Source organism: Nylanderia fulva, unplaced genomic scaffold (genome assembly GCF_048542155.1).
Source record: "Nylanderia fulva isolate GAGA-0341 unplaced genomic scaffold, ASM4854215v1 Scaffold201, whole genome shotgun sequence".
NCBI lineage: Eukaryota > Metazoa > Arthropoda > Insecta > Hymenoptera > Formicidae > Nylanderia > Nylanderia fulva.
The window spans coordinates 121,462-193,550 of record NW_028190266.1 but is presented as its reverse complement, the minus strand read 5'-3'; the positions used below and the strand labels follow the sequence as shown (position 1 = coordinate 193,550).

The 72,089-nt window shown below is 35.0% G+C and overlaps 5 protein-coding genes across 5 annotated transcripts; 1 reads left to right on the top strand and 4 right to left on the bottom strand.

Moving 5' to 3' along the window:
- Nucleotides 1–32,093: 32,093 nt before the first annotated feature.
- Nucleotides 32,094–37,337, bottom strand: LOC114945927 (uncharacterized). The gene has a single exon (XM_029322284.2). It carries the CDS (start codon nucleotides 37,335–37,337, stop codon nucleotides 32,094–32,096), a length of 5,244 nt encoding a protein of 1,747 aa, XP_029178117.2.
- Nucleotides 37,338–42,327: 4,990 nt separating this feature from the next.
- LOC146723374 (uncharacterized) lies at nucleotides 42,328–47,586 on the bottom strand. The gene has a single exon (XM_085482433.1). The coding sequence runs from the start codon at nucleotides 47,584–47,586 to the stop codon at nucleotides 42,328–42,330; it is 5,259 nt and encodes a 1,752-aa protein (XP_085338559.1).
- A 6,033-nt stretch (nucleotides 47,587–53,619) lies between these two features.
- Nucleotides 53,620–59,208, bottom strand: LOC146723372 (uncharacterized). Its single transcript, XM_085482432.1, has 5 exons — nucleotides 59,024–59,208; nucleotides 57,910–58,078; nucleotides 54,215–54,416; nucleotides 53,863–54,045; nucleotides 53,620–53,783 (listed from the first exon to the last, which is right to left on the bottom strand). The coding sequence occupies exons 1-5, from the start codon at nucleotides 59,206–59,208 to the stop codon at nucleotides 53,620–53,622; spliced, it is 903 nt and encodes a 300-aa protein (XP_085338558.1).
- Nucleotides 54,795–56,246, bottom strand: LOC146723373 (uncharacterized). The gene is made up of 2 exons (XM_085482428.1): nucleotides 55,699–56,246; nucleotides 54,795–55,595 (listed from the first exon to the last, which is right to left on the bottom strand). The coding sequence occupies exons 1-2, from the start codon at nucleotides 56,228–56,230 to the stop codon at nucleotides 55,045–55,047; spliced, it is 1,083 nt and encodes a 360-aa protein (XP_085338554.1). The 5' UTR covers nucleotides 56,231–56,246; the 3' UTR covers nucleotides 54,795–55,044.
- Nucleotides 59,209–66,430: 7,222 nt separating the features above from the next.
- LOC146723371 (uncharacterized) lies at nucleotides 66,431–68,112 on the top strand. Its single transcript, XM_085482431.1, has 5 exons — nucleotides 66,431–66,615; nucleotides 66,958–67,126; nucleotides 67,316–67,517; nucleotides 67,687–67,869; nucleotides 67,949–68,112. Exons 1-5 carry the CDS (start codon nucleotides 66,431–66,433, stop codon nucleotides 68,110–68,112), a joined length of 903 nt encoding a protein of 300 aa, XP_085338557.1.
- The last annotated feature ends 3,977 nt before the right edge of the window (nucleotides 68,113–72,089 follow it).

Below are 72,089 nucleotides of genomic sequence, written 5' to 3'. Positions count from 1 at the left end.
ATGCAATATATTTAAAAAGTAAAGTATTTGAAACTATGTTTAATTATTATATTATTATATTATTATATTATATAATTAAACAAATCCTTTATAAATAAATTTTTTTCAAGAGATGCAATATAGAATAATAGATTATTTGATTAATTATTATATATAGAATATTAGATATTTGATTAATTAAAAATTAAAAATAAAACATTAATTAGATTTTATAAAACTGTCTATAAAATATTCTTCATGCATTTGGATGCACGCATTAAATATTTTATTATGTATTTTTAATATCTTTTTTAAGGATGGCCGGAGAGGTGGAAAGAGGAAATAATAGTACCACTATTAAAAAAGGGAACGGGGAATAAGGTGGAAAATTATAGAGGGGTGACGTTGATGCCAACGTTATATAAGGTATATGTGGGGATTCTAACAGAAAGGCTAAAGGAGGAAATAGAGAAGGAGAATGTTACCGGAGAGTCAAACAGGTTTTAGGAAGGGAATGGGGGTGATAGATAGTATATATGTGCTAAACTACCTGGTTAATAAAAAAGTGATCAAGAAGGGAGGTAAGGTAGTGGCCGCCTTCATAGATCTGAAGGCGGCGTTTGACTCAGTGGATAGAGACGTGTTAATGGAGGCAATGAGAAATAGAGGGATAAGAGAAGGATTGAGAAGTAGGATAGAAGAGGTATACAGAGAGACGAGGAGCAAGGTAAGAGTGGGGAAGGAGGAGGGAGAAAATTTTTGGACGGCAAGGGGTGTGAGGCAAGGTTGCCCAATGAGCCCACACTTGTTTAATTTATTGATAGCAGATATAGAGAAAGTGCTGAAAAAAGGAGGATGGGAAGGGGTGAAGCTGGGAGGGGAAAAAGTACACTGCTTGGAATATGCAGATGATATGGTGCTGTTGGCGGAGGATGAGGAAGGGATGATACATATGTTGGGAAAAATGGAAAATTACATGGATAAGAAAAGGTTAGAGGTGAATGTGGATAAGACAAAAGTAATGAGGTTTAGAAAGGGAGGAGGAAGAATGAAGAAAGTGGAGTGGAGGTGGAAAGGGAAAAAATTAGAGGAAGTGAAAGAATTCAAGTATTTAGGATATAAGTTACAAAGGAATAGGGGACAGGAGGCACAGGTAAAGGACAGAGTGAGGAAAGCAGGAGCGATGATAAGACAGGTGTGGGGAATGGGGAAAAGAAGATTTGCAGGAGATTGGATGAAAAAAATATGGCTAATGGAAAGGATGGTGGGGACGGTGTTGGAATATGGGGCGGAAATATGGGGATGGAAAGAGAGGAGAAAAGTAGAGGCAATGCAGGAAAGATGGATTAGATGGACGTTAGGAGTGGATTGGTGTACGCCGGGGTATATGGTAAGAGAAGAGATAGGAAAGAATAAATTTAAAATAAGGGCAAGAAAAAGAGCGGTAGGGTATGAGAAAAAATTAGAGGAAGGAATGGGAGGAAGCTTAGCGAGGAAATGCTATGAGAATATGAAGGAGAGGGTAAGAGAAAGAAAGGAGATAACGGATTGGGAGGAAGAGAGGGCAAAATTTTTTGAAGAAAGGGGAATAGAGGGGAAGGAGATGGAGGAAAAAAGAGAAAGAGGAGAGGAAGTATATGAGGTATGGGAGCAGAAAGACAGAGAAATGCAAAAGGAGGAAAGATGGGAGAAGATAAAAGAGTCGAGATATAATAGATGGTATGGAAAATGGAAGAAGGAGGGTTTACCGGAATATTTGAGAAAGGGATGGGGGGAAAGTAGATAGAGAAGGATAGTGAGGTTTAGAATGAATAATGAGATGAGAGGGGCGAGATACTGGGAAGAGGAGGAGAAAAGAAGATGTAGGCTATGTAGGATGGAAGATGAAACATGGGAGCATGTAGTAGGAGAATGTGGAGAAGAGGGGAATAAGGGAAATTGGTGGGAAAGAATGAGAAAAATACTGCAAGAAGGAGGGGAAGAAGAAGGATGGATGAGGGAATTAGAAGGAAAAAGAGGGAGGAGGGGGGAAGAGAAAGGAAGGGAAAAGGGGGAAGAAGGTATGAGGAGGAGGATGAGTGAAAGTATGAATGAGGTGTTGGAGAATGTATGGGGAACTGGAAGCCGAGGCGAAGCGAGGTAATAGATTAGGGACGACTCTTTCTCTCTCTTAATTAGTAGATAGGTAGATTAAGTTAGAATTCAGGTAAATATAAATTAGATGTAAGAGTAGATGTAAGAGTAGTCTGTAAGTTAATATTGTAAGAGATTGTAAGGTTTGGGTACGCTCCTTAAAAGCGCCTTTAATCTCTGAGGGGGCAAATAAAGTAATGAATGAATGAATGAATATCTTTTTTAAAAACATAACATTTTATTTTACTGGTAATCAAAATTATTATTATCTTATCTTAAATTTTAATAAAACATAAATTTATTTTGTTAAAATTCTTAAGTAATGCAAATTTAAATAATCCAAGTATTTTTACATTATATGCACAAATTTTTTCGATTGTTATATAGTAAAAGATTTTTTACGTGACATATTTTAGTTTTTTTAATGTATATAAAAAATGTAGTTAAACTCTTACAAAAATAACAGTTTTTATTTGCATCTGAATTTCTGAGTAAAAACAATTTTGTAAAATTTTATATGATTTTAACGGAAGTCAAGATATATGCGAATTGGATCTTGTATGAAATTTCACCAAAATTCTTTACTGATTAATATTGAATTTTAGTCAGTGGAAATAAAACATCTTTTATTTTCAAAAATTTTCAAATCTATTATAAATTGAAATTTTAATATAGATAATAATCTCAGGACTTCCTCATCTCATTCTTGAAAAGAATTTACCGCCTGCAAGATAGTTAATTAACAGATGATCCGAAAATAAAAAACTTGATAGAATAAATTAGATAAAAAAATCACCATCAGAGTAATCTTAAAATCATCGCAGTTTCGTCATTATTATTTTAAAGATGTTAACAGATGAACAGTCAGGTATATAATGGGCGAAGTCAAGGGAAAGTAAACAACATTTAAGATTTTTCAAGATCAATGATAAAAAACATATAATCAGAACGGTAAAAACAAATTAAGTAAAAATTAAAATTTCTTTAGAGATTCAACAATAGGTAAATAAGATGGATAAAGGGAATTAGTGTCACTTTGTAAATTCAGTCCCATTGTCTGTCTTTTCATCGTTGCATCGTCAAATTTAAATATTTTGAAATGTACATCAGAACTCTCACTCGTACGTTATTATTAATCTTATTGGTATATAAAATCTATTATTTTATATTTGTTATATGTTATAATAATATTTGTTATATTTTACAAATTAATATTACTATAATTATTTTAAAACATAAATTATTTTTATCATATATATACTAAAAAACAATAAAGCTAGACATATATTTCTTTATATACATAATTTTTAACGTATCTATTATCTCGTTGATTCCCAATATAAACTTTTAATGCTTGCCAAGAACGAACTCGTGAAAAGGCAACATAAAGTTGTCCATGATTAAATACATCTTTACGAAGATCTAATCCGATTTTTGCAAATGTCTGTCCTTGTGATTTATTAATTGTCATAGCAAAAGCTAATTTTATCGGAAATTGTCTTCTAGAAAAAGTAAAAGGATATACATTTTCACAATATAATGTTATACGATTTAAAAAAATAATATCTCCTGCTTTGTCACCTGTTAAAATCTTACATTTTAATAAATGGTCTGCAAGCTCTATAACCATTAATCTAGTGCCATTACAGAGACCTTCATTGATACTAAGATTTCTAATCAACATAATGATACAATTTGATTTCAAACGTAATTCATGAGGAGGAAGAGATGGTGGAGATAAACTATTTAAATATTCTGGTAACAAAGTTTCACCAATGTCACCATTGTCACCATTTACAGTACAGTCTATACTTGTATAAATTCGTTCACCAGTTACACCTAATAGTTCTACAACTCTTTTATTAATTTCGTCTACATCAACATTTCTTGCAGAAAGTATCGCACATTTAGCTATTTTAACAAATTCTTGTTTTCGTATTAAATCACCATATATATCTTCTACAATATCAACATTTGTAGATATTATACAACATTTAGGAATTTCTATATTATCATTTAAATTATTTAATAATCCATCTCCCATATCTAATAAAAATTTGGCAAAATCAATTTCCTCTGGAAGAACTCGCATATTTTGTATTATATAAAGAGAATTTTTCAAAATATTTCCAAGTATAACTAAATTTAATAGAAAGATTTACAATTTCACTTCGAGTAGCATGTTGTTTAACAGGCAAAAGTTGTCTGTAATCACCACCTAATAAAACAATTTTTCCGCCAAAAGGAAAGTTATTATTCATAATATCACGCAATGTTCGATCCATAATTTCTAAAGCATATCGTGGTGCCATTGGTGCTTCATTCCAAATAAAAATATCAGTTTCTTTTAAATATTGAGCTGCTTTTGATTGGATTTTAATAGAAGATGATGAATCAACAAATAATGGAACGGGCAATCCAAATATCTTATGAACTGTCCTTCCATTAGGAAGTAAAGTCGCTGCAATACCAGTAAAAGCCATTGTACATACGCGTTTATTTTTAATTCTAGCTAAATAATAAATAATAGTATATATAAATGTTTTACCTGATCCTCCAGGACCATCAATATAAAAACAGTTGTTATTATTATTATTATTATTATTATTATTATTATTATTATTATTGTTAAATCTATTTAATATAATATCGATTATCTCTTTTTGTTTATTATTTAATTGTTTGTATTGGTTATCACCTACTTCCATAATTTTTTCAAATGTCATATAATCCTCTTCTTTTTCGGATTCATTTAATTGTTCCATTTGTGGAAAATCAGCAAGACTTTTACCTTCTGTCTGAAGCATACTATTGATTTGGATATATGCTTTATTTTGTCCTTGTAATATACCAAAATGTCGAACGTAATCTTCAGACATTGCTACTTTAAAATTTTCCCATAATTCTTCAGGATGTAATGGCTGACAATGTAATAATATACGTACAAATAATCTACGAAGTTGTCGTGGCATCATCCATTCAACAGCTTCATTCATAGCTCGTATCCATTCATCATCATCTTCGATCAGACCTACAAACATGCTGCTGAAAATGATTGACACAATTCTCCATTTACAGTTTTTAAGTCATTAAAACTTGTAACTCCCTTTACTGTGAGTAATAATAATCGTAAATGAAATAATTCTGTTTGTGTTGGACTAACGGAATACATTCGTCCTACACAATTATAATGACTTTTACGTTTAGCCCAACGCGATACATTTATGCCATTAATTTTCTCCTTTTTAAATGTATAATGTTGTGGAATTTCTATGTATAGATATTGTCTTGCTTCCTCATCGCGTATGTTCAATGAGAAATAATCTATCAACATAGTAACCTGATTTAAAGCAGAAATCATAACGTCATCAATATTTTCATTTTCAATTATAATATTTTGTTCCTTAGGAAGATGGACTGGCAATCGCATTATAGCGTGACTTTTATCTTGTAACTTCTTACCAAGAATACGCCAACTGGCTTCCACAGGTCCAACATAACGAGCTTCGATATAATTATGTATTTCATCATGATCAATAATTACATTTTCTGTTATTGGTTCAATGATTACGGCAGCAACATCGTGTCCTTTATATATATATTTATACAAATATTTAACTGATTTTATACTTGAAACTACTTCAACGTTAATATGACTATTAAATATAATCGATAAAGTAGGACAATATGGAACAACATAACGATTATCGACTACATATCCGCCAGGACGTTCGAAATTTTTACCATTATCTCGACGACGATAATAAGGATAAGCATTTTCATCCATTCTAGTTTTTTCGAGAAAAGGTTTTGGATAATGTTTCGAACAACATCCATCTACCAAACACCAATCACCACAAGGTCCATGAATCATATGTCTCATAACTATATCATATAAAATACGATTCTCAAATGGATTCGGAATTTCAGCAGAAATATATTTATCAACAATTTGTGGAGTTGTTATTTTAGAATTGTATTTTAAAGTAATTAACATATGAACATGTGATAAACCACGTTTTTGAAATTCAATAACATACACAAACGCTGCTACTTCACCAAAAAATTTTTGTTTAACAATTAAATCAATTAAATAGTCCTTTTTTATATTGAATACACGAGCACAAATATCAGGTCTATCAGAAGCTTGTTGACCAGGTAAGAGATTTTCCTCGATTTCCCGCCATTTTGGATTACAAGTCATGGTAATGAAAAGGTCTGGTTTACCAAATTTACTAACTATTGCCATTGCATCTTGATAATTTTGTAACATATTACGCGGCGATCCAATAAATGTTGAAGGAAGAATAATCATTTTTCCAATACGTCCATTCAAGTTATTCGCCGTAGTTTGTAAGTAGTCTTTTAAACCTTGATATGTTTCACTGCGTAATTCTTTTTGATGATTTTTACAATAATCAATTCTATCTTTTTCCATTTTAACATAACTATCTACAAGCCACTGCTGAAATAAGCGACGTCCTAGTAAAAAACGTTAAATTCATCACGAATAGCCATACGATATTTAATATATTGTCCTCTAGTTATTCGTCTATCACTATTTAATTTTTTTAAATCACGATGCCATCCTTGAGTATCATATGGATAAAACAATGGATATACCCAAGGTTCAACATTTGGATCCATAATACTTACTTTTTGTAAAGTTTTAGTATTTCTATTACGTATTGTAACGTACGATTCTGGAATTTTCCCATCAGCAGTTATACAAAAAATAGCAGCAACTTCATTAGTTCTTTGAGCATTATATCGACGTCGATCCATACCTGGTCTTAAAGTAAATGATAATTGTAATTCCGGTAACAATTTACCAGATTCCATTTCTAAACGTCGTTGATTTTCTAATTCCTCACCCATCATTTGATAAGACTGAGAAAATACATTAATTTCTCGCATTATATATTCAAGGTTTTGTACAATTTTTAAATTTAAATGTGAATTTTTATTAAGACGATGCTTTATTGCTTCATTTGCATCCACAATAAAAAGTTGACCATAAGTAGGACTTTCATTTTGTGCAGCGTATAATGCTGTATTAACTTGATAATATATCTGTCCCTGTATCTTGAAACAATATGGACCAGGTCGTCTATTTTGAAAATTCTTTAAATTAGCGTTAAATGATGCAAACGAAAATGAACTATTATAACTACAAATATGTTGAAAAAAATCATTAGATTTTACATGAGTCTCATCAAATAAATCACGAATTAATTGTGGAAATTCAGGTAATGGTTGCAAATATACTGCACCATGATTACAACAGTCATGAAAGGAGCCTCTATTAGATATTTTTTCAGACGCAAAATGTTTTGCATTGCAATGAATACAAGATACATCCAATATAATATTCAACGATATTATTAATTAATATTATATCATTATTTAAACGAGGTTGATATTTTTGCCGTGATCGATAATAAGATTGACGTTCTGCAAAAGATTGTTGACACACTGATTTAATATTTTTAAAACTTTGTTCTTCATCTAAATCTATTATTATATGATTATCACGTGATGTACCAGCAACACAAATATTACGATTAACTGATTTTGTTACATTATTTACTGCTTTTATAATTTGATTACGACGATATTGATTTTCTGCTTTTCTTTTAGAACGTTGTAACTCTTCTTCTTCTTCTAAACTATGCTGTATTTTGCGTTTCGGCATTTTATAAAAGTAATAATATATAAATATATATGTATATATATATTAGCATATAATATATTAATTTGTGTGTTTGGTATATATATATTTATATTTTTAAAATTTATAAAGTAATTAAATTTTAATAAGTTTACGATCAATTTATAAATTAATAATTTTGTATAAATTTCAATAATATATATACTTTTCACGGAAAACATACGTGTATATATATATACTAGCTTTTCGGACCGCGCTTTGCGCGGTCCTCATATAGTCTATATTAAATCCGTTTTAACACAAAAAATTAATTCTTTTTTTGTATTACCGCGAACTACTTCCACATTTGTTGTTCGACTTTCACGAAATTTATACCAAAATAAATGTTTAAATTTTTTTGTGGATGACTACTATGTTATCTATTTCTTTCTCCCAGATATTTTATTTTCTTTTTTTAAGACACGCTTTCTCTCTCTCTCACTCTAAAACACACGCGCTCCCTCTCTCTCTCTTTAAGACACATGCTCTCTCTCTCCTTATCTCTCTCCCTCCCTCTTTCTTTAAGACACACGCTCTCTCTCTCTCTCTCTCTCTCTCTCTCTCTCTCTCTGTGTGTATGTGTGTGGGGTTTTTTAAGTTTACGCTTTCACCTACGCATCCACCCACACAATCGCATATTTATGAACGGATTTTTTAAAAAATTGGTACCAAAATGTTGCAAATTTTTGGCGACGATGTGGTTTTTTCAAGTGTTACACCTCCACCCACACGCATGCGCATTTATGGACCAATTTTCACGAAATTAGTACCAAAATGTTGCAAATTTTTCTGAGAAAGCTGCTGTGTGGTTTTTTTAAGTTTTATCCCACCCACGCATGCATCCACGCATTCACACATTTATTCACATACTTTTTTGAAAAGTTTGTAGTTAAATTTTGTTGGAGATGGCTACTATGATTTTAACAAATTTTTATCATCCTATTCATCCACCCACGCACCCATGCACCCATTTGCATACGCATTTATTGACTCGGTCACACCAAGAAGTAATTTTTAAAAAATTTGTGTACGTATTTGTGATTATGTGTGCAATTCGTGCAAATAAACCTTTAATTTGTATGCAATTTTCACGAAATTAGTACCAAAATGTTGCAAATTTTTGCAATCACAAACATGTACACAAATTTATTTAAAATTACTTATTGGTGTGACCAAGTCAATAAATGCGTATGCACATGGGTGCATGGGTGCGTGGGTGGATGAATAGGATGATAAAAATTTGTTAAAATCATAGTAGCCATCCCCAACAAAATTTGAGTACAAATTTCGAAAAAGTCTGTGAATAAATGTGTGAATGCGTGGGTGAATGCGTGGGTGGGATAAAACTTTAAAAAACCACACAGCAGCTTTCTCAAAAAAATTTGCAACATTTTTGTACCAATTTCGTAAAAATATTGGTCCATAAATGCGCACGCGCGTGGATGAATGCGTGGGTGGAGGTGTAACAATTGAAAAAAACCACATCGTCGCCATCTTCAAAAAATTTGCAACATTTTGGTACCAATTTTAAAAAAATCGGTTTATAAATATACGATTGCGTGGGTGGGTGCGTGGGTGGAGGCGTAAACTTAAAAAAATAAAACACCAGCTTTGTCAGAAAAAATTTGCAACATTTTGGTACTAATTTCGTGAAACTTGGTCATAAATGCGCATGCGCGTGGGTGGGTGCGTGGGTGGAGGTGTAACACTTGAAAAAACCGCATCGTCGCCATCTCCAAAAAATTTGCAACATTTTTGTACCAATTTCGTAAAAATATTGGTCCATCAATGCGCACGCGCGTGGATGATTGCGTGGGTGGAGGCGTAAACTTAAAAAAATAAAACACCAGTTTCCTCAGAAAAATTTGCAACATTTTGGTACTAATTTCGTGAAAATTGGTCCATAAATGCGCATGCGTGTGGGTGGATGCGTGGGTGGATGCGTGGGTGGAGGTGTTACACTTAAAAAAAACCGCAATCGTCGCTATCTCCAAAAATTTTGCAACATTTTGATACCATGTGTTCAGAAATATTGCAAAAAAAAAATTTTTTCGCAAAAACATACCCTCCTCTGAAGAAAAAAAATAAAAATAAAAAATTAAAAAAAAAAACCCACAGCAGCCACCCCCGAAAAATTTGCAACATTTTGGTACCAATTTCGAGACAATCGGTCCACAAATGCGGAAGTAGTTCGGGCACAGACAGACAGACAGACAGACGGACGGTGCTTATATATATAGATTAAATTAATCCCTCTCTCTCTTTCTCTCTCTCTCTCTCTCTCTCTCCTCTCTCCCTCTCCCTCCTCAATATTATATATAATAATATAATATTATAAATAAATATTATAGTAATATAATCATTTTTTGCAGTAAAACAGAAAGCTCGATGGGCAAGAGCCGGAAGAGGTACCAATTTAAAAAAAATCGGGTCATAAATATACGATTGCGTGGGTGGGTGCGTGGGTGGAGGGGTAAACTTAAAAAAATAAACCAGTAGTTTTCTCAAAAAAAAGGTTTGCAACTTTTGTATAATTCGTCGAAAATTGGATCCCATACGGTGGCGGGCAGTATCGGGGGCGAGTGGGGTGATATGATCGGCGTGTGTATGGTTGCGTGGGTTACACGCCACTGGGGGCAATAGTAACAGCCCTTAAAGGAAATACCCGCAACATCGTCGGTATCCTCCAAAAAAATTTGCAAATAGGATCGACTACAATTTTTGATAGGCCGCTCTCAGGGGGGAGAGTTTGAAAGACTCAGGTAAATAGTGGGGCAATAAAACGAGATTAACCTGACCCTACGCTCTTCGGGTGAAGGATGCACAGGGGAAAGGAAAAAAACATGGACTAATTTGGGGTGGAAAAGAGTCCTCATTAAAAAAAACCCGCACAGATTCCATATTCCTACAGGTTGGAACCCACACAAGAAGATATTTAAGAACATGTTTTTGTACACATTTGTCGATAAGCTCCTCTGTCCACTAAAACATCCTGGAATGTAGTTCGCGTGGACATACATGACAACACAGGAGCGGTGCTATTATCACGGTATCAGGGACTGGTAATAGGGGTAAGGTTATGATACCGGCGGTACGGAAAAGTTCAAATGTTGTGCCTTGATCAAAGTGATATGCTCGTATAGTATATATGCTTATATCTATAAAACTAAACTACGTAGATCTATTGACGGGATTCGTAAGGGGATAGATCTAATATACTATGGAGTCGGGCTCCTGGAACGGCTTAGGGTGTTTTTGTTAGTACACTTAACTACCGAACAAGCATGGAGGGTCAGGGACTCATTGTTCGGCCCATGTTCTTTGCATGCCTCCTGTCTTCTCGGCACACCGTCACCTCGATGGGCCGGTCCTCGATTTCATGAACGATCCGGGTGGGGGGTGGGGGAGGGTAACAAGGGGGAACGTGGTGACCCCTCTGGAACGGGCTTTGGTACAGATCGGCTTTCCCTAATACCCTGGTTCTCACCTTCCTTACACCTCTAAGCACCGACATACTCTGACCTACAACAGAAACGACCCCCCCACTTTCCACGGGGAGGTCATCACAAAGGTTGGTTATGGGGGGGAGAGAAGGAAAATGGCCTAAGGTAACTTAACTCACCGCATATTGAACGCTTACAGAGAAGAAGAGGAACGAATTCAACCACCTAGGAATTTCCCTACTCGCTTCCAGGGGCCGCCCTTCGGCCTCCGGGGTCCAGCCATATATACTCAGCTGTATCGGTCAATTTCCCCCCCCGTCGTTCACTTCTTTGAGGACTTGTCAACGTGGCCCATTCTCCTGCCCCCGAATCCACCCACCACTGTTACGAGTATGGCCGCTCTCTATCCAGCGGCGTCGAGGAACAATAAATTGGGCAGAACGTGCCCTCTTCGCGTACGGCTGTCGCAGGGGCCCCGGCTTCAGCTTCCCAGTGTGTTGGAACCACCTCCCGCGATCAATCTCGTCGGTACCTCTCCAAAACCGCTTTGGCCTGCGTCCAAGACACGGTCCGCTGCGGTTTATCCTATACTCATTTCGACTTCATGACCACTCTGCCCAAACTGGTATTTGCCGGGAGCTCGTAAATCGCGTGGGGTGCCTTAATGATAAAACTGAACGGACAAGGGGGTGGGGAGCAGGGTCCACAAACAAAAACTCACATCAAAAGCCCCGACGTACAGCCTTAAACGTCAGAAGGAGATATTCAAGTTTGAGGTGGGGGTGCTAACAGATGGGTCGATAGAGTTGAACGGGGAGGGAATGGGGCGGCTTCGAGAGGAACTGGGGTGTGGGGGCGCGAGAAAGAAGTAGCGCACAGATGGGTATGGGGGTACAATCATGCGGTGAGGGGCACAAAGGAAATGTGGGAGCGTGGGGAGGGGAGGGCGAGGAGGACGTTTCCTAGGGGGGGGGAGTAGAGAGAAGAGGGGTGAGGGGGGGTGGGTCACGGTGCCAAGAGGGGGGAAACCGGGGGCCTGGGAGGAAGCCGGGGTGAGTGGGGGGCCGGGATGACGGGGCCCGGTGTGGGGCTACTGTCGAGTGAGCGGGGAAGGATTCGGAGCACTTGAGCGTGGGTGTCTCGTTGGACGGGTGCAATCCAGTTGTATATGCCATCATCATCACATAGCATCATTGGTCATCATTGTAATCATTAATTATATTCTATAATAATTATAAAGTACACAATTAATAAATTTAATGACATTATAATCTAAAAAAAGAACATATCTTGCTAATCCCTAATTCCTATTCTCTATTACTCTGGCGGTACTGTCACTTACTAACTTTTAATGTAGTTTATATGTCTTACATACATAATATGGACATTTAATAACTTAATCGACCTCAAACATACCCCTTCCTTAATTCACTTCCAACTTTCCATCAGGATTCATTAAATTATTAAACCTAGAATTAATTCCTCTTACGTTCAGTTCACAGAATCTTCCATAAACATGTTACGCCTCATTCCTTAAATGCTTATCACAAAAATACTTACAACTTCGTCACCTCTTAAATAACAGATAAATCATGAACTTAATTTATACTAAAACAAATATAGTATAGGTGTATAACTATTAATTACTCAAATCTTTATTATTGTAATTACTTTTTTTTTCCTAATTTATTATTTTAATATTTTTTTATTTTTCTTTCAGTTCCTTTTTATTTTATTTTTCTTCTTTTCCTTTCTTTCTCTCTTTTTTTCTTGGCCCTTTTCTTATATCTTTCTTAAAACTTTTGTTCTTTTTCTACCGGGAATAAAAACGTTTCCTTTACCATATATTTTTTATTCACAGGTATTATTTTTTAAACTATTATTTTAAAAATACAATTTCTTATCTTAAAAGTACCCCTTTTTAAGAAAAATTTTTTTGTATAATTTTTTAATTTTGGGGAAAAACCGTTAAAACCAAGTGGGGGGAATTAATTTTATTTAAAATTTTTTAAATTTTAAAAAAAAATTCCCCCCCCCATTTTTTAAATCCCCCATTTTTTTTATTAATTATTTTTTTTCCTTTTAACCCCCGGTTTTTCCAAAACACTAATAAATATTTTTCTTTAAAATTTAGGTTCAAATTATAAAATTGAAAGTTTCCAGATTTGACAAATATTTTTAAAAGTTTTAGCCCGAAAGGCTATAATTACAAGTTAACGGATATAAAATCCGCGTGGAGACCGCTGATGCAGCAGCGGGCCGGAAACCGCGAAGACGCAAGCTAAGAGCTTCATCTTTCGAACAGCTCTTAGCTCAAAATCTAGCCGCGTATGCAAAAGCTATGCACCAATCGGGTGCTGTCGTCAGGCACCCCTTCCAAATGAAATAACGAAAAACCGAGTTCACGTAAGAACTCGGGAGTGAAACAGAGAGCGAGTTGAATTAGACCAACCTACCGAGACACATCAAGGATAACTTCCGACTCGAAATCAGATGAGTCGTTATTAGCTAAAGTCAGAATAAATCTAGAGGTCGCGTCAAACGAACGAAAAAAGAGAAACGAAGTTACCAGAGGTTTTTTAAATACCATACGCCGAGGTCTTGTTAAGATTATATATACCAGTATACATATATATTATATATATATTGAATAAAGAAGTAATTCTACATTAAACAAGACTAAAATCTATGGAGAAACCCCGACGATTCAGAAGTCCACTTCCTAATCCGGTAACATCCCTTCTGTGTCTCACGCGAGGCACACATTTTGGTGGCATCGGTGAGATAGCCGGAGATTCGCCGAGTTCCCTCACAAGACGAAGACCTGTAAAAAACACAAAATTTAATAAATGTGTTAGACGGGCACGTCAGTAATACTGACGGGAACAAACAGACACCACGACAAGAACGAGAGAAAGAGAGAGCGGACAACATAAGCAGTGCAAACGAGTGATAAGAAGCAGAGAATCGAAAAAGGATCGGCCCTGACGTCAAGGACAACGTCGACCTACGACAACCTCAAGGGCAGCGCTTCATCACGAGCGACGACCGCCGTATCTATCACCAACACGAGCAGCCGTTATCTCAGCCCACGAGAGATCGAGTTGCAACAGCAGCAGCCGACCCGTATAGAGCGTAACGATGCGAGCCGTAGTACTGTAAGTCCGAATTTATTAATTGCGTGGGATGTCGGAGGGGACTCGAAACCCTCAGCAAGCACCGATAGCAAATAAATCGTGGCTGTTTAGCGACTCAGCCAAGCAGGCAATAAAGGCATTGCCACTGACTTTAGAAAATCTCAAAAACGGTGCGAATAAAATTAGAAGCGCGTACTCGAAGCGAAAGCGACTCAGAATTAACCTACTCACGCGATACAACCAAACTCGAATTTCCGTTTGATACTTTTGACGAAAGTCTATTTGCGAAAGAAGAATCGACGCCGATATAAAAATAAGAAAAGAAATTAAAGTACGCCTAAGTCCTAGTCGAACTCCTAGTAACGTGTCGCAACGCGGAGAATTCTCGCTTACGTCCGACGACCAGCAGCATTTTTGATCCTAAAGAATATCAGGACGACATTCGCGAACACCGCCAAACGGTGCCTGACGTATCCGAGGGTGCTTTTTCCGTGAAATCAACCGCCTACGTGATGCTGTAGCACGCGCTATACGCGTATAGATCACCTGATAATCGCAGGGTAGACGCCGATAGTCCTTGTTCGCGAGTTAATTACAGGGTAGCTCGAAATACCAAACAGATGTGCGTGCGGAAATAATCCCTGCGCGAGGAAATGCGTAGGAAATACGTGCGTCATTGTCTCGCGGGGAGGGAAACGGCGACAGCCGTCGAGAAATTCCCACAGGCGTCCAACAACCGAACACTGATACCGGATCGCGATAACCCAAGAAATTCCCCCGATACATTAACGACCGGGACGATATATTAGGTACGACATCGACAGAACATACGCGACGATGTACGCTATCAAGACGCGACATAAATTTGATATGGTAAGACCGAACGATAGGTACACAATCACGCGACTCGCGAGACTGCTCACGCGACCGAGTCCTGGACAGACGTGAGAAGAGATGATTCGACATCGCATACGGACGCACGAGTACGACGTAAGAAACCGTAGAAAATACGCGCGAAAGACACAGGACACTAAAGGAAGCAAGGGAACTTATACCCCTTTCCACGGCGAGTCACAGCGCGACTCAAATGAATTCCTAGATGCATTGGCACGTATGCTATCATTCATATGATAGACGCGACGAGGACAGTCTCGTTTGGGGGCATTCTAAGCACAAAAGTCAAGGGAAGAGGCTTGGCTTGATTGCAAAACGCTGAGATATACGTACTTACGAGGAGTTAAAAAGACAATTAGAATCAACGTATCAAAAGCAAGCTACGACTACCCATTTACAAATCGAGTTTAATTCCCTTAAACAAAAAACAAACGAAAACTCACAAGCTTCGGAATTCGCGTCGAGACTACTGCAATGGAGCGCTATGAGTCATGATCGAGGGACGAGCGCGCTCTCCACGTCGGATATCGAAAAAACGCGTTTATCCTCGAGACGATAAAAAGTCAGGCGTTGCATAATTCCAGACAGGACTACGCGAGAAATTCAAACCATCGTTATGTTCACGGGATTATCGTACTTTGAAAAGATGCTATTTAACCAGCAATAAGGGGAAAAAAGGTCAAAACGCAAATGCGACCCGTTTTGACTAAAAATAACCCGGGATTAAATTCGTCATCGCGAGAATCGAAAAATTATTTGCTAAAAATGTGGAAAACCAGGCCACATTGGGCGAGAATGCCGTAGTATAAATACGCGCTTCCGAAACCGGAGAAGAGAGATCGCGTAACTACGGTAGAAAAATTTTGCAACTATTGCAAGAGCGTGGGCATAACGCACGAGTGCGGGTTTTTAAAATGACGCCAAAAACGCATGAGCCCACGAAAAAACAAACAGTAATAAAAATCGCGTAACTTTAAATTTCAACCGAAATTTAAATCCGGAACGAAACGTGAACGGATTCCGGGGGTACACGACATACGAGGCAAAGCAGCGACAAGGACGAGCGAAACGCGATGAAGACGGAGAGCGCGGAGATAAGGTTAAGAAGACTTCGCGCGCTCGAATATCAGGTGACGCACGTGCGTTCGACGCTTCGCGAGAAACAAGCTTGAACTTGATAACCACTACCGATACGAGAAGTAAAAAACCGGCAAGATTAATATGCTTTAGCGATACCGGTGCTACTGTCTCCTTAATAAAGGTCAAACATTTTAAAAGGCGAAACCGAAATCCATAAAAACCAAAATTACTTTGATCGGAATAACCGGCACAAAGCGCGAAACAATAGGAAAATTTTCGCGTTAGTGATCTGGACGACCGAAAAATAAACACCAATCTACGTCGTGAAAGACGATTTCCCGATGGAATTGATAAGAATAATAGGAAGTAATTTCCTGAAAAAACAAGAAGTGTTCGATGCGATTATACGGAAACACGGAGCTGCAAATAGGGAAACGCGGTAATAAAATTGCGCCCGTATAAAAGATCCTATTAAAAACCGCGTAGTAAAACTATTGTACAGCTACAACAAAATTGTAACAAAATAGGGCGTGATAAAAGCCGAACAACCGCGCCAGGAATTTTTATCGGACGATGCCTAGTCGAACCAAAAAATTTTCGATGCCCTGTCAGCATGATTAATACGACTGATACTACCGTAGAGATTGACACTTGTAACTGTAGAAGACATATGTGAAGATAAACGCACACGAGATATATACTATACGAGTAGGTGACGCGTATAACTCGACATCGCGTAAACAAAGAAAAAAAAAAATCGAATCAAAAAACTATTATGATAAAAACGCGAAAGAAATAAAATTTAAAGAGTCGGAATGGGCATCGCGAGCAATCAAACCACATTCAGAACCAAACATTTTCTTTGTGTTAGACGAACGCAACGGTAGTATAAAGCAAAGGTTGTCCATAAGACTAAAGGGACGACAGAAAGACATATAGAACGAACGCTCCTCTTGCCTGATAAAAAAATTGCAAACAAAAGCATATACTCACGATCAAGGACAAAGTAGTAAGAAGAATTGTATATTATCATTACAAGGCACTCTCACTCTTAGCCTGCAACGCTGCAGTACTCAAGAAGGAAAGTGAGAAGGGTCAACCGTATGAGATAATAGAATTCAAACATAGTCCAGGAATATATTTCGAGCAATTGACATTACATGAAACAGACAGAAACTATAGACAATGACTTACAAAACAACGAACAAAATTTTATGCACAGAAACAATTGTCTACCCAATGACATTTACCGAATAATAATGACAGTAGCTGCAATATCCATGGATAATAGTAAAAAGAAAAAATATAAACAAAAAACAGCCAAATGTAATAATAAACGATGACTTCGAAATTGCGATCAACACTAAAAAGAAGTCAAGTACTAGATTTTAAGAAACGATTATAAAACCTACTATGTATCGGGGAAACTATAATTGTACATAGAATAGATATCAACATAATCAAATATTGGTTAAAAACCAATAGTATAACGAAAAACTTGGTACCTCCGTTTTTCTTTTTAACGGGGGGAGAGATGTTATAGCCCGAAAGGCTATAATTACAAGTTAACAGATATAAAATCCGCGTGAAGACCGCTGATGCAGCAGCGGGCCGGAAACCGCGAAGACGCAAGCTAGAGCTTCATCTTTCGAACAGCTCTTAGCTCAAAATCTAGCCGCGTATGCAAAAGCTATGCACCATCGGGTGCCTGTCGCCAGGCACCCTTTCCAAATGAAATAACAAAAAACCGAGTTCACGTAAGAACTCGGGAGTGAACAGAGAGAGAGTTGAATTAGACCAACCTACCGAGACACATCAAGGATAACTCCCGACTCGTAATCAGATGAGTCGTTAATTTAGCTAAAGTCAGAATAAATCTAGAGTCGCGTCAAACGAACGAAAAAGAGAAACGAAGTTACCAGAGGTTTTTTAAATAACCATACGCCGAGTCTTGTTAAGATTATATATACCAATATACATATTATATATATATATATATATTGTTACGTCCTCCGGACGTTCTTTCTCGCAAAAGACGTCTCTCGCACACACTCTCACTCACTCGCGGCTCGCGAAATAAATACACTCTCTTATGAAGAAATGATCCTTTATACAATGATGAAATACAATGACTAATGTACACGCGAAAGAAAGAAGATTGCTCTCTGGTCAAGTCACGTCCGTACGAGATGACAGCTAGACCAAAACTGTCATGGAGCCTGAAAACAACCACCGGGCGGTTGTCAATAAACAACCCCCCTTAACGATGAAGCTCCACGACACAAGGGATGATATTCAGGGGATGAAAGATCAGGGACGTAACACTGCCCCCCTTCTTCAAGATTGTCGTCCCGACAATCAAAAACAGAGGGCTATACAACGCTGTACAATAACTCTGCATTCCGATGCCGACCTCAGGACTCCGACGAATTTTCTTGTTCTACCCTGGGCTCCTGCCACAGGTTACCAAACAATCCGCCATTCTGGATCCCGTCGCACATCCGTTGGACTATATTTGCCAATCCAAGTCCACAGTACAACTGTATCAATTGTCGATTCCAGGGCACCGACGAGTCTTCCTGCCCTACCCTGGGCTGCTGCCGCAGGTTACCGAGCAACTCAATTTGGTCCCAATCGACTTTCAAAATTCCTTGAAGATAAGTCCCAGTCTCCCTTCGTCCTCCGGTTCAGACAAGGGGGGGGGGTATCTTCCGTGGACCCATCGTCCCTCATGGACTCCCCAAGTCCCTGTCTCGGCATTTGCCCAAAGTCCCGCGGGAAAACCACGGATCAAAAACCGCGGGCAAGACAGTCTTCTTAGAGTAGAATAAAGACGGATGAAGATTTTCTCCCTCGAAGACTAAGCTGGGAGATCAATTTTTCCGCCATTCAGGAATTCCGTCCGCCATTCTTCTCAGGTCAAAGACAAATTTCTTTCCAAATTGAAGACTCTGTAACGAAAAATAAAATGCGCAGTAACTTATTCTATTTTTTTAAAATTAAAACATCCCCCCGAATTTTTAAATGAAAATTGACATTTTTGGGCTCCAATCTACTTAATTATTTTTCTAAATTTCTCTCGAGAAAAGGAGCTAATCTATCTTTCTTTCGTAACCCTCCCCTTGAATTATTTTTATGGCTTTTGCCCTTTCAATTGCCAAACTCAATGAGGTTATATTTTCTAATTGTAAAGTTCGTTTGACAAAATTATCATATATCGCTGAAATGAATTGCGCGCAGGCGATTTTATCTCGGATTTCGTGTGGGCACTCGGGATACGCAAGGCGAACCAATCTTTCAAGTTCCGAACCTAATGTTGCCAAATCTTCCCCAAACTTTTGTTTCCGATTTGTAAATTGAACATAATAATTTTGTGATAAGAGTCCTTCTCCAAAACGCAATTCAAGTTTTGATTTTAATTCGTTGAATTCTAAATTGGACACGTCTTCTACCGTCTCTAATACAGAACGCGCTTTTCCCCTCAAATTCGAAGCGAGTGCAACAGTCTTTGTTGTATCATCCCAACTATTCGCTTGAGCAATTAAGTTAAACTGCGAGAAAAATTCACGAAGTGATACTGTCCCGTCATAAGTATCAGGTTTTAATTTGTACCCTAATATCGCGCGAAAATCGTTCTCCCTCTCATTTAAAAAATGCGTACCCGAATTTCCACACGTTCTATTATTAGAAGGACTTAGCTGTAGATTTTGTGGCCGGGAATGAATCTCCTTCAAGGCTAGAAGTTCCTCGTCGTGACGACGCAGCATCGCCGCAATTTCGTCCTCTCGACGAGTCTGTTCCTGTCGCATCTCTCGCATTTCAAGAAGGAGAACCCGAAGAGCTGTAGATTCTGTTACCGCCGGTTCTCCTGCGACTTCCGGTAACGAGCCCGTTTGCTCTCCTGATTCCTCGCTGCCAGTCGTTCGAGACGGAGCTTGTGAACGGGTAATTCTCGGGGAATGTATCATTCTCGACGTTTCTGTTCCGCTGCGGTGAGATATTCCTTCGATCCAATCCCGGACGAGCCTCCAAAATGTTACGTCCTCCGGACGTTCTTTCTCGCAAAAGACGTCTCTCGCACACACTCTCACTCACTCGCGGCTCGCGAAATAAATACACTCTCTTATGAAGAAATGATCCTTTATACAATGATGAAATACAATGACTAATGTACACGCGAAAGAAAGAAGATTGCTCTCTGGTCAAGTCACGTCCGTACGAGATGACAGCTAGACCAAAACTGTCATGGAGCCTGAAAACAACCACCGGGCGGTTGTCAATAAACAACCCCCCTTAACGATGAAGCTCCACGACACAAGGGATGATATTCAGGGGATGAAAGATCAGGGACGTAACAATATATATATATTGAATAAAGAAGTAATTCTACATTAAACAAGACTAAAATTTATGGAGAAACCCCGACGATTCAGAAGTCCACTTCCTAATCCGGTAACATCCCTTCTGTGTCTCACGCGAGGCACAACAAAAGATTTTCAAGTTTTGTAATTCAAAAATTGCTTAATAACAATATATATATTATATTATTGTATATTATAGTAAAAAATATATTAAAGGCTCTCGAGGTAAACTATAAGAAAATGCAAAATAGTTTTATTTAAAAAATTAAAAATGACTTCCCAACAACTATTTAAAGTCAAACTAATGACATTATCTCTTTTTCGAAAATTTTATACAAAACCTTTTTCCTGAAAATGTTTTCTTTTGAAAATAATTAATTGTATTTTTTAAGTAAAATAAATTAACATTGCACACACACAAACACATATGCACGCACGCATATATAAAGTATCACAAAAATCTAGAAATGATATCTCATAAACTACGCATTTAAAAAAGTGTTTTAGACAATAATTAAAAAGATGCATTTAAAAATAATTTGAGCTTAACCGTGAATAACGTTGCCAATGTTACCACATATTTCCTTTACATTATTGATAATATATATGCATATATATATATATATATATGCATATATATATATATATATATATATATATAGATATATATATATATATATTCATCCCTACTTTGTGTATAAAAGTATTAAGGTAAAATTATCAAAAACTGAATGTTTTAAAAGTTTTAAATTGAATGTTTTGGTTCAGTAAATAGATCTTTTTAAACCTTATAACTTTATGAAACATTTTTTAATAAAACTTATATTTTTTTAGATATTTCAGGGTCCCGGTTTTTTTTATTCACCCTGTATATTACACACCACACCACACCACACACACACACACATACACACACACACACACACACACACACACATATACACATACAGCGTGTCCCACCTAGATGTGGCAACCTTTTTTTAACTTTTAAATTAAAAGAGATAGACAACAAATATATATGATGATAGATAACAAATATATATAAAATTAAATGGTTCGAACTGAACTCTATTATGAGCATAGTGGTTGATTTTAAAAATTATTTGTATTGAAGAACGGAGAAATATGTATAATTTTTGTATAATAATGTATATATTTTGATATAATAAAAGTTGTAGTAGTATTTGAAACGAATACAACGATGTATGATTGAATATAAATATTTCACATATTATACAAGTTTTATTGAAATATCGTGGGCGATGTCTACCTTTTCAGTTTTAGCCCTGCAATATGACCAACTTCTAACGTGTATTAGAGGTTGACGTATGATGTCACATTGTCATTTAATCATAATACACGAGTTAAAAGTTGGTCATATTGCAGGGCTGAAACTGAAAAAATAAACGTCGCTCACGATATTTCAAATCGATAAAACTCGTATAATATATGAAATATTTATATTCAATCATACATCGTTGCATTCGTTTCAAATAGTACTACAACTTTGATTATATCGAAATATCTACATTATTATACAAAAATTATGCATACCTCTCCGTTCTTCAATACAAATAATTTTTGAAATCAACCACTATGCTCACAATAGAGTTCAGTTCAAATAATTTAATTTCATATATATTTGTTATAGTCTATCTCTTTTAATTTAAAAGTTAAAAGGGATTGGCCACATCTAGGTAGGACACGCTGTATACAGGGTTAATCATTTTAATGTACCACCCCAAATATTTCTGTTCCTACGCATTTTACGAAAAAATGTTTCAGACAAAAGTTGTATGGTTTCGAGGGGGCCATAAGATGGTACCATTGGTTTGACCTTGAAGAGTCATTGGAAGGTCACGTAAAGGTCTCCTTTACTTTCTTAAATGGAACCTACTATTTTTTATTACATATTCTTATAGTTTACCACGAGAGTTTTACAAAACATTGTAATAAAATATATTTTTATTAAGTGTTTTTCGAATTATAAGGCTCCAAAGTTACAGTATTTTGACATAAAATACAAAATATCTTGTAAAATATTCATTTTCCTATTATCATACCTTAATGCACAGAATAATGAGACGAATCAGGTGATGTAAAAAAAAACACATAGTTGCCTTAAAAAAAAAATGAAAATTACAATAAGCAGCTGCACAATTTTTCTTAAAGACAACCATGTGTTTTCTTTATACCAACTGATTTGTCTCATTATTTTCATGATAAAAGTAATAAGGCATGATAATCGAAAAATGAATATTTTACAAGATTTTTCGTATTTTATGTTAAAATACTGCAACTTTGAAACCTTATAATTCGAAAATCATTAAATAAAAAAATAATTTATCATAGTGTTTTGGAAAGCTCTCAAGGTAAGCTACAAGAATATGCAAAAATATAGAGGGTGTTCCATTAAAAAAAATTGAAGTTCAGGATATAATGCTGTATTAATTTGATAGTAAATTTGCCCCTGTATCTTGAAACAATATGGACCAGGTCGTCTATCTTGAAAGTTAATTAAATTTGCGTTAAATGATGCAAACGAAAATTAACAAATAATCATGAAACGTATTCGATTACTTGAAGAAACAGACTACAGCGTATTGTACTCTCGTCGACGACGCGTCCAACAATATCGCTTTCGCGTATTTCTGTAAATGACACTCACTACGTCCGTGTTTATTTTCATTATATTGCATAGAAGAGCATAAAAAACAAAATTTTGGGGGAAGTTAAAAATTAATACATTTATTTATTCAGGAATTATTTGAAGTCGAAATTCTAAGGCTAATTTTAAAAAAATAGTTATTTGCGTTTAGAAATCTTAAAAAGAACGTTTAAAAAAAAGAAAAATGCTTATCTTTTTATAACAAAATCAAATTTAATCTTAAATCTCTCAGATTAAAAAAAGCATCCAAAAATGATTAAATTCAGAACAATTTTTAATATTTAATAGAATACAAATAAAAAAAACAAAAGATTTTTTTAATATAACCGTGTACTTTTTAGTAAAATTTGCACCAAGAGCATCTAAAAAAGAAGACTTTTAACGTTCGTCATTATTAAAAAAAAATGTACCTTTATTAATAATTTTAAGTATAATTATTTTTGATAGTGATAATTATAAAATCTTCATATATTTAGCTTTTTTCATATATTGTTAAGATTTCATATAAATTTTCATTTTATTACCATTCTAAAAAATTAAAATTAAACTTATATATGAAAAGCAATTTTTTTAAAATAATATATACATATATTAAGTTCTTTTTTCAAACACTTATAATATTAAAAAACTTTTTAAAGTACAAAATCATATTAAAAAACTCCCTCAGCTTTTCAAAAATAAGCTCTTGATAAATATATGATTTTCTTAAATTAAATATTTTATGGAAAGTTTTCACGACCTAAAAAAAATTAAAGTTTAAATCTATTATATTCTAAAAAAAATATAAAAAGACAAATATTTTTCAACTTAAACGTTTTTTTAAATATTTTTCAAATATATAAAAGTAATAATTTTATTTTAAAAAATTGTTTTTTTTCTAGAATTTTAACATCAAATATAATTTGAACAGATCAATATATTAACCTGCAACTTGCAGAGAAAAAATTCTTTTTTTATATCGTAAAACAATATACATGATGAAAATGTTATTTAAAATTTTTGAGTTAGATTTCTCTTGAAACACTCTTTCTTAAAAAAGACAAATTTAGAAAATTTTCCCAAAATAATTAAACATACAATTCATGATTTTTTATAATTTTGAATCGTTAAAAAAATATAGAAAAAAAAGACAGACTTTATAGACAACTTATATATGTCGACATTATATGTATACAAAATAAAGCATTTAATTTACCATCTGAATAACTTATAAATTATATGTTGTATAAAATATTATTAGATATACAATTCATTTCAATTCAATTCTTTATTCGTCCCCTAAGGGATTGAAGGCGCTTTTGAAGGAGCGTTCCCCAACCTTACAAAACTCTTACAATCTTACTTATATCTACTCTTATCTCTACTCTTACATCTGATTTACAAATAACTTAATTCTACCTTAACCTACTTATCTACTACTTTAGAGAGAGAAAGAGCCGTCCCTACCTATCGCTATTATTAGATATACATTACAACACTAATCACAAGAATACAAATCATTCAGAGCATATATGTACATACATATATATATATATATATATATATATATATGTATCTACATATATATATATATATATATATATATATGTATGTACATATATGCTCTGAATGATTTGTATTCTTGTGATTAGTGTTGTAATGATGATGAAAATACATATATATATATATAGCTATTTATTACAAATTTTTAATTTTTTTTAACAATTATATATTTTTTTTCATTAATTATTTTCTAGCATTTGTAATTTATAATTTTTTTTAACAATTATATATTTTCTTTGCATTAACTATTTCCTAGCATTATTTTGTATATATATAAATATAGAAATAAAATAATCTCGAAAAATAATTTACTTAAATAAACAAAAAATAAATGTTTATTTATACATACATATTTATATATATTCATAAATATTTCATAATTATTAGTGTATGGTGTGAAAAAATTTTAGTCTTTTTAAAGTATATTATATCGATCAGAAGTACATGCAAAAGAACTTCTCAATCCAAGTTAAAGATACGAGTAGTTTGCTGATTTGAGCAATATGTGACTTAGAATGGTCAGTCACTTACATCAGAATTGTCGTCTTTAAAACGATGAAGCCAATATTTGCACGTATTGCGAGACACAATATCTTTATCAACAGCAGAACAATATGTATAAATATTAATTTCATTATTTTAAATTTTGATATAAGTAACCAACTAAATCACTCAACAAACCATTTTAAACTTAATAAGCTGAATAAATTAATTAAGCTGAATAATACTTTCACACGCGACGTACTTAATTTAGTGTCTTCGAGTTAATATTTATTTCAGTTGATGCAGCATGTTTTAGCTGGACAGCATATGGAAAATGTAACAGGGATACGAAAATGACTTGATAATTTTATTGTTTTTAAATTAATATGTTTTTTTGCAACATAATCTGAAACTTGCCAGAAAGATAACAAAAGTTATAGAAAATAAGAGAAAATATTTTGAAAATTGATTTGTAATGCATATATATATATATATATAAGCCTCCTTTTCTCTTTCTCTCTTTTTTTCTCCTTCTCTATAAATCTCTGTCACTCTGTTTTTTCTATTAATTTATACATTTATTTATTTTTATAAATTTACTATATACACACATACACATAATCATATTCCTAAATCATGGTTATAAATAAAATGTTATACAAACTAAGAATTTTAGTCTTTATAAGACGCTAAATAAAATAATAAAAAAAAATAAATAAATAAATAATAATAATAAATAAATAAACAATGGAGAATATAAAATAAGGAATAGAATTATATAAATATACAAAGCAATAGAAAAATATATACAACACACACACACACACGCGCGTATTATATAATAATGTACATACTTTTCTCTGTGTATTTTCTTCTTTCACTTTTCTTTGTCCTCTTTTTAAATTTTTCTTTAAACTTTTACACAAAATTATTGAATATACTATCATCAGTCTGACAGTTTGACAGTCGCATAACCAAAACACATACGAGGATACAAGTGAAGCAAGTCATAGCGCACGAAATGCTCGATAACCAACAACCAATCGGCATCACGATAAAAAGGCAACAATACATTCGAGATATTGCGAGAATACATAACATGCACTTTTTAGAAAGGGACTAGCACGTAGCGCGCGCTGACGCGCGCGCCATCTTCAAACTTTAATTAATTAATTACCTAAATACTAAATTAATTAAGTACAATATTTCGGTTTGTAAACTTCTCAATTTCTGCTTTGTTTTTAAATATTAAAAACCGACAATTATCACCGCGCGGTTTATACAGCGCTGACTATATTTCAATTTATATATATTTAAATAGTTATATAATTTTGAAATTCAATTAAGCACAATTTCTCTTAATGTTCTTAATGTCCTTTTAATGTTTTTTTAATGTATTTTATTAATTAAAATAAAAATCGTCGTTTATAATTAAAATACTGTAAAATTTATTAAATGTGTACTTTTTATAATAATTTTATAAAATGGTATAAATATTATCTTTTAATTTAAAAAAATTAAATATATATAATACAATATAAATAGGCTATAAGAAAAAAATTAAAATTGTTTAGTTAGTTATCATTTTCACTTCAAATACGATTAAAATAACAAAATAATTTCTAATCTTTAATTAAAATAATTTAATTATTAATCTTTAATTAAATAATAATCGTTAATTAAATTAAATATTTGAAATAAAAATCTTTTAAATTTTTATTTGTTTTATTATTTTTTATTATTATTATAACATAATCATATGTCACATATTTATTTGTTATCTTTTATTAATCTAGTATTTCTTTATAAACATAGTTTTTGATTTTTTTAGTCACATTACTATCTTTTAAATACATTTTCAACGAATCCCAAGAACGAACTCGTGAAAATGCGACATACAGTTGTCCATGACTGAAAATATCTTTTCGAAGATCTATTGCAATTTTATCGAAAGTCTGTCCTTGTGATTTATTTATGGTCATAGCAAATGCTAATTTCACTGGAAATTGTCTTCTTCTAAATGTAAATGGATATATATTTTCGCAATACAGAGTGATACGATTAATAAAAACAATTTCTCCAATTTTATTACCTGTTAAAATTTCACAACGTAATAAATTATTATCTAAATCTAAAATCAGTAATCTTGTACCATTACATAAACCTTCATTAATACTAAGATTTCTAATAAGCATGACAATAGTGTATTTTCTTAAACGTAATTTATAAGGTGGAAGACACAATGGATTTAAAGAATTGAGATATTCTATTGGAATTATTTCATGTATATCTTGATTATCTCTAGTCGTTTCAAGAGTATCTATACTTGTATAAACTCTCTCTGTCGTTTCGTCCAATAAATTTACTACCTTTTCGTTTATTTCATCAACATCAACATTCCTTGCAGATAATATAACGTAATTAGTCATAGTTTTATATTGTTTATGTTTTATAATATCTCCGTACATATCTTTAACCATATCCGAATTTGCGTTTGCTACACATTTTTCTGGAATATGAATATTATCTGAATGGTCATTTAAAGAACCATTACCTAAATTTAATAAAAATCGTGTAAATTCTTTTTCCTGTGGTAAAGTTCTCATATTTTGTGTCAATGAAAATATTTTAAATTGTTTCCATAAACTACTAAATTTTATCGATAAATTTATAATTTCACAACGCGTAGCCTTTTCTTTTACAGGTAATAATTGTCTAAAATCTCCACCAAGAAGAACAATTTTACCACCAAAATATAAATCATTTTGAATAAATCAAATATAGTAGGCCAACTGAACGAGCAAATAAATAAGGTGTAAAAATTTTTTTATTATTAGTAAAATAATTAAATTAACATTCCGTTACAGAATCGATATAAATTGTAAACGTTTCGACTGCACTACAGTCTTTATCAATACGTAAAAGTTAAATATTAAAATACAAAGTTAAATGTTAAAAATACAAAGTTAGTTAAATATTAAAATATAAAATTAAAACGATTCTTCGCTGTTGACCAATAGATATGCAAGGCGATTGGTCTGAGATGCCAAGTTATGCGATATTTGAACATGCTGCGGATATAATACGCGAATTAAATCAATGTCAGAGAAAATTAAAAAATCTTTCAACTTACATTATCGTTTTAACAAGTCCTTTTTCCCGATATTTCAAGTGTGTGTTGCGAAGTCTGAATACCAAATGTCAAAATAGAGAGCGTGATGTATTTATTTATTACCAATGTTTTTTCTAAATTATGATTCAGCAAATTTTTCAAGTATGTCAAAATAACTACTGTCTAACAATTCGGTGTCTTTATTTAAATTAATTCCATTTTTCTGTTCTTTAATGTGGATCATTTCAGATATTAGTCTTTTATGGTAATTCTTTTCATGATCCATAATTTTAATATTGTCCCAGTCAAATGTATGTTGTTCGTTTAGAATGTGTTCCGTGACAACCGAATGTCTAGCAGAGTCTAATTTAATATTATTTTTATGTTCTTTAAGTCTCGTTCCTAACTGTCTTTTTGTCTGTCCGACATATGTGGCGTCACAATCGTTGCAATTCAATTTATAAATAACGTTAGAATTCGTGGGGCAATTATTTTTGTCCTTTTGAGCTTTTATGAAGTCATTCAATTTTTTAATGCAACGATATCCTACCACTACGTCAGGTCTTCTTATTGCTGAAGCAACTTTCTCAGATATTGATTCTATATATGATATGACAAAATATTTAATATTAGTATTATTAGTATCTGTTATATTGTTATTATTAAGCTTGTTAAATTTCTTAGTTGAGAGATTTTTTAATCTGCGTTTTATTTCTGTGAAAATTAGATCAAGAGGATAACCGTTGGATAGCAAAATGTTAATAGCTTTCTCTATATTTTTTTTGTGAAATTGCGGATGTGATAGTAATAAAGCTCTATCTACCAAGTTATAAATTGTTCCTATTTTATGACAAGTCGGATGATTTGAAAAAAATGAAAGTAATCTACCTGAGAATGTCTTTTTGTGATACCAATCTAAATAAATTTTATTATCTGTTACTTTGATCATTATGTCTAAAAAGTTTATACACCGATTATCCTCTTTTTCCAATGTAAATTGTAGTCTGTCGTTATAATTGTTGAATTCGTTCAAAACATATGTAATATTGTCAGCGGAAGTGCATAAAATAATGTCGTCTACATAACGGAAATAGAAAGTCATTTCGCAATTTAAATTACTAATTACCAATGTTTCCAAGTCCTGCATGACTATATCGGCAATGATCGGAGAAAGTGGGGAACCCATAGGGGTCCCATAAATTTGTTTGTAAGTTATGTTATTAAAAGTGAAAAATGTAGAAGTTAATATAAATTTTATCATACCTATGAATTCATTTTTGGGAATCTTTGTGTGTGACTCTATAAAATGCCATCTATTATTGATACCGTTTAATGCAAGATCTACGGAAACATTAGTAAATAATGAAACAACGTCCAATGAAACTATTATGTCGGAATCTTGTATTGTTTTCCCTGATAGAATGTTGCATATATCAAAACTATTATTTACAAAACTGTCCGCTCTAGGAAGGCTATCTTTTAAAGTTTTATGAAAGAAGGAAGCAATATTATATAGAGAAGTATTTATTGAGAAAACTATTAATCTAAAAGGAATATTTTCCTTGTGGATCTTGGGGAGCCCATAGGCTTTAGGAAGAAGAGAGTCGCTTGAAAATAAATAATAATATTCTTTTTTGATGATGAAATCTTTTTTCAACCATTTTTTTAAACAAATATTGAGGTCTTTTTCTATTTTTGTTGATGGATTGTTTTTAACTATGGTATACGTGACTGGGACAATATTAAAATTATGGATCATGAAAAGAATTACCATAAAAGACTAATATCTGAAATGATCCACATTAAAGAACAGAAAAATGGAATTAATTTAAATAAAGACACCGAATTGTTAGACAGTAGTTATTTTGACATACTTAAAAAATTTGCTGAATCATAATTTAGAAAAAACATTGGTAATAAATAAATACATCACGCTCTCTATTTTGACATTTGGTATTCAGACTTCGCAACACACACTTGAAATATCGGGAAAAAGGACTTGTTAAAACGATAATGTAAGTTGAAAGATTTTTTAATTTTCTCTGACATTGATTTAATTCGCGTATTATATCCGCAGCATGTTCAAATGTCGCATAACTTGGCATCTCAGACCAATCGCCTTGCATATCTATTGGTCAACAGCGAAGAATCGTTTTAATTTTATATTTTAATATTTAACTAACTTTGTATTTTTAACATTTAACTTTGTATTTTAATATTTAACTTTTACGTATTGATAAAGACTGTAGTGCAGTCGAAACGTTTACAATTTATATCGATTCTGTAACGGAAAGTTAATTTAATTATTTTACTAATAATAAAAAAATTTTTACACCTTATTTATTTGCTCGTTCAGTTGGCCTACTATATTTGATTTATTTAATTTGTTAATTTATACGAGCCTTTCATTAATTAATTTTAAATCATTTTGCATTATATCACGTAATGTTCGATCTATTATTTCTAATACATAACGAGGTGCCATAGGAGCTTCGTCTATAATAAAAACATCTACAAGTTTTAACTTTTCAGCCTCTTTAGATTGAATTTTAATATTTGATGTAGAATCAGCAAAAAGAGGAACAGGTAACCCAAAAACTTTGTGTATTGTTCTTCCATTTGGAAGTAATGTTGCAGCAATACCAGTAAATGCCATCGTACTAACTATTTTTTCACTATTTTTAAGTAAGTAATATAAGGTTGTATAAATGAATGTTTTACCAGAACCACCTGGACCATCGATATAAAAATAATTATTGTTATTGTTATTTGTTATTGTTGCTTCTAAAATAGTATCTGTGTGGTTTTAATCGTTTATTGAACGATCGGTGGGCAAGGAATATTAAGGACGATTGACGATAGCCGGGTTGGTTTTCGAAGGCTCCCTTCAATTTTATTAATTAAATAATAATTATGGTGTCGTTCCTCTGGTCTGGTAGTCTTTCGCTCGTCCTTCTTGCAACGGGAGCGGGTTAAAATCGCTACAGCGCAAAGATCCACAAACTCGGAGGTATTCGGTGAACGCACTTTTCGCAGAATACAGAGCGAAAACTGTTTCGATGGAGTATCACTGACTTGTGATCGCTTAGACGGCTGAACGCAGACTTACTCGGAATCGACCGTCGGATCGCAGGAACCCGCCGGTTTCGGAGAAAAAAGAGGGAAATAACACGAAATCAGAGCGCGGGCAATAACAAGCCGTGTTTATGTATATAGTTTTTTTTTGGTTGATCAGCTGTGTGCTCGCTCGCGCAGACAATAAGTCGAGGCGAGCGATAGTCGCAAAAACGCTTCCAAAACATACCGCCCGCCTCGAATGAACACATTCGAAATGCGCATTGTGACGAACAAGAGATGCACTTCGGTTTGCACCAACGACGATAACGTTTACAATCGATTGAGAGATCCACTCTATCGATTTGAACAGTCTTATCGTGATTACGAGACCAGTGACAAAGGTATACATAAGAATATAGTTGATTAAATTTTAAAACAAATTAAACAAACGCAAACAAACAAAAACGAGATATATATATGAGCAAGTGCTCGCTTTACTTTTTATCTCCGCCCGCCGAGCCGGATATCATTGACATCTCTTGATTGATGTCGACGGGAAGATAACAAATTTTGGTGATAGGGCGCTTATATTCTGCGCGGCTCGTTCGGACGGTGACGACTCTCGTCAAGCCGTCGGCTCCGGGATGGCACGCAACAATTCGGCCGAGCTCCCATTGACTCGGGGGAGCTAGCGGATTTCGTAGAAGAACTAATTGACCGACGCGCGCTAATTTTTGTACAATTCGCCATTTTGGGCGTTGTTGGAGGGTGAGCAAGTAATCGTTGCGCCAAGATCTCCAAAAACCTTCGGTGATGCGCTGCGTCATCTGCCAGCGTGACAATCGATTTTCATGCAGGTCGAGAACGCTGGGTTCGGGAACCGCTGCTAACGGAGCGCCGATTAAAAAATGCCCAGGAGTTAAAACGCGGTAGTCTTCCAGATTCTCGGAGACGGCGGATAACGGTCGAGAATTTAAACACGCTTCGATTTTACAGAGAAGGGTGTTCATTTCTTCGTACGTGAGAGTGTGAGCACCTATGCAACGTTTGAGGTGCGTTTTGACGCTACGCACACCGGCCTCCCAGAGACCACCGAAATGTGGGGCGGCCGGGGGAAGGAAATGCCACGATGTTTTTTCGCAAGCGGTCGCCTCAATAAAATTTGGATCGCGGAGGGCGCGACGATGTGCATCGGCTAATTCGCGATCGGCTCCTTGGAAAGTTGTGCCATTATCGCAATACATCCCCTGGGGAAGACCTCGTCTGGACACGAACCGATGATACGCCGCGATAAAGGTGGCCGAAGTATAATCGGTCACGACTTCAAGGTGGATAGCCTTAGTAGTGAGGCATACAAACAGGGCGATGTACGCTTTGTGAGACTTATGTCCGCGCCCGGGTGTACTTCGTAACAAAATAGGACCAGCATAATCGACTCCCGTGTGTGAAAACGGTCGCGCCGCGCGATTTACGCGAACCGACGGAAGATCTCCCATGAGTTCATTTGGAATGGTCGCAGCCTCGCGGGCACATCGCACACATTTGTGAAGGACTGCGCGGGTACAAGTGCGAGCGCGAAGAATCCAGAATTCGGAACGTAAGGATGCGAGAGTGAGTTGTGAACCGCCGTGTAGCATGCGATGATGGTGATGATCGATGATGAGGGAAAGGAGAGGATGCGACCGAAGGACGATCGGGTACTTCGTCGAATCTGGCAGGCGAGCGTGACGTAGACGTCCGCGGACGCGGATGAGTCCGTCGTCGCTCAGCGAAGGATTGAGAGATGAAAGCGGACTGGATTTGGACACGGATCTCTTCGCAGCGAGACAGACTAATTCAGCGGGAAACATAGCTGCCTGTATACAGCGGAGCCAGTACGCTTTGGCTGCGGCGATTTCGTCGACGCGCGAACTGCGTTCGAGTGATTGATTTTGCCGTCGCGCGAGATTCCCGAATCGAATTAGATATGAGGTCACGCGAAGCAATTTCGGCCATGATGAGAAGCGAAAAGCGAGATCCCATAATTCCGGAGGCGCCGGAGAATCCGTGACGTGTACGTTTCGTTTTTCCAAAAGATCGGTGGATGTGATCTCATCTTGTATGAGATTGCCGTTCGGCCAAGAGGTTGGAGGCAAAGACAGCCACGGGGGTCCGTGCCACCATAACGGATGTGGAGCTAGTTCCTCCGGAGCAAGACCACGGGACGCGGCATCGGCGGCGTTGTCGTAAGTCGGAACATGGCGCCACGGTATGTCCGGTAAGGTCGTTTGAATGGCCGCGACGCGATTTGCTACGAACGTTCGCCAGCAAGACGGCGATTTACTTAGCCAGGCTAGCGTTATGGTGGAATCCGTCCAACAATGTATTTCGATGTTCGGCAGTTGAAGCGTCGTTCGAACGAACTGCACGAGGCGCGAAAGAAGATGTGCAGCGGCTAACTCGAGACGCGGAACGCTTAATGTTTTGAGAGGGGCGACCTTGGACTTCGCGGCGAGCAAGAAAACGTCGACCGATCCGTCGATGTTAATGTTACGGAGGTAGACTACCGCCGCATAGGCTTTCGTAGAGGCGTCTGAGAAACCGTGTAACTCCGTTTTCAAGGTATGAGAGCCGGATCGCGTCCAGCGCGCGATTTCGAGTTGATGAAGGCACGATAAGTGCGAATAATAGCGTTCCCAGTCGGTTGCGTAATCGCCGGGAATGTCGTCGTCCCAATCGCATTTTAATTGCCACAATGTTGGCAGAAATATTTTTGCGGTAATCACGACGGGGGTGATCCAACCGAGCGGATCAAATAGTTTGGCGATGGTCGATAAGATCTCGCGTTTCGTTTTCGAAATATGTGTCGGGAGAGAAACTTTAACCCGAAAGACATCGCGACACGGGTCCCACGTGAGACCTAGCACGCTCAATCGCTCATCATCATATAGCTCCTTTGAGCAGGCAAGACCGTGATCGGACGGATCAATATCCGATAGAAGATCTGCGCAATTGCTTGCCCATTTTCTCAAGCGAAAACCGCCCTTTTCTAATAAAGCGACAAGTTGGTCGCGAGTCTGGCGCGCGAGAATTTTATCGTCGGCGCCGAACACGCTGTCGTCGACGTAAAGTTGCGAAAGGAGAACCGGAACCGCGAGCGGAAATGAGGCGCCTTCATCTTGCGCTAACTGTCGCAAGATACGGAGAGCGAGGTAAGGAGCGGAAGCGGTGCCGTAGGTAACTGTGAGTAGTTGATACTCCTCGACTGGTTGTTCCGGAGACTCTCGCCACAGAATCCTCTGGTAGTCAACATCGCGTTGGTCAACTAGAATTTGCCGATACATCTTTGCGATGTCGGCAGTGTAGACATAGCGATGTTGACGCCATCGCATTAGCACCGTGGCGAGATCGAGCTGGAGCTTAGGCCCGACCATCAAGTGATCGTTCAAGGATGTGCCGTCCGAGGTTCGACACGACGCGTTGAAAACGACGCGTAAGCGCGTCGTGGCACTGCTGTCTCGTACGACAGCATGATGCGGGATATAATAGCGGTGGAGTGCATTCCCACGGCGATTATCCGCTGGCGCGATGGTCATATGACCGAGTTGACGATACTCGGTAAGGAATTCGCGATAGGCGGAAGCCGTTTCCGGCTGACGAAGGAAACGCCGTTCGAGGCGTTGAAGGCTGACGAAGGCGACGGCGCGCGATTCGCCTAACGAGACTGCGGTGTGACCTTTAAAGGGTAACCGAACGACGTAACGCCCTTGAGGCGTGCGGTAGTGAGTGGACGAAAAATGTTCCTCACATTCGAGATCTTCGGGATTTGGAAAAGATGAGAGGGGAATATCCTCAATTTCCCAAAATTTACGGAGAATGGAGTCGAGAGATTCAAGGACGGTTCCATGATGCACCTGCACAGATGCGCGTGGATCAGTGGAGATGGGAGTGACGGGTCCGGAGAGGATCCAGCCAAGAGTGGTTTTTTGAGCCGTAGGCTCGTTAACGGATCCTTTTCGAATACCGTCGAGGAGGATCAGGCCATACAGGTCGGCGCCGATAATGACGTCGATCGGATCGCGACTCATGAGATCTCCGTCGGCTAAACGCAATCCAGATATATGCGACCAGCGACACGCGGAATTTGTACGATTTGGCGTATATTTTGTTAAGCAAGGGAGAACAAGAGCGGTCGTCGAGTACGCAGGTTCATCGCCGAACGCAGGAGTTACGATGACGGTAACTGCGTGATGCGATACGGATTGTTTATCGCCGATGCCGGCAATCCGAACGGCTTGCTTGACGCGCGGTAACCGTAGGCATTGGGCGATTGATTCGGTGATAAGCGTAACTGCGGAACCTTGATCAATCAATGCGCGAACAGTAACTACTCGTCCTTGTGGCGAATGCACGCGAACGCGGGCAGTTGCGAGGAGAATCGCGGCCTGCGGTGACACCATGTTTGTGGAGAGATGCGTTGTGACGTCGCTATTACTCGAGTCGCTCGACGTCGTCGCGACCGCGGATTCGATGGTATCTCCTTGATTGGCGGATGTGTCAAAATGCAAGAGCGAGTGGTGCTTTTTCTGACACTGTTTGCATGTGCGCGGGCTCGTGCATTCCTTCACAACGTGCTTCGCGCTGAAGCAATTGATACACCGTCGGTTGAGACGGATTAACTCGAATCGTTCGGACGGTGTTTTGCTAGCGAAGGTCGAGCACTGGTATAATAAATGTTTGGCTTTACAGACAGGGCACGTGACGTTCGCGGGAACGCCGGAATTGGAGGCGAGTACGTGGCGTTTCGCCGATTTATTCGACTCGGATGCTTTCTCTTTCGGATTCGCGGGAGCGATCGCGTCGAATGCGCGAATTCGAGTATCGATAAATTGCGTAAGATCTTTAAAGCGAGGATACTCGCTGGTTTCGCCAAGCTTTATCTCCCACGCCTCCCGAGTTGATTTATCGAGTTTCTGCGAAACGAGGAAGACCAATAGATCATCCCAGTGCTCGACCGGACGCCCGAGATTCTTTAACGCATGTATCGCGGCGTTGGTCTGATCACAAAGGTACCGAAGGTCTTTGGAGTTTTTGCTCGGAACCGCGGGTAAATCAACTAATGTTTGCAAATGCCCGGTAATCAAGCGTCGCTTATTTTCGTAACGTGAAATTAAGAGGTTCCACGCGACAACGTAATTCGCGTCTGTAATCGCGAGGTGGCTCAACGCCTTACTAGCTTCACCCTTTACACACGAACAAAGATAATGCAAACGATCGACATTTGACAGCGAGGTATCGTTAGCGATTAACGAGGTGAATCGGTCGCGGAAATTTTCCCATTTGTCAAAGCCTCCCTCGAACGTCGGTAAGTGTAGCTTGGGCAAATGTGACGACCGGCGAGAGAATTCGGAAGGGTTGCTTACGTCCAAGGTTGTTGACTGATGCCGCGGTCCTGGTTCGAAGGCCTCGAGAATTTCTGCCATGTAGTCGGATGTTTCGTTGAAGACGTCCTCGCAGGCGAAAAACTGCTGCTCCTTGAAGTAAGGCAGCTGCTGCTTCTGAGTATCACTGGCCAGACGAGTGATTTTCGAATGGAGTTCCTGGCACTTCGAAAAGATGACCTTCAGGTTGGCGAGGCGCTCCTTGGTAACGGCACGAGTCATCCGTGCTTGGCCAAGTTTCTTGAAATTTGGCAGAACTCGTGCGACAGAGTACATCAGCTGTGTCTGATCGCTGACTATCTCCTCCACGTTCGACATGATGCCGGCAGATCGTCAATGCCTGGTTTCGTCTTGCCACCGATCCGGCTCGAAGGACCAAAATTATGTGTGGTTTTAATCGTTTATTGAACGATCGGTGGGCAAGGAATATTAAGGACGATTGACGATAGCCGGGTTGGTTTTCGAAGGCCCCTTCAATTTTATTAATTAAATAATAATTATGGTGTCGTTCCTCTGGTCTGGTAGTCTTTCGCTCGTCCTTCTTGCAACGGGAGCGGGTTAAAATCGCTACAGCGCAAAGATCCACAAACTCGGAGGTATTCGGTGAACGCACTTTTCGCAAAATACAGAGCGAAAACTGTTTCGATGGAGTATCACTGACTTGTGATCGCTTAGACGGCTGAACGCAGACTTACTCGGAATCGACCGTCGGATCGCAGGAACCCGCCGGTTTCGGAGAAAAAAGAGGGAAATAACACGAAATCAGAGAGCGGGCAATAACAAGCCGTGTTTATGTATATAGTTTTTTTTTGGTTGATCAGCTGTGTGCTCGCTCGCGCAGACAATAAGTCGAGGCGAGCGATAGTCGCAAAAACGCTTCCAAAACAGTATCAACAATTTCTTTTTGTTCTATATTTAATTGTTCATATTGTTGCATATCTATCGATGTATTTTCCTCAATTTGTTCTTCATTATTTATTTCTTGTTCAATAATTTCTTGTTCTAATTCAGGAAAATTAGCAATATTCGAACCTTCCATTTGAAGCACATTAGTAATATAATTATAAACTTTCTTTATTCCTATTATAGGTCCAAATCTTCTTGCATAATCTTCCGACATATCTATTTTAAACTTATCCCATAATTTCTTTGGATGAACTGGTTGGCAATGAATCAAAATTCGTACAAATAAATTACGAAGTTGTCTTGGCATCATCCAAATTTTCGCTTCATTCATTGCACGATACCATTCCTCATCATCTTCTATGAGTCCTAATGCTAAACATGCGGCAGTGAAAGTTTGATGTGTTTCGTTATTAACTGTTCTTAATTCTTGAAAACTTGTAGCTCCTTTAACATATAATAAAAGTATACGTAAATGAAACAATTCTATCTGAGATGGGCTGACGGAATACATACGACCAATACAATTAAAGTATTTTTGACGTTTCTCCCAGCGATTAATAATTTTGCCACTAATTTTTATTTTTTTAAATACATAATGACATGGAATATCACTGTATAAATATTGTTTTGCTTCTTCATCTCGAACATTTAACTCAAAATAATCTAACAACATTGTTACTCGTTCTACAGCAGATCTTATCGCATCATTATTAATATTATCATTGATTATTACATTATGTTCATTTGGTAAATGAACCGGTAAACGAAATATAGCGTGACTTTTTTCTTGCAAAGGTTTACTTAAAATGCGCCAACATGCTTCCACAGGCCCGACATACCGAGCTTCAATAAAATTTTGAATTTCATCATGATTTATAGTTTTATCTATATTTTCTCCAATAACTATAGATGCTGCATCATGACCTTTATAAATATATTTATATAAATATTTTACTGACCGTATACTCGAAACTATTTCAACATTAATATGACTATTGAATAAAAGTAAAAGCGTTGGATTAAATGGAACAACATATCAATTATCAACAACGTATCGTCCAGGTCTTTCGTACAGCAATCCATTATTTCTTCGACGATAGTGCGGGTAACCATCTTCATCCATAGTCGTCTCAGGTCGAAATGGTTTTGGAAAATGTTTTGAACATTTATCATTTATCAAACACCAATTTCCACATGGTCCATGAATCATATGTTTCATTACAACATTATGTAAACTTTCATTTTCATTAGGATCAGGAATTTCTGCAGAAATAAATTTATCAACTATTTCAGAATTTGATATCTTACAATTCTGTTTTAATGTAATCAATAAATGTATATGTGGTAATCCACGTTTTTGAAATTCTATTACGTAAACATATGCTAAAACTTCACCAAAAAATTTTTGTCTAACAATAATATCGATTAAATAATCCTCTTTTATATTAAATACCCGAGCACATATATCTGGCCTATCTGCAGGTTGTTGATTTGGAAGTAAATTTTCTTTAATTTCGCGCCAATTTGGATTACAAGTCATAGTAACAAAGATATCTGGTTTTCCATATTTCCGAACAATAGCCATTGCATCTTGATAATGTTGCAACATATTACGCGGTGAACCCACAAATGTCGATGGAAGTATAATCATTTTTCCAATATGAGCATTGTTATTATTGGCGGTGTTTGCTAAATAATCAATTAATCCTTGATAAGTTTCAGCTCGTAATTGTTTTTGATTCTGTTTACAATAATTAATTCGATCCTTTTCAATTTTTATATAACTATCTACAAGCCATTGTTGGAATAATCGTCTGCCCATAATAAAAATATTAAAATTATCACGTATAACTATGTGATATTTTACATATGCAGCTGTACTTACTCGTTTATTTACAATTCTTACGTTGTAAATTATCATGCCATCCTTGATTACCATATGGATAGAATAATGGATAAATCCATGGTTCTACATTTGGATTCATTGTACTGACTTGTTGTAACGTTTTCTCATTTTTATTATATATTGTTACATAAGTTTCCGGAATTTCACCATCTGCTGTAGTAGAAAAAACAGCTGCAACTTCATTTACTTTTTGCACATTGTATCGGCCACGATCAATGCCTTTTTTGTCAAAAATCCCAATTGTAATTCACGTATACTATTATTTTCAGTGATTTGTTCAATTTCTTCATGCATCATTCGGTAAGATTGTGCAAAAACATTATTCGTACGCATTATATTATCTATTAAATGTAAAATTTCTTTATCAAGATTCGAATTTCGATGTAATCGACATTCTGTTGCTTCATTATTATCCACAATAAAAAGTTGACCATAACTTGGCATTTCCTTAGATGAGGGATATAACGCAGTATTAATTTGATAATAAATTTGTCCTTGAATTTTAAAACAATAAGGTCCACGTCTTTGCGCACTAAAATCTGCTAAGTTTGCATTAAATGACGCGAATGAAAATGTATTATTGTAACCACAAATATGATTATAAAAATGACTTGATTTTTGATGATTTCCAATAAATAATTCATAAAGTTCATACGGAGGTTGTGGTAAAGAATCTAACTTAACAGAACCATGGCTGCAACAATCATTAAATGAATTACCCTTATTAGCTACTTTTTCAGAATTAAAATGTTTTGCACCACAATGTTCACAATATATATTCATTTCTCCTATGTAATACTCTATGATATTTTGTAGTTGAGTAGTATAAGATTTATTAATATCTACAAATCCTTTTTTTAAAGCTCGAGTTTTTTCATTACAATTTGCATTTTTACTTTTATCAATTATATTGTGTGATGTGCTAGGTATAGAGAAAGTAATATTGTTATTTAATAAAGTTTCTGTAGTTGAATTGTGAACATTTCTAATTATATTAGTATCATCGTTAACATTAACATTATTTAATGAGAATACTTATTGAGTCAGCTCTTTTAATTTTTAAAGTTACAATCTCCACTTGAAAAATATTGGTCCGAAAGTCGGCTGAATCGGGACACGAACCCGAGACCTTCCGCTTGCCGGGCGACTGCTCTTCCAACTGAGCTATTCAGACACTTACGAATAAATATTCTTCTCAATGTTTATACCCCCCTACCCACCCAAAGCGTCGTAATTAGGTCCAGACGCAACGAACAATAATGAGAATACTTATTTTCTCGCCTATTTCTTTACAGGGGATGTTAAGAGAAGGAACAAGGGGAATTTTTGAGATCCCAACCATAGGATTCAAATTCCTTTTTCAAATGTTCTTTCTTTCATAATTGTCGCAATAACATCGCGTTTGGCTCTATTGGTCGAGAGGAATCAAGTGGAGATTGTGGCATTAACATTATTTGTTGGAGATAGTACTTTCATATATGAATTAACTGATTGTGAAACAACATGATCTATTACTATATTTTTCGAGAAGCTTGTTAAAGTTTGCGCTATATTTAGACAAATCTCACTGCTATTTGATAAAGATTGACAATCTTGTTTAGTTATCATTCGTTTCATTTCCCGTCTTTCCATCTGAGATTTTGCTTTTCTTTCTCGTTTATTACACTGGAATTCTTCTTCTTCTTCAGCAGTTCGAACTACTTTTCTTCGAGGCATAATTAATTAGTAGTGTAATAAAATAATTAAATAATCTAAATCAAAGTCAATTTCAATTCAACATCAAGCCAAAGTCAATTTTAGTTCAAATTACAGCCAACTTTAATTTAAGAGAAAAAAAACCAATTTCAATAATCAATTTTAATTTATGTATCATTAAATAATAATCAAATAATAATTATCATTATACTAATACTTTATATCAATTTTTATTTATTTCAGTTTAAAATTAATGAAATTAGTATATTTAATTTAATTTAATATTAATTGTGTATAAGATTTGACGTTGTAGGATGCCGGGTTAACGTGATCAAATAATTGTACGCGTTTTGAAACGGTTTAATTTAGTTTATTCACTTTCTACAAGTTCGTCGCGTACCTAGACTTATGTTTCTCGGCGCTCGCTCTCTCGAGGACTGACTCGAGGGCTGCGCGAATTTCGGAGCTCGCGTAGGGCGGCAGCCAATCGGGGTCCTCGATTGGACCATCGGAAAATCAGGCGATGTACACACGCCAATTAGCGGCGAGTGTACACGTTGGTTTCACGTGTTTCCTTGGCGTAAACACTAAGGAATTTAACAAAAAACATTCTAGAAAATTCGATCGTCCTCGAGGATTCGATCCGAAGAACGAATCTTCAACATACCGCCCGCCTCGTATGCGAACGAATGCGAAATAAATTTAAACGAAGCGGGAACGAATCGTCGAGGAAGATGATTACAAAACATACAGGTGAAGACGACTCGCGCTGAGAAAGTCGTCTCGAAGATTACATAACTCTTACAAGTTAGCGGCTTCATCCGTTGCGGACGCGTTAGAGTTATCACGTATTGGCAGTCGGCATAATTGCGCAATAGGTCGTTTCAATGTGGACCGTGCGGTGCGTATGGTCACAACTCGAACGAGTCCATCAGATCCAGGATGGATCTGCTGTACTCGGGCAAGCTCCCATTTGCTCGGAGGGAGCACAGGACTTTTAACTAATACTAACTCGCCTATTGCGAAGTTAGGAGACTGCTTGCACCACTTGTTTCGCTGTTGAAGCGAATGTAAATAATCCTGTGACCAGGCACGCCACACGGTTTCCTGCATGGCACGGACTAGTTGCCATCGCGAGAGCCTACGCGGGTCGATCGCGAGTACCGATTCCTCCGGAACGGCTACGAGGGGCCGTCCAATCAGAAAGTGACCCGGGGTGAGCGCCGACAAGTCACCCGGGTCGTCACTAAGCGGAGCGATTGGTCGCGAGTTAAGGCACGCTTCTATTTTACATAGAAGCGTCGCGAGTTCAGCCCTCGAAAGTGGGTGGGAACCAACAGCGCGCCTCAGATGCGTTTTAAGGCTCTTGACTCCGGCCTCCCAAAGGCCGCCGAAATGTGGAGCGGCGGAGGGAATGAAATGCCAGTTCACTCCGTCGCCTGCGAGCGCGTTTCGCAATTCAGCATCCTTCGATAAGGATTGAAAGTGTCGATGGAGTTCGTGGTTGGCTCCATGAAAATTTGTGCCGTTGTCGCTATACATGTGACGCGGCAGACCTCTTCGGCTAGCGAACCTTTGATAGGCTGCAAGAAAGCCGGGCGTGGAGTAATCTTCCACTAATTCGAGGTGAATCGCCCTTGTAGCAAGACAAACAAACAGAGCGATATATACCTTTCTGGCCTTTTGCCCTCTGCCGACGAATGAAATTACGTGGAGTGGGCCGGCGTAATCAACCCCACAATGAGTAAAAGGCGCCGAAGGGGTGACACGAGCGGCTGGAAGGTCGCCCATGAACTGAGAAGACAATTTAGCCGCTTGACGAGTGCAGACTACACATTTTCGAATGTGCGCCTTTACTGAGCTGCGGCCTCCAATGATCCAGTATCGCTGACGCAGCACACGGAGTACTAGCTGTGTTCCCCCGTGGAGCGTGGATTTATGAGCGCGATCAATTAAGAGATCGGATAAATGATGTTTCGGAATTATTATAGGATGTTGCTCGTCATAGCTGAGCGCGGAATTCGTCAACCGCCCGCCAAGACGGAGTAAAGAGTCCTCTCCTAGAAAAGGACTCAATCTGCTCAACGAGCTCGAATGCGGTATGGTGCCGTTATTCTTTAGTGAGCGCGTTTCCCGTTCGAAGAATCTCTGTTGCAGATAGCGCAACCAGAAGAGTTCCGCCCTCCTAAACTCATCGGCGTTCAGAAAGGGGGATTGTTGGGAGCGAGACGCGCTCTTTTCTTTTACACGATGAATAAAGCGATTCATATAGGCAGTCACGCGGACAAGCTTGGTCCAAGTGGAGAACCTATATGGGAGTTCCCAACCCTCGGCCTCTTGAACATGGAGCGTCACAGGCCGTCTTCTTTCCACCGACACCTGCTGATCGGTGACAGAGTCGAGCGGAGCTGAGACATTCAGAATCGGCCACGCAGTTGATGGTTTCTGAAGCCATCGTGGACCGTTCCACCATAGCGGGTGAGTCACTAGCTCTGAGGCGGTCAAGCCGCGCGAGGCACAGTCCGCCGGATTATCGCGAGACGGAACGTGATTCCAACAAACGGAATCCAGACCGGTATGCACCTCGGATACGCGGTTAGCCACGTAGGTGCTCCATTTTGATGGATGTTGACGGAGCCACGCGAGAGCGATGGTCGAATCCGTCCATCCGTATATTGGAATCGGAGGTAATTTCAACGATGTCAAGGTCCACTTGATTAGCCGGCTGAGGAGGACGATAGCGTTCAGTTCCAAGCGCGGGATGCTTACGGTTTTGATCGGCGCGACCTTTGTTTTAGCAGCGAGCAGAGTGATTTGAAACTTCGTTGGCGAAGGAAGCACTCGAATATAAACGACCGCCGCGTAAGCGCGGTTTGAAGCGTCGGCAAACCCGTGGATTTCGAACGCGAGGTTATTGGAATGTCGACCGGTCCAACGCGGTATTCGGACGCGGTTCAATGATTCCAAATCGTTGGTGTAGCTCTCCCAACGATCGCGCAACTCCTCTGGAAGAGGGGAGTCCCAATCACATTTGAGAAGCCATAATTCTTGTAGCAAGATTTTCGCGGTTACAACGACCGGAGCAGCCCATCCTAGTGGGTCGTATAATTTTGCCGTGAACGAGAGAACGGAACGTTTCGTGTGCGTAACCGATCTCAACGGAGTTATCACGAATTTGAACGCGTCCTCTTTAGCAAGCCATGAAAGCCCGAGAACCTTGAGATTATCTTCTTTTACGAGTAAATGATCGGTGACTTCCGGCTGATGAGCCGAAAGTCCTTGAAGAAGAGAGGAGGCATTAGAAGCCCACTTTCGTAGTTGAAAACCTCCCTTTCGCAGGATCTCAACTAGTTGGACACGAGCTTCTATCAATGAAGTCGTATCGTCCGCTCCAAAGAGTGCATCGTCCACGTAGAGGGACTCGCTGAGAATTGGAACGGCCGCGGGATAGTTGTCGCCTTCATCTAGAGAAAGCTGTTTCAGTACCCTCATTGCAAGGTACGGAGCGGGGGCGAGCCCGTACGTTACAGTGAGAAGGCGATAGTGTTCAATCGGCCCATCGGCCGACGATCGCCATAAGATTCTTTGAAAATCCGCGTCAGACGGATGCACGAGAATTTGGCGGAACATTTGAGCAATGTCCGCCGTGTAAACAAATTGCCATTGATGCCAGCGCAATAATATAGCGGAGAGGTCTTGCTGCAGTCTCTGACCGATCAGTAAGTGATCGTTAAGCGAAGTCTTATTGCTCGTTTTGCACGAAGCGTTGAAGACAACGCGCAATTTCGTAGTGCAACTCGAGTCGCGCAAAACGGGATGATGAGGAATATATACCGGCTCGAACTCGGAGCGGTCAGATAATTCCACCTTCCTCATGTGACCGAGGGAATTGTACTCTCGTAAGAACTCGTTGTACTGCGCGTGAAGTTCAGGACGAAGCCGTAGCTTTCCTTCCATTTTATTATAAAGCGAGGTTGCAATGTGCAAAGAATCACCGATTTTTATCGGGAAATCATGCCTGAAGGGCAATCGAACCGCATAGCGTCCCTGAGGGGTACGATAGTGGTTGGCGATGAAATGAGCCTCGCACCTCTCCTCCTCCTCCGTGAGGGGGACAGGCCGCGAGATCTCCTCATCTTCCCAGAACTTCTGGAGAAGAGAGTGCGTGCTTTGTTCCAACACGCAGTTTAATACAGATGCTTGAGCAGTAGTAGTCGGCCTACTATTTGTGGGGCCGGAAAGGATCCAACCGAGAGCGGTCAATTGCGCTGTCGGAGTTCCAATAGGACCTTGACGGACATCGCGCTTCAGAAGCGAGCCGTAAAGGTCAGCACCGATCAACAAATGAATTTGATGTTGACTGGAAGGATCAGGGTCAGCAAAAGATAGACCCTGTAAATGAGGCCACGCATCGAAGGGCTGAATCCGCGAGGCAGCGTATGAAGTAATGCGTTGAAAAATGTAAGCCGTCAGAGGAAAGCTCGGATCGGCTTGAGCACACGGGGTTAACTGTAGTTTTACGCGCGATTTCGCAGTACCCGTGTATTTTTCGCCGAAGCATTTAATTTGTAAATCGGCTCGTTGCCGTTTAGTGCGCAACGCCTGTGAGAGCGATTCTGATATAAAGCTAAAAGTGGATCCTTGATCCAACAACGCGCGAACCTTTAAGCAGCGACCCTCCCCGGTGTGGAGGTCGACCCATGCGGTCGCCAAAAGGACATTTGGATGTTCCTGAAGCGAGGGGGGTACTATCTGGACGGCCGCAATCGTATTGACCGTTTGATTAGTAGTCGCATTAGATGCGGCTTGTGACGCTGATTCGGAGATAGTAGCCTCGGAACTGGCCAAGTTATCGGAGGCATTTTGATTTGCCGCTGAATGCAGCAATGTGTGATGCGAGCGACGACATTGTCTGCACCGATATTTGCTCGGGCATTTCGACGGGAAATGTCCGGACTTTAAGCAGTTAAAGCAGAGTTTATGCTGGCGCGCGAGAGCAAAGCGCTGTGAAGCTGATTTCTTCGCGTAGTCTTCGCATTTCGAAACGTGATGCTCACCGGAGCAACAAATACATTTAAAGGCAGTCACGTTGTTTACTGTTAAACGCGGTTTATCATTTTTCGAAAAACCGGAGTCCTTGCTTGAATCGGCAAAGTCCGACAATCCGCGTATACGGAGAGTTAAAAACTCATTAAGCTCCTGATAAGAAGAAGGCTCATTTCGTTTGATTCGCCTTAAATTCCATTCGGTACGTGTTCTCGCGCTAAACTTTTGCGTTATTGTATAAACAAGAATGTCGTCCCATTGTTCTGCGGGACGATCGAGATTTTTTAACGCGGCTAACGATGCAGACACTGTGTCGCGCAATTTTCGCAAATCGCTGACAATCTCGCTTTTCATTACCGGAAGGCTAATAAACGCGTGTAAATGAGCATAGATTAACGCTTGCTTATCGTCGTATTCATTGGTTAACAATTGCCAGGCAGATTCGTAATTCGCATCGGAAATTTTTAAATTATTGATCAGCAAGGAAGCGTCTCCCGTTACGCTCGTTTTTAAGTAATGAAATTTTTGTGAATTTGAAAGAGCGTCGTTACTTACTACAAGAGATTCGAAAATGTTTCGGAAATTTTCCCAATCGGTTAATTTCCCAGAAAACTTTGGCAGCGCGATGCGTGGCAATTGGAAGCAATGATTATTTGTTTCGCGAACGGAGGAATCGGAACTACGATCGGTAAACGGAATTGTATTAGGAGATAATCGACTTATCGTATCTTGCAGCAGATCGGCCGTGTCGATGTAGACATCCTCAGCTCTCAGGAACTCTTCCAGAGTGAAATACGGCAAGGTCGTTTGCTGCTCCGTGGTCGTCTTTTGAAGCAGTTTGACATGAAGGCCGCGGCAGGCGGCCCAGTGCTCCTCCAACTTGGCAAGCCTACTTCGCGTCTTGGCGAGTGTCACGTTGGATTTGGCCAGCTTCTTGAAGTTGACGAGATCTCGTTTGATCTCGTCAATACAAGCTCCCTGCTCGATGAGCAGGTCACTCACGACAGTCGACATGATTATCGATGCCGGATTGTTGAATCGTTTATCGATTATTCGCTACTGAAGCGAAATCTTCAAGCGCGCGCGCGGACTTGAAGCGCCCGCTGATTGACGCGCGAGAGAGAGAGAGAGAGAGAGAGAGTCCGAGCGCGAGCTAGCGCAACGTCTCGTTAAGCCGTTATCGGCTGTCTTTCTCACACGAAGCGATTGCGTGGCGCGTGATAGCGGCGTCGAAATTGCAAATCGCGTGGTTTTTTAAATCTTAGAAACGTCGAAAATCACCGGGATGATCGAGAGAGTCAAGAGATATGCACGACGCGGACGCGTGATAGCGGCGTCGAAATAGCGAGTCGCGCACTTTTTTAAATGTTTAGAAACGTCGAAAATCAACAAGATAATCGAGAGAGGCACAGAGTGATGCACGACGGCGGACGCGTGATAGCGGCGTCGAAATAGCGAGTCGCGCACCTTTTAAAATGTTTAGAAACGTCGAAAATCACCAAGATGATCGAGAGAGTCACAGAGAGATGCACGACGCGTACGCGTGATAGCGGCGTTCGCGGTCGTTTACACTTCGGTCTGCGAGAGTCAAAAGTCAGTGAGAAAAATGCACTGGTTAAGATTCACCGGTGCGGTGCGCGTGATAGCGACGCACGTTCACTGAGAGTCACTGTTAATCAGTACGAGTCACGATTAATCATTGAGAGTCACTGCGAATACCGTAACGCAAAGCGCGTGCTTGCGGCGCTTGCGGATAACTCGCGTATGTTCACCGCACTCAATTAAAAATCACTGGCGCGTGATAGCGGCGCCGGAGTTGAGAGTCACTGAGCGCGAGTAGCGGAGTACACGTGCAGTCACTAATCTCGAACGGCGTTTAACTGCCGTCCGAATGCAAGATTGCAAAGCGCGTGATAGCGGCGCTTGCACTGCAAGTGACACTTCAACGTCGAGATTCTGTCTACTCAAATGCAGAATTCGATGTACACCGGGTACGTGAGGGCGCGTGACCGTCACGTGGCCGGAGCGCCGCGGCTTAGGCCGGAGCGACGGCAGGCGCGCGGCCGAGAGAGCCGCCGCTAGAGAGAGAGAGAGCGAGCGAGAGAGCTTCGGAGCGCGCGGCGTGATACCGTCTCTCTCGCTCTTCACGTCTTGGAGAGAGCGCGAGAGAGAGAGAGAGATAGACTGTTTCGGAGCGCGCGCGACGGCTTGTTGTCTTGTAGCGCGGTCTCACTCCCGCACACGGAGGTTTTCTACTCTAAACGAGAACGCGTAATTAGCGTATTTCTCTTGCCGCGGATCACTGCGTTTTTAAATTTACTGCCCCGATATAGGCACACGAGGCAGAAATTGTCCATTGTTCGAATAAGGTACGAAACGAAGGAGTCCGTTATTTTCGCGATTTCACTATCACTCGATCGGTTTTTAATATCCGGCTCGAAGGACCATTTCTTTATGTATAAGATTTGACGTTGTAGGATGCCGGGTTAACGTGATCAAATAATTGTACGCGTTTTGAAACGGTTTAATTTAGTTTATTCACTTTCTACAAGTTCGTCGCGTACCTAGACTTATGTTTCTCGGCGCTCGCTCTCTCGAGGACTGACTCGAGGGCTGCGCGAATTTCGGAGCTCGCGTAGGGCGGCAGCCGATCGGGGTCCTCGATTGGACCATCGGAAAATCAGGCGATGTACACACGCCAATTAGCGGCGAGTGTACACGTTGGTTTCACGTGTTTCCTTGGCGTAAACACTAAGGAATTTAACAAAAAACATTCTAGAAAATTCGATCGTCCTCGAGGATTCGATCCGAAGAACGAATCTTCAACAAATTGAAAAATATAAAAGAATTTTAATCTCATAATTTTAATAAAAATTATTTTTAATTCAACAATTTAAAGTAAAATTAATTTTAATCCAACACTTCAAATCAAGTAATATCAAAAATAATTTTAATCAAATTAAAATTAATTTAAATTTACAATTATAGTTAAAATTTATTTTTTAATCAAATTAATTTGAATTAAAATATAATTTTAATTAATTAATTTAAATGGAAACTAACTTTAAACTAATAATTTAATTAAAATTAATTTTAATTTAATAATCTAATAATAAGTTAAAATTAATCTTAATCAAAATAAAAATTACTTTTAATCTAGATGTAAGTAAAAACGATTTAAACAAAAGCTAATTTTAATTAAATAATTTAAATCACAACTAATTTGAATCAAATAAAAATTAATATCAATTTAAGTTAAATTTTAATCTAATAAAAAATCCAAATTACAATCAATTGCAATTTAACAATCTATCATAATCAATTTCAATTTAATTCAAATTTCAATCCAATAATACAAGCCTCAAAATCAATGTTAATTCCTCTAATCCAAATCACAATAATTAATTTTAATTCAATCAAATTTTTATCGCTAATAATTCAAATCATCAATTTCAGTCCAACAATCCAAGTAACAACCAATTTCAATTTACAAGTCAAATTTCAATTCATTTCAGTCCAACAATCCAGGTAACAACCAATTTCAATTCACAAGTCAAATTTCAATTCAATAATAATTTCAAATCAATAACTACTCACAACCAATTTCAAGTCAAGTTTATTTTCAATCTAATAATCCAAATCACAATTAATTTCAGTCTAATCCAAGTCACAATCAACTTCAATTCAAGTAATGTCAAATCCATTCAATTTTATATCAAATAAAATTCAATTTTGGTAAAAATAAAAATTAATTTAATTTTAACGAAACAATTTTAATTAAATCTAGTTTTACAATTTTTTTTAAATTTTAATCTTAATATTTTTATTTTATTTATTTTTTATTATTTTTTATTTTTATACTTTTTAATTTTTTTATTTAATTTAATTTTTAAATTATTAAATTTAATTGTTCATAATTTAAACTAATTTTAATTAAATAATTATATCAATCAAAACAAATCAATTTAACAATAAATTTAATCGCAATTAATTTTAATATAATTTAAAATTAAAACTTTTTAATATAATAATTTATAATAAAATAAATTTTAATCTTAAAATTTAAATTAGAATCAATTAAAATTAATTGTAATTAATCCAAAAATTAAATTATTAAGTTAATTTTAATTTAATAATTAATATTAAAATCGATTTTAGTATAATAACAAAAAATTAAAAAGAACTTTATTTTTAACTGAATCTAAATAAATTTAAATTTGATAATATATATATATTGATAAATGTAATATATATATATATATATATATATATATATATATATATAAAAGCAGAATAATACATTTTTATACATATATAAAATTTAAATAATTATTTGGAACAAACTATATGACAATTTTGGTGTAAAAAAAGATATAAAAAAAGGATATTTATTCTTTTCTTTATATATTGTCTCTCTCTCTCTCTCTCTTCCCCCCCCCCATCTAATTCAATCTTCCACTCTCTATCTTCTTCTCTTGATGAAAATCTTCTTTTCTCTATATCTTTTTTATTTCTCTTTCTTATTTTTTTCTTTTATTTGTTTTTTACCCCTTTTCTTTAGGCTTTTTTTCATATAACTTTTAACAGCTGTAATAAATTATTTATTTATTAGATTTTGTATAATAAAATAGAGTGATACGTATTTATACGTACAATGTGTAAATGATTACTTATAATTATATGAATGTAATAATATATATATATAATATATGTATATAAATATATATACATATATAATAAATATATATATGTAATAATATATATATATACTTTTGAAATATAGAAAAGATTAATTTATCGCTCATTTTTAAATATTAATATTGCTTTAATAATCAAGTCAATAACATACTTGTTTATCTGTGTATCTTCTCTCTATCGGTTATGTATCTTCTCACTTTCTCTATCTTTTTCTCCCTCTCTTGGCTCCTTTTTCTTCTCGATGAAAATCTGTTCTTTATCTTTTTCTTTATTCTATTTCTCTTTCTTTATTTTTTGTTGTTTTTTCTTATTTGTTAACTATTTATAACCTGAAATATATTATTTATTTATTATTTATTTATTAATAATAATATTAAGAATTTGCAGGAAGACATCTTAGCAGCAAAATGTTGTCTAAACAATATAATTAAATATGAAAAAGATTAATTTATCGCTCGCCATTAAATATTAATACTCCTTTAATCGTCAAGTCAGCGCCGTATAAACCACACGGCGACAATTGTCGATGTTCAATATTTAAAGAATTATTAAAAGAGTATTAATATTTATAGGCGAGCGATAAATTAATATTTTACATTTTTCAAGTGTATATCGTTTGAACAACATTTTGCTACCAAGCAGATGTCGGCTTGATCAGTTATTTAATTTCTGCCACATATATTTAATTATTAAATACTGACCAATGTCGCCGCGCGATTTATACAGCGGGTTATAAGTGAACTTCAAATGCTTTAAATGCTTTATAACTTTTTTATCTAATATAATTAATGTATCGCTAGCCTTAAAATATTAATACTTCTTTAATAATAAAATCAGCGCCGTATTAATTGCGCGGCGACTATTGTCGGTATTCAATATTTCAAGACAAGGCAAAAATTGAAAAAGTGTGCAAGCCGACATCTGCTTCGTAACAAAATGTACAAACAATATACTTTTGAAATACGGAAAAGATTAATCTAGCGATCGTCTTCGAATATTAATACTACATTTTAATAATCAAATCAGTGCTGTATACAAACTTTTTTGTCAGTGGATCTTCTCTTTATCTGTTATGTATCTTCTCTCTCTCTCTCTCTCTCTCTCTCTCTCTCTCTCTCTTTCTCTCTCTCTTAGCTCCTTTTTCTCCTCGATAAAAATCTTTTCTCTTCTTTTTTATTATATTTCTATTTCTTTATTTTTTGTTGTTTCTTAACTATTTATAACCTGAAATATGTATTATAATATTAGAAACGTAGCAGAAATTGAAAGGATTTGCAAGCCGACATCTGCTTGACAGTAAAATGTTGCAAGCAATCTTATAAGAATCCTATAAGAAAGAAAAGTAAAAGAGAGAAAGAGAGTAAAGGAAGAAAAAAAAAGCAGGAATAGATATTTTTTTAGGTATTATCATTCCGTATTTATATTTGGAGCATTCAATGTCAAAAATGGGTCACTTATTTTATTATTGCAAAAAAGGCAACCTTTCTTTTTCCATGTTTAACAGTAAATTTTATGTTTAGTATCTCTACATTAAAACCTAGAAGTTACAAAATGTTATTTTCTACAGTTTAAAAATGATAATACCTTATTTAAGATATAATGAGGTGAGTTAATGTTCATTTATTACTGGTAAATTGTGCCTGACCTACTGCCCTGATCCTACATGTCTTCTTATCGTTTATATTTATTTGTTATTAATTTGATGGACCTTTCTTTTTAATTTTAATTTTATTTTTAAATGATATATATAAATCTTACAAAATAATAATTTCTAAATTTCAGTTACAGAACTTACTTTCATATAAATTTGCAGGAAAGTTTTAAAGCACAACGAAGAACCGAAATATATAACAATGCAATCGTAGTCACAGTTGCTTTAAAGTACACAAAAAGCTTTCGTAAATGCAAATAATTTTTCTTTTGTAACCTTGTGCAACATAATACAATCTGTCATATAAAACAACACTTCATATTGTGAAGCTCATCGCGCAGCTCGATAACTAATCAGATACACGAAAAAGCGATACGATATATTTTGCTTCCAAACACAATTAACTTCGTAGGGAATTCTTTCCGCCGTCAATGTGTGCATTAAATTTCGTTCAAGTTGTATAATATTTGAAACAATATTATATATTTTATTTTTTCTTTTCAATATTTTTGACATATAAATACAATTAAGATTAAAATTAACTATTTAACATTAAATTATTATAACACACTAAAATTAACTGTTTAACATTAAATTATTATGATATATTAAGTTATTATAACATACTTTCAAATTTATAATATCTTATAAAGATTTAAATAATTTAAAATAAATAATACATTAACATATTTAATTACTTAAAAACTACGAGAAACTTTATTTGGCACTTCTAATTTATTTTCGTCACCCTTCCTCTTCATAATTACTTTCGATCCAAGTAAAACTTCCATAAGAGACATTTTTCTTCCTTCGATGTATTTTATATCCGTTATTTTTTCAACATCTAGATAGAAGATGTCATCTATAAAATAAATTTGTAACATTAATAAAAATAATAAATATATTTTTGTTTTTAAAATTAAAATTTTTTAATTATTTACTTGTAATTTTCAAGTATCCTTTTATTTCAATTTCTTGCCCTTTCTCGAATTCATTATTATTGTCATAATCATTTATTTTTATTTCCAATTTATAAATTCCATTTGTAATAGAACCATAACCGAAGGATTTAGAATTATTTGATGACGATACGTTAAAATTTGTTTTAATAAATCCATGTATGACTAAAAAATACATTAATATTGTTTTATTTTATGTAACAATTTAAAATAATAATAATAAATTTATGTTATTACTTAATAATAAAATATCAATTATTGTGAATAAATTTTTCATTTTTTAAAAACATATTTAATCATAATATAATATCATATAATAATATATATTTCTTACGTATATAGCTATTTAAATATTCAGGAATTTCTTCAAACTTTATTAATTTTGGCTTTGCTATATTAATTGTTGTTTTTATATCAAAAGCACCTAAATTATTGATTACGGTGTGTGACTGAATTACAAGTTCATACGGAACAGTTCCGTGATTAAATTCTGGGAATTTTATTTTTTTGGCTTTAGCACCATCAATGTGAATTATCTTTAAAATATGACAATTAGAAATTATTAATTAAATAACAACTTACAAGGGACATGTCACAACTGTCCGGAACCGATTTGATTCTCCTTGAAATATGTTGTTAAATACACAAATCTAAAAGACACGTATTTTTTTATACGTGCGCAATTTGAGTTTTAAGGGGTGAAACACCCCTTTAAAGAATAACGGTATTTTTCTTTAGGATCAAATATCTGCTAAACTATAAGAGATATAAAGAAAAAACGTACAACAAATTTTAATGGCTTGAAGAGTACTTTAAAGTTATATGAACAAAAATTTTTTTTTTTTTTTTTTTTTTTAAAAAACCCTCACCACCTAATTTTTTTTTTCAAATTAAAAATTTTGTTTTACCTAATTTAAAGCTTATTTTTTTCCAAATTCAACCATGTGTAATAAAGTTATGTTACGAAATATCATTTTCGAAAATTAATTATAAACGCTCCCGTATATACGCTCATCCGTGCTATGTGCGTAAGTAATTACCGTCGAACAATAAAATATATAAAAAATGTTTTTGTATAATTCTTATTTATGTTTTCTATGTATTTATAACTGTGTATTGTGTATATTTAGATTTTTTTAAAAATGTATTTGCATTTTATATTATTCACTCATTATACACATTACAATAATGATATTCGACAAAAAAATGTTTCAAACATAATGACTTCTTGCACCAAGAACATCTTACTACAGCTATATTATTGCAACCTTCGATATCACATTTTGTTAAAGTTTCGTCTAAACTAAAGTGTACTGGATTTTCGAATTCGTCTGGTCTTTCATTCGTATAACCACTTTTAAACCACGAATATTTAAATAAGTTTTGATATCGTGGGGATGACAATTGATTATGTATCAAAGATTGCAATTTTATTATATTATTTCGTTCATGTAAGTTTATATTACTTTCCAACAGTAAAACCGCATCTGAAAATCTTTTAGCAAAATTTTTCCAAATTCTGAATCCATAAACATCTAATGGTTGTATTTTCCCTGTAGTTCCTTTCGGTATTATCATAGTAGTAATATGTGTTCCAGGAGGTGTTAAATCCGAAATCATATTGGGGCAATGTCCAGTCCATGAATCGATAAGAAGAACGCTATTAGGACCAATGTTTGCGAAATAAGCTTCTTCTAACCACATTTTAAAATGATCTGTACAAAATATAAATGTTAATTTAATAGTTTTTTTATGACTCTTATTAAATTGTTAAATAAAATAAGGTTGTTAAAAAAAGTAATTATAAAAGGAAAATACCTGATGTCATTTTACCAGATTTCGATGCTTTTACAATAACATTTTCTGCTTTAAATAAATTTTCTTGTACTCTTGGTCCAAATTTACCATTAGCTTCTTTTAATACAATAAATAAAGGGGACAACAAATTGCCATTACAGGATATTATTGGTTGTATCGTATATGAATGGGTTGTTGATGATATGGATTGCACGACACGTTCTACTTTCTTTTCTCCCTGGTTAGACAATGATCTTCCAGAGTGAAGTTCCAATTGGAAACCACTTTGATCTGAATTGTAAATATTTTCAGATCCAAACTGTTCAATAAGAGGTTTTACTGTTTCCAGAAAATCATCAGCTGATTTTTGCAAATCAGCAGAATCTTCTAATGTTCTTCTAGTGACAAACTTCGTAACTTTTCTTGAAACAATTCGGTGAGACTTCTTAAATCTTGCTATCCAACTGTGAGATGCTTTAAATATAGGATTTAAATTTCCTATTTCTTCTTGAGCTTGTAAAGCCCATCTTTTTAAATCAATATCATGAACCATGAATCCTGATTCGACAGCTGCAGTAAATTTATCATGTGTAAATTTGGAGATGTAAGATAATTTTTCTGTACGACTTCCACCTGATTGTATTTGTTCTTCCCATCGCCTTAACTGACGTTCAGATGAAACTCTTCTAAATTTATTTTGTACTACTCTTAGAGGACGATTCCTTTTTCTGTCATTACTGTTTTCATCAGTGTCCCGAAATCGCCAATACTCAACAGCTCGTCTTTTATAAGAACTATCAAAATTTGTATCATCATTTGAACAATGAGGATGAGAATTTAAACTATCTTCATGCCATGCTTCTTCGTCATCTTCAATTATTTCAAAACTATGTAATTTATAAGGTTCTTCATAATCGAGATATATTTCTTCCGTTACTTCCACCCCATTATAATGAAAAACGCTATCCAGTAATATTTTTTAATGTTTTCCTTTAATTCCACTTCTGCTTCAGTTACTGGCGTTTCTGTTAAATATATTGAATTTATTGACACCAATAAAAGTCTAACAACGTTAAGCGGATTGATAATCATATTCAAAGATGTTATATTTTGCTTTCTATTGCAATAAAAGAACAGTTTACACAGATATTATTACAACGAAAAGACTACACCGACTGTGAGAATTATGCTGCTACATGAACAATTTATATTAACTTATCAGAAATACGTCATCACATAATCTTATTTTATTATTTATTTTAACGTATTAAAGATTTTATTGTAAAAATTATAACTTATCTGGAACACGTACACATAATCTTATCTTATGATTCATTTAACGTAAGATATAAAATTTGTTTATGCCAAATATTGCGACATTGGTATTCGCAAGATTCAATTAAAAAATAATTTTATTATAAAATATAATTGTTTTTAATTTTTATAGAAGAAATTAAATATTAAAGAAATAATAAGAAAGCAGGGGGTATATTTAAAAAATTCTTATTAATTATATTTAAAAATTTTTTTTTAAATCTAAATATACACAATACGCAGTTATAAATACATAGAAAACATAAATAAGAATTATACAAAAACATTTTTTATATATTTTATTGTTCGACGGTAATTACTTACGCACATAGCACGGATGAGCGTATATACGGGAGCGTTTATAATTAATTTTCGAAAATGATATTTCGTAACATAACTTTATTACACATGGTTGAATTTGGAAAAAAATAAGCTTTAAATTAGGTAAAACAAAATTTTTAATTTTGAAAAAAAAAATTAGGTGGTGAGGGTTTTTTAAAAAAAAAAAAAAAAAAAAAATTTTTGTTCATATAACTTTAAAGTACTCTTCAAGCCATTAAAATTTGTTGTACGTTTTTTCTTTATATCTCTTATAGTTTAGCAGATATTTGATCCTAAAGAAAAATACCGTTATTCTTTAAAGGGGTGTTTCACCCCTTAAAACTCAAATTGCGCACGTATAAAAAAATACGTGTCTTTTAGATTTGTGTATTTAACAACATATTTCAAGGAGAATCAAATCGGTTCCGGACAGTTGTGACATGTCCCTTGTTAGTACTAATAATAAATCTTGTCGAATTAACATCTTATTTGTATATAAATATTATTTTTTATCAAATAAAAATTATTATAATAAAATTATTTCAAGTATAATTAATGTAACAGAACATAAATGTAAATAAATAATATATTAATTACTCGGTTTGGTTGCAAATGAAATTTTATTCGCTCAATTTCCTTATTCCAGGCAATAATTTGGATTCGATGCCGGCTATTATTATTTACAATAAACTTAAATAATGTATATTGTTTAGTCTTGCCAACAAATTTAGGTCCTTCTATTTCATCAATAAAACCAATAATTTCACTGAAATATTTTTTTTCGAAAAATTTAACATAAATAAAATTAATTATTTTATCCATGGTTAAATCATATTTAGTAATATCCTTTATATGTCACAATCACAATAATTTTCTACATCATTTGATTAGATATTGATAGATATTAATTTTACTACATATTTAATTATTAAAGCCACAATCTCTACTTGATTCCTCTCGACCAATAGAGCCAAACGCGATGTTATTGCGACAATTATGAAGGAAAGAACATTTTGGAATGGAATTTGAATCCTATGGTTGGGATCTCAAAAATTCCCCTTGTTCCTTCTCTTAACATCCCCTGTAAAGAAATAGGCGAGAAAAATATTGGTCCGAAAGTCGGCTGAATCGGGACTCGAACCCGAGACCTTCCGCTTGCCGGGCGACTGCTCTTCCAACTGAGCTATTCAGACACTTACGAATAAATACTTTTCTCAATGTTTATATCCCCCCAGTTGGAAGAGCAGTCGCCCGGCAAGCGGAAGGTCTCGGGTTCGAGTCCCGATTCAGCCAACTTTCGGACCAATATTTTTCTCGCCTATTTCTTTACAGGGGATGTTAAGAGAAGGAACAGGGGGAATTTTTGAGATCCCAACCATAGGATTCAAATTCCTTTCCAAAATGTTCTTTTCTTCATAATTGTCGCAATAACATCGCGTTTGGCTCTATTGGTCGAGAGGAATCAAGTGGAGATTGTGGCTTTAAAAATTAAAAGAGCTGACTAAATAATTATTCGCATTATATTTAATTATATTTTGTCAATTCTAATCTATATATGTAGATATTACGTAGACATGAGAAATCAAATTTAACTGTCCCAAAATCAATATTAACTAATTTATAAAAATCAACAACAGATGACAAATTATGTTATTTTTGTAAGTGTATAAATTTCGTATAGTAAGAATTAACAATAAGTATAAAAATTTACACAGTTGAATCTTCAAATTGTATCGTTTCTAATATTTCATCAGATACGAACTGTATTATTTCCTCTTCATCGTTGCGATTTATAATTGTAATTTCTTTTCCACTTTTTGTCGAAACATTAGTATTTTCAATAATATTGTTATGTTTTAAAATTGAAATGTCCTCTTTTTTTTTTAATATCTTCATTTTTAGATATACTATAAATATAAATATATAAAATGTTACTAAATTAATAATAATAATTATAGTTATGATCATAACGATTATTAATTATTAGTAATAATCAATGACATAAGAATTAAATAATAACATATAATAAATTTTGTTATAAAATAAATTAACCTAATGAAATTTAAATAATTAAACATTAATAAATAAATGTTTATATCACACATAATTATACAAAATTAAAAAAAATCATTTAAGTAAATTAAATGATTAAATTCAAAATTATTGAAAAAAAAAATATTCATATTATAATAAATAATGAAAAAGCTTACCTAATTGAGTTATTGAAGCGTGTTAATTCCTCCGTTTCTTCTAATTTTAAATATTTCAGTTTATTATCTAAAATTAATTTATATAATATCAATAATAAGTATATAATATTATATATACAAATATATATGTTATGTAAATAAGAAAATATTTTTTTAATATACATTTTAGTTATTAATATTTAATATATATATATATATATTGTTACGTCCGCGACCACCCTTCGGATTATCTCAAAGAAATGTCGCGCGCACTCAAACTCTCACACGCCGGAAATGAATACACTCGCGTAGTAAAGCAATAAACTTTAATATTAGAAGCCAATAAACCGTAACGATACAATAAAATATTACGTGCATTAATCTTAATGCAAATATATCCGCCGATCAGCTGTCAGAGGATACGTCCTCACCGCACGACAGCTAGACCAGAACAAACACATCGATAGACATAAACAGCTTCTTAGCGACGATAGAAGATCCTGATAGAAGACCCTGATAGAAGATCCTAATAGAAAATCCTGACGATCGTATAATACAGGGACGTATCGTCAAACGGGCGGGACACGGACATAACACTTGCCCCCTCCTCTTCAAAATTGTCGTCCCGACAATTAATTCAATAGGACAGATCCAGAACAATTCCTTACAGGAACCTCGCCGAATTACAGTCCCCGATGTGACTCCATGTTCTCCCCGAACTGCTGTTCCAGGTACAACAAACTGCACACCATCTTGGGTCCAATCGACTTCACTGATTCCAGGAATTTTCCTCAAAGTCCCAAAAATTCTTCAGGCAAGAGAGGGGTAACATTCCGTGGACCCAACGCCCTTTTAAAGGACTCCTCAAGCCTCTGCCTCGGCATTTGCCCAAAGCCCCCGGGAAAAACCACGGATCAAAATAACCACGGGGTGGGGCAGTCTTCGTCCCTTTTGTGAGGTAGCCTTCATCCCTTTTATCTCTCTCATCTTCATCAGGTCCTTTTTCTTTTTGTTGCCGAATAAGATTTTCCTGAAAAACAAACCTTACGGCAGAAAAAATTGAAGAATACACAATTTTATTAAAAGTACAAGTAACCTATCGTGGGTTCCGATTCTAATGCAAGTTTCGACTATAAAAAGGAGCTAATCTATCCAAATGCACAATTTTACATTTGTGCTTATTTGACCTTATGATTCCAAAAACCACATCGCTAAGCTTTTTGATTATTTTATAAGGCCCCTCTCAATTACTTTGTAATTTAGGAGATTTGCCTTTTACTCTATGAGGATTATAAAACCATACTTCTTGACCAATATTAAAATTAATCTGCCTAACTCTACGATCATGTCGTATTTTAGAACGAAGAGATTGAAGATTCAAACGCTGACTAGCACTTCTGTGAATATTGTCCAACTTTTCCCTCAATCTGTGTACATATTCTTCGGAAGAATTATCTTTTTTATCTACTGGAGGACTCCCTCGTAATAAATCCAAAGGTAGTCTTAAGTCTCGTGCGAAATACAATTCAGCAGGGGAAGCACCCGTAGCTTCATGTTTCGAAGAACGATATGCCAACAAGTACATATGAATCCAGTCATCCCAATCCTTCTGATTTTCTGAAACAAATTTAGCCAAGTAATTAAGAATCGTTTGTGATGACGTTCTACCTGCCCATCTGATTGAGGATGTAGAGCAGTAGTCCTCGTCTTCCTAATCCCTAAAAGATGTGTTACCTCTTGAAAAATTTTAGATTCAAAATTTTTACCTTGATCGGTATGCATTTCCAACGGAACTCCATGTCGAGAAACAAATTGTTTCACGAAAACATCAGCTACCGTTTTTACTTTAATATTTTTTAAAGCAAATGCCTCTACCTACTTGGTAAAACAATCAATAATCACTAACAAATATCGATTTCCAGCTGTGGTAGTCGGAAGAGGGCCAAGTATATCCATTTGTACCCTCTCAAATGGAAATCCAGCATCAAATACTTGAAGAGGTGACTTCCCTTTTCCTGATGGACCTCTCCTTGCTACACAAACCTTACAGGAACGGCACCAATCCTCCACATTATTCTTACATGTGGCCCAATAAAAACGCTTTCGGATCTTCTCTAACGTCTTATTTACACCAAAATGGCCACCAGACGCAGAATCATGAGCCTCCTCCAAAACTTGATTGATGAAGTTCTTAGGAACAATAATCTGGAAAATATCTGATTTAAGGTTAGGGGATTCCCATCTTTTATATAAAATTCCATCTCTAATAACCAAAGCATCCCAGTAGGACCAATAAACTTTCGCAGAAATATCTCTATTAATTTCTTGTAAATCAAGACGTCTATTAATTTCTTTCCCTTGAAGGAACATTGAAATAATAGAATCTTCTAATTGTTTATTCCTCCATTTCTCTGAACTATTTTCTCCAAGAATAATTCTAGCAACAGAATTTTCTTTCAATTCTACTTTGGCACAATAAACACAACCGAGTTCTGAACAAGGGCGTCTTGACAAACCATCAGCATTCTGATGCAGTCGTCCCTTTCGATGAATTATTTCGAACTCGTACTGTTGCAATCTCTCTAGCCATCGAGCTAATTGTCCTTCTAAATCTTTGAATGACAAAAGCCATCTCAAAGAAATATGATCCGTTCGAATTTGGAATTTCCTTCCATATAGATAATGATGAAAAGACTTCATTGATGCCACAATTGCTAATAATTCCCTTCATGTAATGCAATAATTCCTTTCTGCTTTATTCAAGACTCGACTGAAATAAGCGATGACTTTTTCTGAACCATTCTGAACTTGCGATAATACCGCTCCTATCCCATGATTTGAAGCATCCGTATCCAAAATGAATTGTCCGTGTTCCTTCGGAAAAGATAAAATTGGCGAAGAAACTAATCTCTCTTTCAATTTATTGAATGCCTCTTCACAAGATGAATTCCATTCAAATTTCACTTGATTTTTTGTAAGAACGAATAACGGTTTAGCTAATAAAGAGAAGCCTTTAATAAATTTCCTATAATAGGAACAAAATCCTAGAAAACTTTGAATTTGTTTCCTATTCTGAGGAACAGGCCAATTTCTGACGGCAGAAATCTTTTCAGGATCCGTCGTAATTCCATGTTTAGAGATAACATGACCAAGATATTTTACTTCTCTTCCAAAAAGCGAACACTTCTTAGGGTTCAATTTCAAATTTGCTGAGCGAAAGCGAAGAAAGACTTTCCTCAAATTTTCCATCATCCCCTCGAATGTTTCACTGAAAACAATCACATCGTCAAGATAAACTAAACAGATCTTCGATAAAACATCTTGAACTTTCTCCATCAACCGTTCAAAAGTAGCGGGGGCATTGCAAAGTCCAAATGGCATGACAGTAAATTGCCACAATCCATTTCCCACGGAGAAAGCCGTCTTCTCCTTGTCTTTGGAGTCCAGCTTTACTTGCCAATACCCGCTCTTCAGATCCAGAGTAGAGAACCAAGAATTTCCTGAAAGTTGATCCAAAATATCTTCAATTCGAGGCAATGGATATGAATCTTTCACCGTGACAGAATTCAGCTTCCTATAGTTGACGCAAAATCTTAATGATCCATCTTTTTTCTTTACCATTACGACAGGAGAGACCCACGGACTTTTAAATTCTTCAATAACTCCCTGAGACTTCATTTCTTTAATGATTTTATTGACTTCCTCTCTTAAATGAATCGGAACTCTACGTGGAGCTTGTTTAATCGGCCTAGAATCCGTAACCTTAATATCGTGTTTTAAAATTCCACAGTTCCCTGCAATCAAATCCTGAGAAAATACATCCTAAAATTCTAATAAGAAATTGGCAAAAATATCTTTTTGAGAGGAATTCAAATTTTTAGAATTTTCCCCAAAAAATGTCTCAAGAAAATCAGGGACTTTCCCTTTAATAATTCGAAAACAAGAAAATTCATTTCTATTATTCTCTTCAATATTTCCAAATTGGGATTCAAAAACTTTTTCTAGATTTATTTTTTCAAGAAAATCTATCCCAAGAATGCAATCATCAGAAATGTTAGCAACAATTATAGGAATCTCTACTTCATGCTTTCCTAATTCACACAATCAAAACGTTAACTTTATATTTAACTTCAATTAATTCCCCTGTAGGATATTTAATATAACAATTGTTTATTTCCAAATATTCTTTCGATTCTTTCAAAAATCTCTCACTAAGAATAAAAACATCGGAACCCGTATCTATTTTAAATCGACAAATCTTTCCGTCCAAATTTCCTTTATAATAAAAATTATTTCTAGTTCTACTTATTCTAGCACATTGTAAAACATTTGGGGCTATCACGCAATTAGCCGAACCTGCCCCGCGAAGTTCGACTAAACCTTGTTTTCCGTAAATGACGGACATTCAGAACGGAAGTGCCCCTCAGCGCCGCAATGCCAACATTCCTTTTTCGCCTTCGGACCGTTCCTTTGAAAATATTTATTATTATACGACTTCTTTTTCTCGTTATGTTTCTTTTTTGTCTTTTCGTTTTTCTCTTTGTTCGCAAATTTATTAAATTTATTAAATTTATTATATTTATTATATTTGTTATATTTTTCAAAATTTTGGTTTGGGAAATTTTTATTTTTTTGAAAACTATTTTCTTGAATAACTTTTACTGCCATTGCTCTCTCTATGGCAGATTTTAATGAAATAACGCTTTCTAATTGAAGAGTTCTCTTCAAAAAGCCGTCGGATATTGCAGTAATAAATTGTGCGCAAGCAATTTTATCTCTAACTTTGTGAGAACACTCAGGATAGGCTAATCGCGACAATCTGTCTAAATCCGCGCCAAGAGAAGCCAAATCTTCCGAACTCTTTTGTCTACGATTCGTAAATTGCGCGTAATAAGACTGAGCCGAATGCCCTTCACTGAAACGTAATTCTAATTTTGACTTTAAATCCACGAACTCTAAATTTTCAATCTCCGAAATTCCATCCAAAACGGTCCGCGCTTTCCCTCTTAAACAAGCGGCAAGAGCCAAGGTCTTTTGAAACGAATTCCAACCATTAGCTCGCGCTATAAAATCGAACTGGGCAATAAATTCGCGCAAGGGTACACTCCCGTCAAAATTCTCGGGTTTGAGCTTATATCCGAGCTTAAAATTATTGTGTAAAACATTGTTCGATTCGCTATTTCTACGTGTGGTGTTGTTCGGAATTCTATTATGTATGTGACTTAGCTGGTTATTTTCCGATGAGACGAGTCTTTCCTGTAATCGGTGCAGTTCTTCGTCCCGCTGTTGCAGCATCGTCAAAAATTGAGCCTGCTGTTGTGAGCGTTCCTCTCGCAATTCTCTAATTTGTTCCAACGCCTCCTGTAAAGCGTCCACGCGCTCGGAAGTTTCCTCGCTGTTAATCGCTCGAAGTGGAGTCGACTGTTGTTCTTCGCCGATCATTGCTCGTGACGAAGCTTGCGAACGAGTAATTCTCGGAGAATGCACCAAAGACATCGTAACCTTTTCACCGCACACACACACAAAATATTTGTCTTTTTCACTACGGCTCGTGGCTCGTGTTACGTCCGAACTATCCCGGACGAGCCCCCAAAATGTTACGTCCGCGACCACCCTTCGGATTATCTCAAAGAAATGTCGCGCGCACTCAAACTCTCACACGCCGGAAATGAATACACTCGCGTAGTAAAGCAATAAACTTTAATATTAGAAGCCAATAAACCGTAACGATACAATATAATATTACGTGCATTAATCTTAATGCAAATATATCCGCCGATCAGCTGTCAGAGGATACGTCCTCACCGCACGACAGCTAGACCAGAACAAACACATCGATAGACATAAACAGCTTCTTAGCGACGATAGAAGATCCTGATAGAAGACCCTGATAGAAGATCCTAATAGAAAATCCTGACGATCGTATAATACAGGGACGTATCGTCAAACGGGCGGGACACGGACATAACAAAAAATATATATATATATATATATATATATATATATATACCTTGTTTAATTTTTTTAGACATTTTTTTCAATATCTTGCTTGAAAAATATATATTATGATGTTATTGCTATATATTATTTTATATAATTAAATCTGTTACACGAGACAATATTTTGAAGTCAATTAATAAAACAAAATATAAGCAGCTCTTTTCTTCCTTTTAAAAATCGAATGTATCGAAATCAATTTCACGATGTAATGTGTTTTAATGTGATGTAGCAGCTTATATTTTATTTTATTAATTGACTTCAAAATATTGTCCCGTGTAACACATTTAATTATATAAAATAATATATAGCAATAACATCATAATATATATTTTTCAAGCAAGATATTGAAAAAGATGTCTAAAAAAATTAAACAAGGTATATATATATATATATATATATATATATTAAATATATATATATATATATTAAATATTAATAACTAAAATGTATATTAAAAAAATATTTTCTTATTTACACACACATAACATATATTTGTATATATAATATTATATACTTATTATTGATATTATAATATATAAATTAATTTTAGATAATAAACTGAAATATGCAAAATTAGAAGAAACGGAGGAATTAACACGCTTCACTAACTCGATTAGGTAAGCTTTTTCATTATTTTTTATAATATAAATATCTTTTCTTCAATAATTTTGAATTTAATCATTTAATTTACTTAAAAAAATTTTTAAATTTTGTATAATTATGTGTGATATAAACATTCATTTATTAATATTTAATTATTTAAATTTCATTAGGTTAATTCATTTTATAACAAAATTTATTATATGTTATTATTTAATTCTTATGTCATTGATTATTACTAATAATTAATAATCGTTATGATCATAACTATAATTATTATTATTAATTTAGTAACATTTTATATATTTATATTCACAGTATATCTAAAAATGAAGATATTTAAAAAAAAAGAGGACATTTCAATTTTAAAACATAACAATATTATTGAAAATACTAATGTTTCGACAAAAAATGGAAAAGAAATTACAATTATAAATCGTAACGATGAAGAGGAAATAATACAGTTCGTATCTGATGAAATATTAGAAACGATACAATTTGAAGATTCAACTGTGTAAGTTTTTATATTTATTCTTAATTCTTACTATACGAAATTTATACACTTACAAAAATAACATAATTTGTCATCTGTTGTTGATTTTTATAAATCAGTTAATATTGATTTTGGGACAGTTAAATTTGATTTCTCATGTCTACGTAATATCTATATATATAGATTAGAATTGACAAAATATAATTAAATATGTAGTAAAATTAATATCTATCAATATCTAATCAAATGATGTAGAAAATTATTGTGATTGTGACATATAAAGGATATTACTAAATATGATTTAACCATGGATAAAATAATTAATTTTATTTATGTTAAATTTTTCGAAAAAAAATATTTCAGTGAAATTATTGGTTTTATTGATGAAATAGAAGGACCTAAATTTGTTGGCAAGACTAAACAATATACATTATTTAAGTTTATTGTAAATAATAATAGCCGGCATCGAATCCAAATTATTGCCTGGAATAAGGAAATTGAGCGAATAAAATTTCATTTGCAACCAAACCGAGTAATTAATATATTATTTATTTACATTTATGTTCTGTTACATTAATTATACTTGAAATAATTTTATTATAATAATTTTTATTTAATAAAAAATAATATTTTTATACAAATAAGATGTTAATTTGACAAGATTTATTATTAGTACTAAGTTGTTATTTAATTAATAATTTCTAATTGTCATATTTTAAAGATAATTCACATTGATGGTGCTAAAGCCAAAAAAATAAAATTCCCAGAATTTAATCACGGAACTGTTCCGTATGAACTTGTAATTCAGTCACACACCGTAATCAATAATTTAGGTGCTTTTGATATAAAAACAACAATTAATATAGCAAAGCCAAAATTAATAAAGTTTGAAGAAATTCTTGAATATTTAAATAGCTATATACGTAAGAAATATATATTATTATATGATATTATATTATGATTAAATATGTTTTTAAAAAATGAAAAATTTATTCACAATAATTGATATTTTATTATTAAGTAATAACATAAATTTATTATTATTATTTTAAATTGTTACATAAAATAAAACAATATTAATGTATTTTTTAGTCATACATGGATTTATTAAAACAAATTTTAACGTATCGTCATCAAATAATTCTAAATCCTTCGGTTATGGTTCTATTACAAATGGAATTTATAAATTGGAAATAAAAATAAATGATTATGACAATAATAATGAATTCGAGAAAGGGCAAGAAATTGAAATAAAAGGATACTTGAAAATTACAAGTAAATAATTAAAAAATTTTAATTTTAAAAACAAAAATATATTTATTATTTTTATTAATGTTACAAATTTATTTTATAGATGACATCTTCTATCTAGATGTTGAAAAAATAACGGATATAAAATACATCGAAGGAAGAAAAATGTCTCTTATGGAAGTTTTACTTGGATCGAAAGTAATTATGAAGAGGAAGGGTGACGAAAATAAATTAGAAGTGCCAAATAAAGTTTCTCGTAGTTTTTAAGTAATTAAATATGTTAATGTATTATTTATTTTAAATTATTTAAATCTTCATAAAATATTAAAAGTTTGAAAGTATGTTATAATAACTTAATATATCATAATAATTTAATGTTAAACAGTTAATTTTAGTGTGTTATAATAATTTAATGTTAAATAGTTAATTTTAATGTTATTAATTATAATTTATATGATGTTAATGTTAATTAATTATATTTTCAATAAAGAACATTATTAATAATATTGCTTAATTTGTTAAATTAATAATTCTTTTATGTATGCGCACTCAAAAGTCAAAATTAATCTTATATTAATGATACATCAATTTAAAAAAATCATTAATCTTTGCTAAATTGATAATATATTAATATCGTTTTATATAAATATATATATATATTTTTTCAATATTCTAATTTTTTTTAACATTTTTTAATTATTTATTTATTATATCTTTATTGGTACATTACTTTGTCTGTAATATAATAAGAATACATAAAATTATGTATAGGTATGTATGCTTAATATATGTATTTTAATATAATTAAAATTAGAAAATTTGAATATTTAAATATATATTGCTAATTATGTAAATATATAGTACAAATATTGGATTAATAATAACAAAAACATTGGATATGAATATTAATAAAACATTGGGATTAATATTAACATTTAAATTTAAATTTATAATTAGATGTAAAATTATAATTGTACTTATTAATATCTTGTAATTTTACCATTTGTAAAATTAATATTAATTTTACCGATTATTATATTGTAATATTAATTAAGAGTTTAACAAGGCTCTGTAATATAAATATAAATTTAAAGATATAAGACAGGCAGTAAGAGCCAACTCGCGGATGACAGTGCGTTATCCTAACGAAACTAAATTTTTCGTTAGGATTAAGTATCTGTGCACAAGGCACCAAATTTTACTTGGTCACGGCCAAGATTTAAAATATGAAATAATCTCATACTTGAGATTTAATTTCAATAACCCTTTCACCCCCCTGCGGAAATAAGTAAATGCAAGAGAAAAATATAGATCCGAAAGTCGCTGAATCGGGAATCGAACCCGAGACCTTTCGCTTGCCGGGCGACTGCTCTTCCAACTGAGCTATTCAGATCCTTTCGATTCTATACTTTTCTCTGCTATATGTAATAATGTTGATAAACAAACGCGTTTTAAGCCAGCGTGTATAAATTAAGAGTTTAACAAGGCTCTGTAATATAAATATAAATTTAAAGATATAAGACAGGCAGTAAGAGCCAACTCGCGGATGACAGTGCGTTATCCTAACAAAACTAAATTAAAAACACCCCGCAGGGGGGTGAAAGGGTTATTGAAATTAAATCTCAAGTATGAGATTATTTCATATTTTAAATCTTGGCCGTGACCAAGTAAAATTTGGTGCCTTGTGCACAGATACTTAATCCTAACGAAAAATTTAGTTTCGTTAGGATAACGCACTGTCATCCGCGAGTTGGCTCTTACTGCCTGTCTTATATCTTTACATTTATATTTGTAATATTGAAATATGCTCGCACCATATTTATTATTACTTAAATAATATACATATGTCTCAGTTTTATTAACCCAGCGAGAAATGTTGATCAAATCGACATCGATTCGACATCTTTTTGATCGAATTGACGTCGAATCAATATCGATTCGACCAATCATTTCTCACTGGAAAGATAAATAGAATTATTTTGTATAGTTAGAATGTGAAAATAATAAGATGGCTCAAATCATACGAATATGAATCTTACTTCATTTTATCTTGAAATAAATGAAATTTCTTATTATCTGTTCATTCTATATATTTTTAAAAACGTTTTCATTTAGTTTAACATTTTTATTTAATTTTTATTTACTTTATTTTTTCAAACTGTTAAAATTGACAATTTATTTGACAGCAGCTAATCTCTCTCTATATCTCAATCTCCTTCTAATATGTATTTTTCATCTTCTCTAATTTTTAAGCTTTCTATTTTTCTTCTATCTTTTTTGTTTTCTCTATCTCTTTCCGTTGCCTGTTCTTTGTATTTTTCTTTAGCTTTAAATAAAATATTTAAAAGATTATTAGTTATAATAAAATTTAAATACACACATTGAATATTTTATATAATTATATAAAATATTAAATATTAAATATGTGTTTAAATATTATTATATAATATATATTTAATATATATTGTAAACATATTCTATATTTTTACGTTTAAATATTTAATTGTGTTGGAAAAAGGCAGATATGTGAAGAAATATATTCTCTCTTAAAATACAATATCATAAATGTTATCCTAGACAATATCGATAACATATATAAAACAATTTAAAAACGAATAATAATTTTGATGATATTAAAATTATAAATTCTTAATGTTAAAATTATAGATATTAAAAAATTATAGGTTCTTTTATTTACCTTACATAAATAGTACCAAAGTTTATTAGCGCTGTCAAATATATCCGGGTTAACATTGTCCAAATATATCGCTAATAGGTACCAGAGAATGATATGCAAGAACCACGCAAACAGGATCATACCAATAGAGATGATAGTCTTCTTGGCATGAATAATACGTATCATAGATATGTCGTAGAATAATTAATTTGAAGAGCCATCGTGGTCAAAAATAGGAGATGGGACTGATGTAATTGCGCGATTTCATTTTTTGCCAAATATTTTTCAAATCTTTAGTTTTATAATTGTCTAATAAAAAAATTATAATATATAATTTTATTATTATAAATTATTGAAGGATAATCGCTCGGATAAGGCGATAATTCGCGGTCGACGTACGGACCAATCGCGAATTGGATTGATTTGTATACGATCGTTTAGCAATCTATATCACGAAATGTTTATGCTCCAGTGAGGCGGTCGCGCTCTCTATATATTTCTATTGTGTATTACTCTCCCGCTGGTGTTACCTCGTGTGTGCAATGTAAAGAGAGCCGTCGCCAAATATTTCACAATAAACTTATTTTCTTTACTTACGGAAACGGTCCACGAACTACTCAACATGGTTATGGGCCCAGGGCGTTCAAGCACGTAAGAGAAAACAAGGCACCTGGAAACCAAGAGGCTAGAAATAATAGCAAAGCATCTGAGAAAAGATCGCGCAAGAGAGATCGACAATGGCGAACGTGACAAACGGTAAGGCCGAAGCCCTGGTCGAAAAGCTGTCTGATAGGAATTATCGGACGTGGAAAGTCGAGATGAAGTGGTTCCTAAAGGGAAAGGGGCTACTCGATTACGCACTCGGAAAGATCGAGATACGTGACGCGACCCCCGCAGCCGAGAAGAAGGTACACCAAACGAACGATGATAAGGCAATGGCAGCCATTGGTCTAAGCCTTGAGATAGATCAACAAATACACATAGAAGATTGCCAGAGTGCGGCCGAAGCATGGCGGACGCTCGAACAGATTCATGAACCAAAATCGAGAGTAAGAATAATGCAGTTGAAAAAGGCATTCTACCATCTACAGATGAAGAGTGAGGAGAATATGTCCTCGTATATCGCGAGAGCAAAAATCGCAGCCACTAACCTCAGAGACGCAGGGGCTGAAGTGAAAGACGAAGATTTGGCATACGCGCTATTAGCCGGGTTACCGGACAGCTACGAAAATTTGAATATGGCGTTGGCAAACTTGCCGGACGACAAATTCACGTCGGCGGAGGTGAAAAGAGTTCTGTTGGCAGAATACGACAGACGACAATCCAGACTCGACGACAAAGTGGAATCGCCGAAGGAAGCATTAACCGCGAACAAGAAGATCGCAGATAAGAATACCAAAACAGCAGGTAACGAGAAGCCAAAACTTACTTGTTTTTATTGCAGGAAAATTGGCCACTTCGCGAAAGACTGTCGGTTGAAGAAAGATGAGAGATACAAAAAATTCGGCGGGAAATCCAAGAAAGGCTACGACACATTCCTAGTGTCCTTGAACAATGTTGACATCGA

Coding starts and splice junctions, on each gene's coding strand:
- LOC114945927 (XM_029322284.2), bottom strand. CDS start 37,337: ATGTCGAACGTGGAGGAGATAGTCAGCGATCAGACACAGCTGATGTAC.
- LOC146723374 (XM_085482433.1), bottom strand. CDS start 47,586: ATGTCGACTGTCGTGAGTGACCTGCTCATCGAGCAGGGAGCTTGTATT.
- LOC146723373 (XM_085482428.1), bottom strand. CDS start 56,230: ATGGTTCATGATATTGATTTAAAAAGATGGGCTTTACAAGCTCAAGAA. Junction 55,596..55,698: donor ATCTGGTAAAATGACATCAG/GTATTTTCCTTT, acceptor TATTTTGTACAG/ATCATTTTAAAATGTGGTTA.
- LOC146723372 (XM_085482432.1), bottom strand. CDS start 59,208: ATGAAGATATTAAAAAAAAAAGAGGACATTTCAATTTTAAAACATAAC. Junction 58,079..59,023: donor CAATTTGAAGATTCAACTGT/GTAAATTTTTAT, acceptor AAAATATTTCAG/TGAAATTATTGGTTTTATTG. Junction 54,046..54,214: donor ATATTTAAATAGCTATATAC/GTAAGAAATATA, acceptor TGTATTTTTTAG/TCATACATGGATTTATTAAA.
- LOC146723371 (XM_085482431.1), top strand. CDS start 66,431: ATGAAGATATTTAAAAAAAAAGAGGACATTTCAATTTTAAAACATAAC. Junction 66,616..66,957: donor CAATTTGAAGATTCAACTGT/GTAAGTTTTTAT, acceptor AAAATATTTCAG/TGAAATTATTGGTTTTATTG. Junction 67,127..67,315: donor TTCATTTGCAACCAAACCGA/GTAATTAATATA, acceptor CATATTTTAAAG/ATAATTCACATTGATGGTGC.